The following is a 71907-nucleotide window of genomic DNA, read 5'->3' on the forward strand; positions in this document are numbered from 1 at the left end:
AATGATTCTACAGAAAGACCTAGAAAAAAAGTGAGGTGGATGTGTGTTTTCTCCTATAATCACAGTAAGCTATATGGGCTACTTGAAGAAAATAACTCTAATAGCATTATAGGTGTCACTCATAACAAAAATAGGGATACTCTGGGCAATAATGATATTTAGACAGAAAAGGAATAATTAAGTAATCAAGTAAAACTGAAATACTACAAAGGTAGGAGAGATTAAGGCAAGAATCAACAGCATCAATGTGATTTAAGTGGAGTTTTAGGGGAAGAACAATCTTTAGCTTCTGCAATTATAACTGAGTTTTTACAAATCCAGTTTAACCTAAGACTAAAGAAAACTATGAGATAGTTATTTAATTTTAAGTATTTCTTTAATCCTTTACTTGATTGTTGGTGGAGGGGAGATGGTGAGGCACAGGAACAAAGTTACCTCTTTTATTATCCGACTTACTTCAAGGTCCTTACAGTAATTCTTAAGTGAAATCTTCCTTTGCTGCTGTCACTTGTTCCCATACAAATCATCATAGATGAGAGTCACCATTCTTTCAATTCATGCTGTGATCTGATTTGTTGTTCAGCTTAGAAGAGTTATTGTTCTCCAAAATAACCTTATTAAAACAAAGCACTCCTGGTTAGCAAAAGTACTCCTAACATGAACAAATCAGAGAGGAGAGGTCTACTTAAATTTCTTCATGATGGGGACTCCATAAGATCTAATCTCTCAGGTGCTTTAATTTATACACAAATCTTGTGCCATTGCTCCCTCTTCTTACACTTTTCCTCTTTCGATTCTCTTGGACACTCTGCCAACAGCAAGCAAGTCAGTCCTGGGACAGCCTGTTTAATGAGCACAGCAGGTTGTCAAGCTAAGCCATTAGATTGAATTGATCCTTCATTGTCCTCAAGAATTTGCTGAAAAGAGTATCCAAATCTGCTGAAAAGAGAATCGAACTCCTCCTCAAGATACATTGCCTAGCAATCACACTATTGAATTTACTTCAATACCATATATGCATACAACAAACATCACAATAAGCGGGTGAACATATAGTATAAAAGAATTAGGCAATTCTAAATCCCTCATGCTAAAAAAAGTAATTTTCTTGTACTTTACAAGAAATACTGTATACCCTTTTATAGTGTAAGTGTAAGAGCACAGTACAGCTTGTCATGCAGCACACAGAGAAACCCAAATTTGCAAGGTTAGAAACTAAAAACCAATAGGAGGTACAAAATCATAGGCTTCCTGATTTCAAGAGTTTTGAAAATTCATTAAGGGGTGCAGGATTTTGCCCCATTACTTATATAAGGAGAGTGTCACACATTTTTTCAAAAAAATTACAGCTATGATAATATATTGTGATTTCTGGTGGGGTGGATAACAGAATCATTTTTGCTTCTCATTATTTGTAATTCATACAAAAAGTACATCAGAAAAATTGTTAATGTTTGTGCAGGTCTAATGAAAGACTAAACAAGTAGCCATAGTTTCAATGTATTTCCAACTGTGAATACTGCATCACAGTTACAGTGTTTCTTTAAGTTTGTTCAGCCACCAGGTTCTACAGTGAATAATATGTAAACCGTTAAATTTTGCTGTTAGAGAACATTTAAAAAGGGATGAAATGCAGTAAGTTTTTACCTATAAATAATAGCACATATGGCAGACTTGTTTTTTGCAAACTCAGTTTGTTGAACAAAAGCTTAACTCTCCCAGGGAGGTCAAGTGAATAGCACAGAAGCTTTCCAGGCCTACTAGTCTGTCTCATTGTTTTGTGAGTACACCTCTGGGGCACGTAGGCCTTCAGACCACTGAGAAGCATAAAATTCATATGAAAAGAAATGTTATAAAGCTCCAGATTTTTGTATTCAGTGTGTAATCACAAGCGTAGTACCGGGAGTATCACAACAGAGAGTATTTGCGGGAGGGGCAGAGGTGACCCAAAGGCCAGTTCACGGGTCTGCCTACCTCTCCCTGCCTTGGCTGCCATCTCCAGCACAGCACCCATGAAACTCGAGCCCTGGCCCCACAGGCCTCCTCCTCCTCCTCCTCCCCTTCACCCATCCCAGCCGCCCCCATGCCTTCAGCCCCACCATCCTCACTCCCTCCCTGCAGGCCCCTGCAACAGCATAGCACCCAAGAGCCACTATTCAGCCCTGCTTCTTTCATTCAGGAGGTCCCATCCCTCCCCCGCAGCTTCGACATGCTCCTGCTCCCCCCCGGGCTGGGGACCGCTTTAAACCAACGGTTCTGCCCCCGCCCAGTCACAAGGGCCTCTCAAAGCGGGTCGCGCTCTACCCCCCGCTTCTGATTGGCTGGGACGCGATGCCCAGGACGCAGTATCACTGGCCGGCCGGGCAGTCACTCAGGCGCGCAAGCCGAGGGGAGGCGGGGTGTGACTCGCAACTGCCGGGTTAGGTTGCCCCTTGTCGTTGCGGCTGCGCGCGCGTGCGGGAGGGGCGGGGTGCGGCGCGGCGCGGCGCGGGACGGCGCGCGGCCTGGCCGTTAGGCGGTCCGCGAGCGGGGCGTGCTGGCTGGAGCCCGTTGCCCGCCCCGCCCCCCTGCCCCGGGCCCGTCACGTGACGTGGGGTTACTGTTTACATTCGAAGCGGGCGCCACCGCGGCCCCCCCCCCCCCTCCGCGCGCCGCCCGGCGGTGACCGTTTCGCTTTCATTTCCGGGCGGGCGCGGAGCGGAGGCGAGAAGCGTCCCCACGGCGCCCCCCCGCTCGCCGGCAGCCTCGCCCTCCGCCCCTCGCGCAGCCCCACCCCCCTCGGGCACGGAGTGAACTGAGGTTCCCCCTCCCCTCCCCCTCCCCGGCACACATCCACCTCCTCCTCTTCCCCCTCCTGCGCCGAGAGCGAGAGAAAGGGAAGGGAGGAGGCGCCGGGCCTGGGTCTCCCGCACCGAGCCGCCGCGGCACAACATGGAGGAGCTGGTGGTGGAGGTGCGGGGCTCCAATGGGGCCTTCTACAAGGTACCGGGCGCTCGCGGCCGGGTCGGGCTGGGCCTCAGGGGAGGGAGTGGGGCCTGGGACAGGAGGAGGAGGAGGCGGCGGCGGTGGCGGCTCCTCCCCGCTCTGAGGGAAAGCGGGGGCCCTGGGGCAGGAAGAAGAGGAGGAGGAAGAGTGGGGTAGGGGTGGAGGCCTCGGCGAGTTCTCCGTGCCTGAGGAGAGGGCCCGGGCCTCTGCGTAGGAGGAAAGGGGAGCTCCGCCGCCCCAGGCCGAGGAAACTCGAGGCCTGATGAGAAGAGGAGGGAGGGAAGGCGAGAGAGGCCCCCGGCGTCTGAGGAGGCCTCGGGCCTTCCCCTATTGTGGGAAGGGGAAGCCGTCGCGCTGCCGGTGTGTTGGAGGCGGCGAGGAGGGCCCTGGGCCTTCCTCTCCTAGGCGCTGAAGCGAGGATCAGAGCTGGCGATGGGGCATTAATTGTTAAATCCTCAGCTTTCGTCGCTACTTAAGGAGAGTCTCCTTCGCTCTCCAGGTTTTCAGGAGAGCTGCCCTGCTAGTGGAAAGCGTTTAAGTCAGGGGAGGGAAGATAGAGGGGCAGCTTGTTAAATACACCTTCATGATGAAACGCTGTTGTGAATTGTTGCTTTTAATGCCATGTCTGGGAATACTGCCTACTGACATTAAAGAAAACATTGCTTGACCAAAAATACATGTGCTGAGTTTTTAAATACATTTAATTACGAAATGTACTTCTTACTGAAACTACTTAATAGTGTTCCATGTTTGTTTCCAAGCCCTTGTGCTGGTGCTGAATAAAGCCATCATTGAGCCTTGAACACATATCTGAGCATTTAATATCTTTATTAATACTGTGTAATATTGCTATTCCTTTGCCTGAGGTGGGGTTTATTAATCAGTGTATGGATAGGGTATACTTTGTAGTTCTACCCTATTTACAAAAAAATGCACAAATAGGGGGTTAGGGCCAACTATTGTTGAAGGCAATGGGCACTTACACCTATTATCAAAATACAAAAAAAAGTCACAGATCCGTTTGTGCAAGTTTACTGTTGTTTAAATGTTCCTAGTACTTTAAAAATTGGGCCTAGTTATTGTGCAACATCCAATATTTATGTTATCAATGAAGGAACAGGTAGAATTTCAGTCTGATGTTAGTGTGGTAGGGCAGGTTGGTATCCAAATAATACAGTTCTGACAGCTTTGAGTGTTTTTAAGATAAAAGAGCTCTTAAAAGTTTTTTTTAAAATATGTGTGATAACGTCTTTTGTCTTGCTTTCAAAATAAGTGTGTATGAAACAAGTTTTTAAGTGTGGTAAATAATGTATCTTGTGGGTTTGCAGTGTTGTAGGCAAAATCTGTATATAGCTTCTTGGAATTAAATTATTTAGTACTTTCAAAAATCAGTTTTAAGTTTTAACTATATGGTATTTGCTCTGAAGGGAACAGAAGGCATAAATATGTTGCTTAGGAAATAACTTTTAATAAGGCTTTTATCAAATTAATGCCAGTATTTACACACATCATGCAAAATAGATGATGATGAAAATGATATTATACATTCTCTCTAGTGACATTAAAGACACCTGGGAGAACTGAAAGCTGCTCTGTAGCTTTTTTTTTTTTTTGGTCACATTCAATTCTGATGGTATGGTGTCCTGTTCCTCTTCTTCCATAGGGTGCCCTCTTTCTTTCTGGTTGTTGTTTAGATGACAATTTCAGATGAGCATATATACTCATAGGAGAGTATTTACTAAGCACAGTTTAGTGTATCCAAGTTATAACACAAAAATTGCTTCCAGGTTGCGTATTATTCTTGCCTGTTAACTTTTAGAAATTCAAACATACAAATTTTTTGGGGTATCTTTTTAAGGTAATAGAATTTAACCAAGGGGACATAAATACACAAACTTCAGCTGCATTACCTGTCTAGATGGAGCATCACACTCAACATAAATGCAGAAACATTTTTTTTTAACTGAAAAAAAGAAAAAAAGTTAAAAATCTAACAGAATAATGTTTAATGAAAATCAGCACTTTTCCTCTTGCCTGAATTACTTGATTTTTTTAATTTTTTTTCTGTTTATCATAATGTCCAAGTATGAGTCTGTTATGAAGTAATTAATCTGTATGTTTTCTTGTGAGTTTTATGCCCATCTTGCAGACAGAAGATTTGATTTGCAAAATGATTTGGTTGACCCAGCATAATGTGAACTATGTTATGGCGTCAAGTACAGGTTTTAATTGCAAGATGATTTTATTTTTTCATTAAAAAATTTATTTAAACAGGCTCCTCAGAATATCTCTACAACAATAACACTGTAAACAAATCCAAAGCAAAACAATTTTTTACTCCATCTCATGGTTTACTGAGAGTAATAGCGATAACTTTTTTGGCTTTGAGTCATTCTGGAGTTCTTCATTAGAACTTGTAAATGTATTTAAAAAAACACCTATATCTTGATATTAAGACATGGAGGGGAGGACTATGAGGCTAGATTTGTGAAGGTTCTAAGTGGCGCAAGTAGGCACCTGATTGCCGCTTCAGGTTTTCATACCTCCTCTGTAGCTGTCTTTGAGGACCTCTATAAGTTCAAGTCCCTAAACAGTTCATTTTTGGGTGTACCCAGCAGTACCTTGGTCTTGAAAGTACGGAAGTGGTGCGTAATTGTTACCTAAGCCCCACCAAGAGTCATAAAGCAGGCTTTTCTCTGTAGGCCTTGATCCAGAAAGCATTCTGATGACACATCCGAAGGGGTCATATTCCACACAAAACATAGGAGATAGTTTTGATACCTCAGTAGTTTGAGTATGCATTCAGGATGTGGGAAATTTGAGAATTCAGTTTCATGCTGGTCAGGTGCACTATGTTTCAGAGAATTCTGGAGTCTGTTGCTTTGATCACTGTAGTGGAGACTAGTTTTTTTCTTAATGAAATTAGAATACCACTTGATGAATGCTTTTTATTTTCATGAACTTTTTCTCCTTGGTCAATATGATTCATTCCATGGAAAGTGTAGCACAGTCAATAAGCGTGATTCAGAGTAACCTTGAGGTAATTAATAATCTAGTGCCTACAGATGCTTTGTCATGACTTGATAGTGTTTTTGCTTGGCCCAGAATCCTTTGAAAGAAAAGATGAAATCCCACTTTTTTTTCCCTTTCTTTTAGGAAAAACAGTCCAACAAACGATCAAAACTGTGAATCCTAAGGGGAGGGAACTGTCTTTTTGGAGGTCACAGTTAAGAAACAAAATCTTGAAGATCTGGGCATATAGCTTGATCATAGCTATTAGGGCATATCTTTCCACATCTTCTCTTGTTGGTTAGTATAGATTTAGTAAACTGGGTTTTGAAATTCTTACCTCATTCCCAGAAGACTAGTACACAGTCCTCTGCCTGATTTTTTCCAGGACTAGGTTTAGACCTTATTTCCCTGTAAAAGGTGGACATGGTGGATGCCTTTCATGTTTGGGAGTGATTATCTCATCTATCCTTGCTAAAGATAGAAAGCATCCTGTTTATGAGGCACATAGTTTTGGAATAAGTTTTGATTCAACATCTATATGTTGTCTGTAATCAAATATTGCCATTTCTTGCTCTACAACCTTGTTAAACTCTTCCACGTCCTTCCCCCCACCCCAGTCCCAGTAGTTTCAGTATTTTGCCATTGTTTCCTTGTTTTTTTTAGATACTTCAGTTTTTTTCCATTGAAGTTATAAATGACAAAATCATTCTTCTTTTTTACTTCTTTATTACTTCAAGTCTTACTAGTAACAACTGTTCCCTTGACCTCCTGTTGCATTCTATATCAATTTTTTTCTTTGCTTCCAGCGTTCCACACAGTTACCTCATCAAGTATCGCCCATCTCTTTGTACATTTGCAATCCTGTCTTAGTCCTGAGGATGATAGCCTGTACCCTTTTTCTTCATTTAATTGTCACTTCTGTGATTGTTTTTTCCCTATTCTGTTTCTTTGGTATGTCTTTCTCAGATTTGATTAGCTAAGTAAGTTTCATTTTTTTCCTTTCAACGAGTATTAAATGTTATGCAATCAGTAGATGCACATTTATGTCAACATAGCATTTTTCATCTTAAAGAGTATTTTTCCTCCATTTTCATTTCTTATAGTTCATTATCCTTCATTATTAAAATGGTTGACAATGCTCATATCTGATTTAAGACTTAAAATATTCATGGCTTCTGGTGTCCTTATTTGTTCCTCTGAGGAGTCTGACGTTCCATTAAGCACAAAAATAAAGAGTATATTACTGTTTCCAGTAGTTCTTCTTTTGTATCTAATAATTCATGAAGTTTAGACATATCTTTCGAATATAAACTGTTTTTAGAATGCGAATGTGTTTGTGAAGTGCCGTAACATGTCAATGTTTGGGTTGTATTGGTTTTTGTACTCATTAGATCTGAGGCATGGAGATAAGTGTTAATGATTATGTGACGGAAAGTCAAATTCTGTGTTGAAAGTTTATCACCACTTGAATTTTTCACATTAGTGAAGAGCAAGGAGCTCTAGCCATTGTAGAATGTGCTTCTGTTCACAGAAGCAAAAGCAAACCTTTTTCATTATTTTGATTTTTTTGTTTACTTTTATTTATCACTGTTATTACTATTTAAAAAAAAAAGGTTTCTCAAGTTATTTTTCTTTTCTTGTCAAATCTTTTTATGCTTTTCACATACATGTTCATGTTCATGATAGCCTGTGTTCTGTTCCTTCTTGGGCATACATTTCAAACGCATATCTATGCGCCTTTATGTTTTAGTTTTCACACCCAGCTTGTACACTTTATTTTCCAAAAGATTGATGAGTTCTTATGATACCATTCTCTTAGTACTTTATGCAAAATCAGTACCATTTCTCTACCTTTACTGACGTCTGGGTCTGGACTGGCTGTGTTTCAGTGAATTTGGCTTACACTGTTAAAGGTCTGGCATCTTTTTAGCATTGTGTATACTTGCACATGTGTCACAGAATATCAGGAAACAATTGTGATAAATTTTAATTTTGGCTATCCGAATACATTAATAATTAAGTATTAAAAATATTTTTACAAGTACATAGAAAACTGAGTATATTTGGACTATAAAACACTGCCTACTACAGATTTGTTTAAATACTTTCAGTTGAGGGAAATTGACATAACAATAATATATACTTTAAAAATTGATGTGATCAAGGTATTTTGGGCTCTTTTTTTTTTTCCACTATAATATAGACTAGGAAAACTCATATGATCCAGGTATCTTGAGCATTTTTCTTCCTGTGTCACAAGAGAGCAGAATAAAAAAACTGTTTTCTGTGGAGAGGTGTGATCAGTCAACGAAGTATTAAATTATTAATATATTTTGTTTGATAAATTGTTTTATAAGCATAAATCTCATTATGGAGGTAGGCAGAACTGTTGTATATATTGCATAAATTTTACCTTTTTTTTTTTTGCAAGGCATCATTCCCTTTGTAAGATCAGCAAGGCTGGAAAATAAAGAACAAGTAACAAAGTGTTATAATACCAACTTTTTTGGTCAGACTGGAGTAAAAACCTTTGCATCTAATTGTGTTTGATTCTTCTGAACTCAGTGTAAACTAAAGACATGGTGTCAGTTTGATTATTTTCAGTAGTGCCATCTGTGTTGATGTTTCCTGTGTATGGTCAACAGTTATACTTAATGGTTCTGCTAGAGGTCTCTTTAAATCAGAGAAAAAGATTGTCCATAGTTAAATATTCTTTCAGTTAGCTATGTGTCCAAGTTTTACTTTTTCCAGATAACATAAGCACTAGACTGTTTAAAGGTCTTGGGGTAGTCTTCAGCTTGATAACTTACGTTGGTTTGTGATACTGTCTGGTTGGTTTGTTAATGGAAGGTGTTAGCATTAATACCACTCATTACTTACATTGCTGTAGTCACTAGGACTCTGCTCAAAATAACTTTAATGCAAAGTGCTTTGATTATAGGCAAAAACATTGTTTCAGGGAGTTTACTGTCATTATATGTTAGGAGTTATCAGATCTGGATATAAGATGTAGTCTTGCTCTTTGCTGCTCCCTAATTTATCTTTCTGTCATTTCCCATAATTTTTAAGGAGTGCTATGTAGATTGTCTCTTGTCATGTTCATCACTATACAGGGGCTTTTCCTCCAAGTATCTTTCATAATGGAAGAAGTGATTGTTGCTGTATTATGAATGTGAGAAAATTAAATATTGGCAAGTTTTTGAGGACACTGTTTTGTGTTACTTTTACCTGTTTTCCTTAAGGCTATTCAGTGCTCTCTGTCATTTCTGTTGGATTTGCTTCGTGAAATAACCTCAGCTTTTGCCTACTTAAGTGTTACTAATAATACTAAATTCTGTCCTTTTCCATTCTGTAGTGTGAAGGAGTCATGCCAAATATTTGATAGTGATTACAGTATTTTTCAGGTTTTAAAGGCATCCATTTCTGCTACATCTATAAGAATAGGTTCTTCAGAGCTGCACATGACAAACATTGGAAGAAATGTGGGAAGAACCTTTGAAGGTGATGTGCGTAATGTTGCAAAATGAGTCAGGACTACCATAGTATCTGTCAAGTGCATATCCTATTCTGGAATTTTCTTGCAGTAGAAAGAACAATATAAAACATTAGATAAATCCTCAATATCCAGAATGATTCTCTGGGAGTTCTATTGCCTTTTTATACCAACAGTACTTTAAAAAAATAAATAGCATTTCTGTACTGATATCAGCATGGTACTGAGGTGCGGTTTTAGATCTGTTTTGTATCATGTCATGAAAAATATCACCCATGCTTGTAATTTGCTTGGAAAGAATATCTTGGAATTTTAAAATATGTAATTATGTAAGTGCTATTAGAAAATGTTTTAAATATATTAATGCTTTGTAAAGGAGCTTCTTTACAATAATAATAAACTTTCCAGTAACTTTTTGCTTACTCTTACAATACTGTGAGAGATGAGCAAACTGTAAAATAATTCTTTGGTGTTGTAGTTGTGACTTTGCTCTGACTTCCCATGGAGGTAGTATTAGTTATTTTCAGATTATTAACTAGCATTAAACTTCTTTCTAGTACTGAGTGTCTCCGAGTAATGATAGGTGTGCACATGTACTGTTTAATTTCAGTAGAATCAACTCTTTGTGCTCTTTATTGGTCATCAGGTTTTGCTTGATGCTGAGATGCTGCTATAACTCAGAAAATACTTGAGAATACTTCCTAAAGGAAAAATATAGGAAGAATTTGTGTTTTTACCATTTAGACTTACATAACAGAAATTCTTAAGTTCTTGTGCATCTTCTAGGAATCTTGAAATGGGAGTAGAATTAAATGTTCCACAGTTCAGTATCTAACTTTTCTTCAGAAGTGTTAGCAAAATTATTTTCAATTTATTGAAAGTTTTTTGCTCTACTAAGAGTTATCTCCATTGATAGAACAAACTTTTATAGTCTGTCTTGTTCATGGGCTTTTACCTACCTTGCAAGAATATGCTACACATATATATACACGTGGACAAATATTAGTGGAATATAGACACTATATATCAATAAGTATTTTTTCAGCACTTTTCCAATGTTTATATCTGTTTCAGCAGTTTGGAAAACTATTAAAAAAAAAAAATCCCTGATTGCTCCATGACCTCTGTCATCTGAGGCTATGAAAAATATTTTCATTAGAAAATCCCAAAGTTGCTTAAATGGAGTATTAGTCTTGCTGTTCTGTACATGGGGGAGGTTAAGGCATAAAGCTGAAGACTGATCGAAGGTTGTTCAACTGAGTAGCATAAGTGGGGAAAAGCCTTCCCAGGGCTGTTGAATCTTAGTGCTATGCTGTGCTTCATGTTTGCATGGGAGACCTAGCACAACAGCTGTCCATCCCCTAGAAGAAAACTAAAGAAAGGCTGCAGTGCATTTCACTTAAGGTCATGCATGAAGGAAGTTGTGTGATGAAGGAAATGTGGGAAGGTTGTGCTGAAATGGGTATAGATGAATCTTGATGATTTGATATTCAAACTTGTATTGAGATAAAAGAGAAAAGAGGCATGATGTTTCTTTTTAAAAAGAAAAAAGTAGTCCTGAGATGGTTTAATTTCTATACTATAGTTCTGTCAAAATACCAGAAACATGATATATATTCCTGCATTTTTAAACTGTAGTTGTAGAACTCTTCAGAACAATCTTGTCATTTGTTACTTGTCCTTCTTGTCCTACTTGTTACTTCTAAAAAACAGAATGAATGTATGGCTCCAGCATTCTATATGTGTATCAGTACGCTGGCAGTCATGTATCCAAGAAGGTTATCAGTTTTCTCTTGTATGCATTTTATATAAGACTACTGCAAAATTTAAAAGGCTGTCTTGAAACCATACTTGAATTTTGTTTTATCACATCTGTGAAAGGAGTTGTATGAGTTTAAAATTTTTAAAAATATCCACAGGTAGACAGTAACTGTTTTTTGGGTTTTTTTTTCCTACACAGGCATTCGTAAAGGATGTACATGAAGATTCTATAACAGTTTCATTTGAAAACAAGTAAGTATATTGCTGATGTTATACCTAAAAATGGTACAGCATTCCAACCTTGCATTTGATTAACCTAAATATGACCTAATGATGGAGAATAGTGTATCCTAGATACTCCAGTCTTGCTGCTAGCATTGTTTTAGAATTACGTTTAAGATATTTGCTATGTTGTGCAACTTCTGTTTAAATGCTTCTAATAGTTTAAATCTTTTTTTGAAATACGAAACTATAACAAGATTGGTTTTGCTGGGAAGATGAGGATGTTGTTATTGATCATGTAAGTTGTTTGCACAAGTCAGCAGTTTAAATGTACCATGAAGAGACCTTCTGTCTCTTGTGACTATCTTATTTTTAGATTTACCAAATTACATTATCACAAAATTTGTTATATAGAGAAGTATAAATACAAGAGTTTTAAGACAGAAATGGACCAATATTCCTTTCCCATTGCTTAGTGGCACAAAAATTTAACCTTCCATTATACTGTGTTTAGTTCAGGTTTTGTTTCCTTCAGGGAGAAAACAATACACTACTACATATTTTTTCCTATGTATCTGTATGGTTGTAGCATCATCTGTTGTATTTTGGAAATTGTTTGCTCGTTTCTTTAAAAATATCTTATCTGGAAGATTTTAAGACGGTGCAAGTGACGTCAGGGATTCATTTAAGATTCCTAATGGTCACTTTTTTTTATATTAAATATGCACTGAATTACATTAATTTACCTTTTAATACATATGCACAAAAGCTCCACAAATTTTAAAAATGTAAAATTAACTGACTGAAAACACTACTTTTTTTTTTTTTAAGTGGAAGTGTTTAGGCCATTCAGTGTATTTTTGTTTGCAGCTGGCAACCAGAGAGACAAATACCATTCCATGATGTGAGGTTTCCACCACCTGCAGGCTATAATAAAGATATAAATGAAAGTGATGAAGTAGAGGTATGTATGCTACATTAACAATATTTATTTTAGGAAATGAGAGAATTCAAGATGGAAAATGTCAACTAAATCAGCAGGAGGTTTGCCTGCATGTTATATGCTGCCACCTTTTTGATTCTAAGCACTGCGTAAAATATAATGTGAAGCATGTCATCTAAGAGATATTTCGACAGTTGTAAACTATAGAGCTGTTTTGGAATTCCAGTGATATTCATGATCTCCAAAAGGTCACGGTTAGGTTATCAGCTGATTTGCAAACATGATTACAGTTTCTTTGATTACAGATCAGTTCTTTACAAGAACTGAATTAATCTGGAAACAGGTGCAGTGTTAGCCTGGACTGTAGTTCTTTAGCTGTAACTTAATAATGCCTATATATTATCAAAACTTCATGTTGAATGAGGAGGTTCGCATCATATGTGTGTGTGTGTATATGTACATACATATATATGTATGTAGAGTGAGAGTCTGGTCTTAATATGATACATTACCAAAACATCCTTGTTTCATGATTATAGAACTTAAAAAGGGTGGGGGGAGAACTCTAAATGTTTACATTTTGCTTGCATGCTGTTTGAGTTTATTTTGATTTGACAAATGAAACAATGGCAAAACATTTTAGTTTAAGTGTGCCCAATATCATGTATGTGCTAAAGTATGGCCATCTTCCCCCCCCTGCTCCGCTGGCAAAACCTCTTGAGAGCTACACACAATTAGAAGAGTTGTTAATTAAGTATTAACTGGTATGAAGTCTGAATTATCTCTTTTCTGACCATACAGAAGATTGATGCAACTGTTGCTGTAGAGCTTGGGTACAATATTACTTATTTATACAATCTTACATATGTAATTGTATATCCTACCTATACTGGCAATGGACATTTCAGCTGTTACGTTGCTCCTATTGGTACATAAAGTCTCCAATTTAAATAGTTTGATGCTTTCTGCACCTTATAGCAGACTTACTGATCATATTAGGATGTCTTACAAGATACTACAGATATATAATGTGTATATATATATATATTTTTTAGGTTTATTCCAGGGCAAATGAAAAAGAACCCTGCTGCTGGTGGTTGGCTAAAGTGAGAATGATAAAGGGTGAGGTAGGAATATACATATATCTATATCTATATACACACTTTTTATATTTATGTACGCAGTGACTTTTTAAGTTGTCCCACTTCATTTTAAAATAATTTATTGATTAGGACTGCCTCAATTAATGTTAACCTTGACTGAAAAAGTTCAAATTTGACTTGTACAGTTAACAGAAATGCTTTTCACTTCACAGTGTAATTCTTACTCTTGTCATAAAATGTGTAGCTTGGATGATTTTATTATTTTTATATCAGTTTTACGTAATAGAATATGCAGCCTGTGATGCTACATACAACGAAATTGTCACAATTGAGCGTTTGAGATCTGTGAACCCCAACAAACCTGCAACAAAAGATACTTTTCATAAAATCAAACTGGAAGTTCCAGAAGATTTAAGGCAAATGTAAGTACAATTGTTTCTTGTTCATAATTTGTTTCCAAAATATAGGTAACTTCTTAAACCTGAGACAAGAAGGAATAAAAATGCTTTTCACTACTTGAAATGAGTTTTTAAGGTTTTCACATATGAATGCAGAAAACACAAATGTTGACGTGATTACAGTTCAGAAATGGCAAAGATGATGCTTGAAATGCCGTTCAGTCCTGCAGGAGGAAATACCCTCTCCACAGCTTAAGGCTTGTGTGCAATATAGATTAAGGTTTTTATTCTTATGGCTGTTTAGTGATGAGTATAAATTTACTTGGATCCATTTTTTGTCAACTTTGTTTAAAGACAAAAGAAAACACTATGCCATATGTTATAGTTTATGGGGTATTTTAATGATGACTACGGAAATAGTTGTAACAATAGCCAAAACATGCCATAGTATGATATAAGAACAACTAATTGCAGTTTTCTTCTACAACACTGACGTGTCATTCACAGACGCATATAGCTTTAAAACACGGGTTATATTGACTTCCTTTTTTAAGTTCAGATCATTTCCTGGTGCTTTCTTGAGATACATATTATTGACCTAATGTAGAATAAGCTACAAACTGATTAAGCTAAGAATTTTTGAATTTAATGTTATAGCACATAAATTCACTAAGTGACTATATGGAAGAAGCCTATAGAAGCAAAACACAGCATGAGATGAACATAAGGTCATTGGAATGCTGCAGTGGTTACAGTGAAGATGCATAGTACTAGTTCCTGGTGTGCTCAGTGTTTCAGACTAGCTGGATGTAATGACTGTAGCTTTTTTATTTAAAGTTTTGCTCAACTGTTGTGTTATTTCATAGATATACATGTAGATAAATTTCCTCCCAAAATTTATAATCTTACTTGTGTGAAAAAATCAAGATAAGATTAATAAATAAATAACGGAATAAAATAACATGCATGAAAAGTGAGAATTTGAAAATAGATTTTCTTATTTATTCTATTATTTTTTTCCTTAAAAAAGGAATCTTTTTGGTTGTGATACATAAATGCAGCAAGTATTATTTCTAACTTTATAGCATTTTTATTATCAGGTGTGCCAAAGAATCTGCACATAAGGACTTCAAAAAGGCAGTTGGAGCATTTTCTGTAACATATGATTCTGAAAACCACCAGCTTATTATTTTGGTAAGTACACCTGTCTAACCGTACCAGTTGCAGTGGTTTGTTTTGAAAAGTTCATTTGTAAAATACTGTGTTTTCTTTATTAATAATTTAGTCAATCAATGATGTAACAACAAAGCGGGCAAATATGCTGATTGATATGCACTTTCGAAGTCTTCGTACCAAGTTATCCCTGATTTTGAGAAATGAAGAAGCTAGCAAACAGCTGGAGGTATGTTACTTGTTTTCCCTGAAATAAACTGAATGCAAAAACTCTTGGGCATTTGTTAGCTAGTAGGACTTACATTGGGATGAAAGTAATTATTGTGTAATGATACTATTTTTGATGTTAGAGACAGATGGAGCCATAACCCTAACAAAGGATTTCACAATTGAAGGGCCTGTTCTTACAAAGGCTCACTTTTATCCAGTCCTGTTTTAATCAGCAGGATTTTGTGTGGCATTAAATACCAAATAGGTGTATACACACACAGTTAACACTTTTTTCGTAGTTTGAACCATAAAATAATTGCCCACTGTTGCGCTGACAGTGCCACGTATCTGATAGCTTTAGATTCTTGTTTTTGAATATAGCTAGGATTGGATATACCATGACATTGAGATGGATTAGAACTGGCTCTTGCAGTAGAAATGGAAGTCTGTACCCACATGGATCCATTAAAAAAAAAAAAAAGATAGCAGTAAAATATGGAAGTAATGCATAAGGTAGCATAAAAACAAACACAGTGAAAATTAGAGATAGAAATATAGGAAGGGGTGAGACTGTTGGTAGGATGTATGAAGGGAGTGGTATATCTGTAGATAAAATGTTAGCAAATCATCTTACAGCAGATACAGCTTCTGATATTCCTGTGATCGAAGAGTGGGTGTTGACTAGCAAGAAGCTTGACTCATACTTCTCCATGGAAAAAAGAGTAGGCTAGGAAATAAGGGTATCTTTATACCGTAGAATTAACATTTCTTTATGGCTTCTTTTTCTTATCTACAAATAAGGAAAAAATCAATATTTCTGAAGACTTCTCTTTAGATTCACTGACAAGAACTGGAGGTACCAGTAGAACTATTGTAATTCAGGATTTTATATGGGCATATACCACCTCTGTTATTTTAGAGTGAGGTTTCTTTTTATTTTTCTTCCTCCAAGGGTTACATCTGTTTTTGTTTAACTTGAAGTGGTGTATAATGTAGTAGTTATTTAAAGTAATAGTTCAGGCCTCTTGCATGCAGTAGATGCACCCACAGCTGATTACAAGAAGTTCTTTTTTGTTAGTCTCTTGATTTCTGAATTTCTGAGGTGTAATCCAAGTTTGTTTAGGTCATATTTTTTTTCAAGATCAAGAAAGGACCAGTTTCCCTTCATTGGTGCTCTTTCTTGAGCACCTCATTGTAGCTCTTCAGTAATTCATTATTCTTTATCTTCCTCCAGAGCTGACAGTTGTGTGGGCAGTTTACCTCTTGAAGTGCAAAGTATTATTTTGGAGGTGGGAAGAACTACAACAACCTTTTTAGAGCTAATTCTCTTTACCTGCCCCCACAAATGCATGTGCCAGCAGCCTGATTCCTTTCCCAAACTAATCTTGGATTTTTGCTCTCATCATAAGCCTGAAACTTTTTGCTACTGATTCTGACTAGAAAACCTTTATTGGACTTCAGGTTCTATCTGAACAGTAGTTAAAAGCTAAGGTTGTTGTGAGATAAATATATATGGTTATAATTTTCAGTGTGACAACAGTTGGCAGATGTATTGATATTTTTCATTTTGTTGTTTGTGTTTTCTGTACTTTTATTAAATATGCCAATTTCAGCCAAATTGGAAACAAAAGAGATTTCAGATAGTAAAATTCATACTTGTGCTTCCGGTTGAATGTGTCTAATTGACATACAATCAGACTGTACATGTCTATTTGCTGAAATATTTAGTTCATGCTTTGGGCTTTAATGTATTATTATTAACAGTTCATTGTTTCCATCAAATAAAATCCTTTGTATGTCTTGAACTCTCCTAACTATACATGTCTCATTGACACTTTTTTATTCCGTTAGTTTTACCTTTTCTGTTTTCTGAGCTATAATCGCTATACTAGCTTCTTTTTTAGTTCCATTTGTTGTATCTTGTACCTTCTTTCTTTTTTGCGTATTGGCTTCTTGACCTGCATGGCCTTCTCAAGTGTAACTTTTAGAGCATCAAGTAAAATAACCAGTTATTTTTGTTTGCATAATTTTTCCAGTGGGTGTGGTTTAGTTCTTAGTTTGACATGCTAAAGTGCCCAAATCTGCAAATACTTGTTTTGCATTCTAGTTTGTATTTTATTCTGTCTGAAAGTAATTCAGTCAGGGCCTCTACCTAGCTATTAATTCATTTTATTTGTATAGTTATTTCTCCTTAATCTGTCAAGAAGAAAGTAGAAGACAGGATTTCCTATGTCTGGATACAGTACATCTTGAAATACATAATTTACAGACGTTCTAATAGTATTTTAGTATGGATAATATAACTGCAGTCTGATTGTCATAGTCAAGGTCTCTTATGATGATGCAGCTTCATCTTCTCTACATATTTTAGATACTTGTTTTAACAACTGGTTTGTTCACTTGGTCATCCTGTTCTCTATACTGATTTGGTGGCCTGTAGCAGATGTCAGCTAGCATATCAGCATCTGGATTATCTGTTGGAATGTAGATTTGTAAGCATTCAAAGTAATGTTTGATTTCTGAGTTGTCTGTGATTTAGTTAATGAAATGTTTGATAGAGCTCTGAATATATGAAGTATTTCATAATGCCTTTGGATGCTTACCGCTGTCTGCTGTAGCCAATTCTCTGTGTGATGGATGTAATGCAGGTCATTTATCAACAGTTTTAAGCTGACTGGGTCAGATAATGGTAGCATTTTAGCTGGGAGAGAACAGAGCTTAGTGTGGGCCACTTGATGTTTTCTCAACCTCTGTAGAGTTCCATATTGTTGAGGTTGAACTTTTATTAGTGTCCAAACTTACTAATTTAAAGTGGGTTGATATATGTCTCTGCAGTAGGCTTGTCTCTGCAACTTTGATTGCAATGCAAAAAAATCCGTGGGGTTATATATCTTGGCTCTGGAAAGACAATACACAGCTTTATCCATTTTTTTGTTTTTGTTCCCCCTCCCCTTGCAAAACATTCTTTCCATTTTTCTTAATAGAGAATTTCCAACAGAGAGAGTCTGTCTTCTCTGGGTGCATTAAGTTATTGTTCCTTTCATGTGGTCTGTTATGCTCAGGCATTTGTGAATAGTGCACATATTTTTACATAAGAATTTTACTCACTTTGGTAAATTATGACATTTTTTGCACACTTCATGTTTGCTCTTTGTGGATTTAAGTATAGTGACTTCCTTTAAATGTATGACAACTTCATTGCCATAAACAATGTATGTTTCTTTTTATGTATTTATATTTTATCTATTTCTCGCCATATGTTTCTTTAGTTCTCACAGTAACCAAACTTAGTGATTTTACTGTCTTATATAGTGCAAGCATCCCTACAAGAAAACTGCATCTGTTTGTTTTTTGAAAGTGTGATAAGGCTGCATAGGAGAAAGTTATCAGTCATTATTTTTGTCTTTGTAAACAAGTGATTGTTTTTGAAAAAGACAGAAAGCCCACTTTTCTGCAACAGTTTCCCCTTTGCTTGACCTGTTCTGAGCTGCACACAATTCAACATTTCCTGAGTATGTTTCCTTGCACTCATGGGGTCTGTTCATGCTAATAATCTGAGCCATGTAGGATTGACAGAGACTGTTCATATCAATGTCGAATTGTATGGATGGTGCCAAAATCTAGGTTTCTTGCCCATTTGAGTATTTTCTGCACTGTCCAACTCCAGAATGTTTTGTAAGATATTTCTCAAAAACCTCCTTCTGTTCCCAGCTGTCTTCTGCATGCTTGCCTTGTGGTGGAAGTTTTATACAGTTAAGAAAATGTTGAAACTGTATTTTACATATGGGCACATGTGTATATACGTGTGCAGTAAATCAGAGCTTGCTAATGTAGTTGGAAGGTGAACTTGGAAACTGAGGCCTGCTTTAGAAAGTTGTTTACAATGGTCATTGGAGTCATCTTTTTTCCTGCTTGTTACATTGGTTTTTTTGTGCAAATCTTATCCAGGTTACTAGTAGGTATATTTTTTTCAAAGTTGTTTTAGAAATCCTATGCCAGATCTGAAAGACTTTTTGCTTGATATCTTGCTTTGTGTAGGAGATCCTTATTGTGATCCTGCAAGCCATTTTGTAGTGTTAATTAGATTTTAGCAGCTTTATGCAAAGGTGATCAGAGTTGCAAAAAGAGTATTTAATTTGAGGGTACTTGGGCCTCACACAGGTGACTCAGTCTATTCATTTGTATAGTCTCTAGTCGTCATTACTGCCCTATTGAAGCAGGGAATTTTGTCTTAACAGCATGTGACTGTTTGAGAGTCTCAGACTGACCCTTCTGTATTGGTAGAAGTGTGTGATTCCTGTATGAAAATTCCTAAGATGATACTTATCTGAAATTCAGCAACGTTGCAGTTATACCTTTATTTCTGTGTTGTCTTGCATAGAAATTGATTCTTCATTTTATTTTTTTTAATGCACGCTAGGTATCCACATAGTTACTCTGTTTTCTCTGTAAGCTTTGTGACCGGTGACTGAGTTATTGCTGTTTCCCCCTAGCTATTGATATGGATGTATTTTTTTTTCCCCAGAGATCACAGGGTTTACTTTAGTAATCAATACTTAACTCTCTAATTTTACTTTTTTATATGAACACTGTCTTACCTAGTAACACTTTTGATAGCCATAGATACTGTGTAATTCAAAATATAGAGGTGTCAAGACAAGTAGAAATTAACTTTATTTTAATATTTGAAAAGATAGTATGTTGGGACTTCTTTTTAAAGAATACTCTTGTGAGTGTTTTTGAAGTGAAAATAAATGCATTAAAAGGATTGTTTAAAATGAAAAGTAAGCCAAGTACCTGAGTAAAGAATCAGCTCTAAATTAATATTGATTTTCCCCCCTACCCTTGAATGTACTAAAAATCAAAACAAACTAACAGTATCTGTTTTTCTTCAGAGTTCTAGACAACTTGCATCACGATTTCATGAACAGTTTGTTGTACGTGAAGACCTAATGGGTTTGGCCATTGGCACTCATGGTGCTAATATTCAGCAAGCCAGAAAAGTCCCTGGAGTAACTGCTATTGATCTCGATGAAGATACCTGCACATTCCATATTTATGGAGAGGTAAGTTCCCTTCTCCACAGCTTTACTTTAAAAAAAAAAAAAAAAAAAAAAAAAGTAGAACTGAGTGGGTTTCTCTCCTACACCGGTCTGTTTTAGGATCAAGATGCAGTGAAAAAGGCAAGAAGTTACCTTGAATTTGCTGAAGATGTCATACAAGTCCCAAGAAACTTAGTAGGTATGTCAATTCTGGAAAATAACTGAAACATTAAGGAAAAATGTCTTCTGAGAACTGTTGTTCCCTTTTAGAAGGGGAGGACAGTATAAAAGTTTGAAGAACTTCTCTTTGAATGAGTTGTGTGTGGTACAAAGTTTTTTTTGGATTTTATTTTTTTTTCTGGCTCCTTGCAGATTTTTTCTAGATGCAGTTACCTACAATACACTGACAATGATAGATAGCCTCCTGATTTGCAACTCGGAGATCCCTTAGACCAGAAGCATTACACTTTATATTTAAAAGCAAGGTAGAATAGCTTCTGGCTTGAGCCAAAGAATTAAGTGACTTCTTCCGAAGATCTCTGAGAGGTGTTCAGCTATGCAGTGGATAAATCTGCTGTCTCACATTTTCTGAGTCATCATTTCCTGGACTAGTATTTGTCTTTTTGATTGTCTTTGTACATTTGAAATATTGTTAGTTTAGAACCAGCATTGTGGGATGAACTGAATGCCAGGTTAAGGCACCCAATGATTAAGAAAATACCCCCCAAAACATTTAATAGAGTTCCATTAATGAAGGCCCCAAGAATGCATGCAGTCATTGTGAATAAATTCTTAATGCGTTATTGCTATAAAACAACACAAAAATACATAGTTTAATTCAAAAGGTAACGAAGATTACTGAATGCCTTAAAATGTGTTTGTGTGTATACATCCATACATATGGTATACTATATATAGATACACACACACACTTCTAGATGCAGATACTTCAATAGCTTGTCAGGCATGTATGAAAGTTGGTGTTGAAGCAGTGTGAAATTTTTGTAGCTCTGGGACTAGTACTTTGTCACAAATGTGGCCCCTCATCTCTATAGCAATTTAAAAACAATAGATGTAGAGTAGGCACACTTATTTGTAAGCTTCTGTTATATTTACCAATGATGTGTGATGAAATGAAATACCGTATACTCAACAGAAGTTTTTGACTCTCAGAGCAGCCTTTGTGGTCAAGGAAGAGCATATTGGCCATGTCTTGTCATGTTTTCTACAAATGTGTAGGAATTAAAAATTCATGCTAACAACCTTGAAATACAAAAATGAGATTTTATTTAGCTTTGAACAGTAGGAACAATGTCTTTTGTGTTTAAGAGGGGTTTAATTAAGGTTTTATTTTTGATTTTTTTAATGAATTCTAAGTTATTTTCAAATATCTCTAAAAAACTTAGTTTCTGAGAAGAGAATTTTACCAGTCTTGCCTGAACAATATTGTCAGTAATATCAGAAAATCTCATTAACTAAAATTTTTAAAAACAAATTAATGATTTTGCTTTGCTTTAGGATAATAAAATACCTCTCTTCCTGTATGCTGCAGTGGTTGCTTTGAAGTATTATTAAAGTTAATGTCCCAGGTTTATTTAGACATGTTAGTCCATGGCTCATTGACTAAATCTTTGTTACGAACTATTAAGTCATTTTTGACAAGTTCTTGCACTGGTACTAAACCATCTTTTTAAATTAAAGTAACACTTTCAGGTTTGGGGGAGAGCCCTAACAATGGAATGTTTGTATGTTCTTTATGTAGGAAAAGTAATAGGAAAAAATGGAAAACTGATTCAGGAGATAGTGGACAAATCGGGTGTTGTAAGAGTGAGAATTGAGGCTGAAAATGATAAAAATATTCCACAAGAGGAGGTATGTTTTTGGTTAATGTGACTTTTGTATGTGCTAATTGGTGGTTATATTTTTACCCACTAGTAAACTAAACTCTTTTATCTTACTAGTGGTAAGATGAAGTTTGATTAACGTGTGTCTTTCTGATAAAATTGTATTTCCCTATTAATGCTAAGGGGCATTATATATAGACTTGTCATTGTGTTTTCAGAAAGGCTGTGTGAAGCTTTTTGGTGATGCACCTTCTCAAAGATTTCATTTTATTCCTATTAGAAGTATTAATATTGTTTCTAGACACTGATTAAGTTGTAAATCAGTATATGCAAAACTTACTGTTTTCATTCATAAACTTGCTTTCAGTTTAATCTCTTTTGATTTTTACTAGTTATTTTTGTTATTGTGATGAAAAACCTGTGCCTTCTTGTGTAATCCTCTCTTTTTAAACATTATTTGAATTCATATTAGGCTATAAATTGAGACTTAGCGAAAACTACCATAAACAGATGTGATGTTAAGTGCCAGATTTGCTAAAGTACAGTACACAAAATGATACATTCTTTTTGACCTGCTGACCTTGTAGAGGGTTTCAATGAAGTGTCTTGACCTGTGTAATTTGAGAATTTAAGGTGCTTTTATATGGGCCTGTGTTGGGGGGAGAGGTTGCAGGTTTGCAAAGAAAACGTGAAGCACAAAAATTCCAGCATCTCGATGAGAAAAGATTCCATGTAATTTCAAATGTGAAAAGTGCTTAAATTAAAAAAGTAACCTCTTATTTATGCAGAAGTCTAAATATGTACTAGGTGAGGAACCTTCTTACTACTTGAAATAAGATATGAAATATATTTTTAGAACTTTTATATTCTTGCTTGAATAGTTATTTCATCTTTGGTATCATCCCAGTAAATTTATTATAGAAGACCCACAGTCCAGTTTCCATCTCTCTGTAAATGGTGGCTAATGAATTATGTAAGTTTTTTTTCTGTTTTATTACTAGTTTTCTGTCTGAAAAGGTAAGATAGTCAACTTAGTGTTCAGAGATAACGGATTCACTTCTGTCATGTTTTATCTTACAGCATAAAATTGTTGACCATCTTAATAGGCAAAAGGGTGCCTTTTTTGCTGCAGGCCTAAAGATTTTGATATTTTTAATGTGTCAGCCTACAGAACAAAAGTAAAGTAAAAGAGAAGTAGCCATGGCTGCAAATAGGTTATCAGGCTTGTTTTCTGTCTTGAAAAAGCTTGTTTGTTTGACGTTCTTCAATACAAAAAAAACAAATTTAAAGGTGAATTGAAAGCCTTTTTACCTGCCAAGTTCTGCATTCAGACTTCTCTGTTTTTCCTGTTCATGACATCACTAACACCTGCATTTCTTATGCTGCTTTAGGTGTTAGTTTTGTCCTCTATTATACCAGGAGAAACTCAGAAACCTGAGGTCAAACCGTGGCAGGTAAGAATGAGTTTTTAAGCTTATTTTTTGTCATATTTGAAGTGAATGTGCATTAATCTTCTCATGTATAGACTTGAATATTGCAGCCTTTCTTTTTGTAAAGACCAGTAGTTCACTTGTAAATTTTAGTTCAGAATTGGGTTCTTATTTCTTATGGCTGAGATGTTAAAATCCTACACATAAATTTCAAGTACTGTTTCATAACTCCCATAGTTTTATAACAGGAGCCTAAACCTCCTGTTATAAATGATATCTTTTTATCTTTTAAAATGATATATTAGAATTGTTTATTATAGTAATATATACAATATATAATTTTAGCTCTAAATTACTTATGCAGATGAGTCTGCTCAGTATTGAACACTGAAAGTAAGTTGAAGATAGAGGTGCTTTTGCTTTGAAGACAGAAATAAAGTTCAATAAATGAATAAGCGCTTTGAAGTTCATTTGAGACTAAAATTGTTTGATATTGTTACTGGTCAAAATCTTATCAGTACTTATTTTCCAGTTTTATAGTTTGAGTTGGAATTCTTTGCCTAATGAACTTGGCTTGTGTAGTAGAATCCCCTGCTGAAAGCTACAAGTAGTGTTTACCTTTGCCTTAAATGCCATATTAAGTCACTTGTCTTGTGATCTTGATACTGCGCTATTTAAGGTCAGTTCAGAAGAAGTTTAATTGCCATTGATTAAGTTATATTAAATGTATATGAAACTTAAAATAACCCGGAAAATGAAATATTTCAGTCAACCTTGCCTGTGGTTAAAGGATTTCTGATGCTCATTGAAGGTAGTGTTAGTGCTGAGGCTTCTTAGGATAAGAAGAAATGTGAAATTTTTTGTCTTGCTGTGCAACTCGGATAAAAAAGATCTCATGAAAGTCATTTTTGCGTAAAAGACAAAAACAAAAAGCAAAGACAAATTATAGACTTGTTGCCTTTTCCACGCTTTTAGGGAACTTTAGCGTACTGTGCATGTGTGGTTTTTTTTTTTTAGTTTTCAAGACATCTGTGTCTCTATTTCACTTTTGCAAGTGACTTATTTGGTTGACAGTCTTGCAAAGGGTATGTGCAAGTTGAAGGTACGCTTAGAGGTCACAATGAGAGACCAAAAGGAACTTTAAATTAGCTCAGTAGGGATAGCCAGGCTGTATATCTGCACTGGCATAGGTTTCAGTAACTGAGCACTTACTAGACTTTCAGGTTGGCTTCTGCAGTTCACAGTGAAGCTTATACGGCCGTGGTGAGACTGCAATTGGTACAAGAGTTAAGTACTTCAGCGTTGGATCTTTTGGTGTGGAAACTATCCTTATCTGCTAAAGCTCACTTGTTTTCAGCAGTCAGGGCCCTTAGCCCGCTTTGGCTTCCCAAGTTTGGGGGGGGGGGGGTTGCTTGGTTGGGTGTTTGTTTGGTGTGTGGTTTTTTTGTTTGTTTGTTTTGGTTTTTTTTTGTTTTATTTTTAAGTCTTTAAGCATCAGTATTTCAAACACTAGAATTTCTTCATCAACACCAGATCTACATTTTCAGGATATTTAAACATGCTTGAAAGGTAACAGGCACATAAATTGGTGGTTGTTGTCTGGAGCACTAAGTTTACCTTCATGAATCTTTTGTTTGTTTGTTTGCCTTTTAAGAATTGGGTGTTGGATAAGAAGGATCAAGTTTTGCCAGATATTTGTCCAGATATTAATTTGGTTTACTTTTTAATAAGCTCAAAGGCTGCTTTACTGAGCCATAGCCTAAAAGTACCTGGTGTGAGCAAACAGACATTGTGTGTTCGTCAAAGTGATGTTAACTTTGAAGGAAGGGAGGAAATCTGAAGCATTTTAAACTGATCTGTTTTTTTACGTTGTTAGGAAAACTTTGCCATTGTGATACACACAATGTAAATACAAATTAATTTTGTGCATTGTTTCCTGCCTAGACAGGCAGGAAAGTAAGCCTACTCTATTGTGACTTAATATATAAAATGAGGCTTTGTGTTCTCTTAGAAAACAAAATTAGCTCTTTCCATGAAGGGAATTAGTTTAGATGATCCAGTAAATGTCAAAATGTAAATATACTGTTGTCTCAGTTACTTTTGAATTAATGCTTATCCATGTTGTAAAAATTTTTAAGATTGTAGTAATACATTTTGTTCTCTTCAGTATCTGATGTTTAATTAATAACCATGGGGTTTTCAAAATATATCATTGTGTTTTAGGGAATGGTACCATTTGTGTTTGTGGGAACCAAGGATAGCATCACTAATGCAACTGTTCTTCTGGATTATCATCTTAATTATTTAAAGGTGAGGAAAATGATGTCACTTTACCACTGAGGTTTTTCTAACAGTACTTAACATGATAACAATAGGGTGATGATCAAAATCTGTTTGATCCCAAAGGCAATTGATAAATTGATGTTATACTAAGTTTTCAATCTATAAAGGCTTCTTATAACTGATTCTTTTAAAAAACATGGCTTTTATCTGTAGCATGGGATGAAAAACACGTGTTCAGAATGCACAATATGGAGGAATAACAAAAGTAGAGAAATTAAAGAAAAATGCTGGCAATTTTATTTTTAAGAAATAGTCTCTGGTGCAATTGAAAAAGCAGCATTGTATGCGGATTTCTTGTATACAGTGGCCATATGGTTCGAAAACCTTAAACTTTTTTTTTCTGCAGCTAATTGCCATTTCATAGTTGAAGAGACTTTGTAGACAGTTCAGCTTTTTATGTTGCATTTGCTTCTGAATTCATCACTTCTCCAGTAGTCTGCAATGCTTGTTTTCTTTTGTATAGGGAGCAAAAACTAGCTAATACTATTGCTTATCATTCCTTTGCTTGGCCATGCCCCTTTACTTATTCTGGCCAGATGTTCAGCCACTGGGTGGCAGGATCAGAGCTTAACAGTAGGGACTGTATCCAGTTTAAGTTTAATTAAGTTTTAATTTACTGTTGCCGGAAGATAGCACCTTTAAAACCTCCAGACCATTCATAACTTGGTAGGTGTCCAACCAGTGCAGTAGCCATCATTGGATCTTTAGCTTCTAGAATGCTAACATTTCTATACATAGCTAAAAAGAAACTTCTCAGCACAAGTATCAAGGGAGTTAGAAGGAAGTCACTTCTGTTCCCTTGCTTACTCAATAGCAGTACTCTTCTGACTTGCTTGTGGAGCACTTGGATTTATCAGTGGTTTAGAGCAGAGAGACAGCAGCACTACAGCCTTCAGGTAGTGGAGGCAGAGGAGGATTACATGGTACAGTAAACCCACTTAAAAAAAAAAAAAAAAACCAAAAAAAACCCAAGGTACTCTTTTGCATACTGACTATTATTTCAGAAGATACTTCTACTTTAACTCCCTTGGTCCTTCAAAGGCTACTGACAAGTGAGAGGAAAATGCTTACCAGCCCAAGATGTGGTGGTGTGGGTTTTTTTTTCTTTTGGGGTTTGGGGGTTTTTCAGGTGTTTCAATTCATAGTCAATTAGGGTGACTTTCTCCTAGTGCTGTCCTCCTAACCTTTCTGAACAGAAGAGCAAACAATAATGTTATGTCTGTAAATCAGCTAGAGGATAGGATCTTCTCTTGGAAGTTCTGATCTCTATCATTGGAACTTGACTGGAAAAGGTCCTGAGCAGCCAGCTACTTCCTGACACTGCCTTGAGCAGGGAGTTTGAACTATAGGTGATCTCCAGAGGTCCCTTCCAACCTCAGCTGTTCTATGACACTATGAAATTTCTGGTGAGGATGAGACTGTGAAACTTGCATAAATAGCTTTGTTACTGTGTTTAAAAAAGAAAAGAAAAAGGACAATAAAAGTTGTTACAGCTTTTTTTTTTTTGTCGCCTGGTCAATGTCTTAAATCATGACAAAAATGCTCTCTGAATATGTGTCACTGTAGATATTACTGTATATGTGTTTATCTCCTGGTAGTCATGTCTGTTAAACTTCTGTGCCTGCTGTCTTTCTATGCTTGTGTAACAGTGCTTTGCTCTCTGTGCTTTTACACTTCCTCACTTCCCTGGTAGTACTCATTATAATTAGGTAAAATTTGTTATGCAACCTCTAGCCCTTTTGGAATTTACAAAAGAATAGTGTTATTTCATAATTGTTTAATAACTTCCATTTTTGTTACATGCAACAGTGTAAGAAGCTTATGTTGGAATTTAACCTAAAAAGTTTAAAATATGCCATTGTTGGGATGCTATAAATAGATGATATTACTGAGTTCAAAAATAAAGGCATGTAAGTTTCACTGCTTAAGAAATGCTCTAACTTAATCATAAAGACCTCATTTTCATAAAGGAAATACGTTTAATGTTGACGTATAGCTATCTGTCTCCTGAAAACAGTTGATCTAAATGCTTTCTTATACATCTGTTTTAAATAAATCTAAACCTACCAAGTTTGCAACAGAGAATTGCATTAATAATGAACAGATTTAAATGTTGGGAGGTTTTTTGGTAAACAAATTAGTCTAAAAACTGAATTACTATTTAAGTATTAAATAGATTATCAACAGCAGTACTTAGGTTTGCTTTTCTTTGAAAATTGTGCTTGTCTAATGTGTTTCTACATCTGGATGATCAAACAGTGGTTACATATGACTTGCTGTGCTTGCATTTTTGTAGGAAGTGGACCAGCTGCGTTTGGAAAGATTACAAATTGATGAGCAGCTTCGACAGATTGGAGCTACTTCTAGGCCACCGCCAAATCGTACAGATAAAGAAAAAGGATACATGACTGATGATGGGCCAGGACTTGGACGAGGTAGTCGACCTTATAGAAATAGAGGGCATAGCAGACGTGGTCCAGGCTATGCTTCGGGTAGGTAACTAGAATTATGCTTACAATTTTAAGACTTGTCTATTGGATCCTGCTTTGGTCTTGATTTCTTGAATACCCTTCTATTAGTAGTTAACATTTGAATATTGGCTATTGTAGGAATTTAGAAACAGAGCTGTTTAACAGAAATTCAGTTAAAGTTAAATATTAATATTTGAAGATTATTTAGAACTTTATGCTGTAGAAATTATCCTGAGGTAAAATATAGTGCTTTTATGTAACTTATTTCTGTGCAGTTTGTCTTACAGCATGTTTGTCTTTTAAGTTAAAAACTCTTCAAGGCAAGGATTTTGTTATTTTACCTATATTTTAACAGTTCCCAATATAGTAAGACCTCAGTCTTCATTTGAGCCTGTAAGAGGATATCTTAGTGTGAATGTTTGTAAGTGAAAATAGAAGGGATTGTGTGTAACTCAATCTGCAGAAAAACATTTCCTCACAGTGAGATGAACCTGTGTGTTTTCACCGGAGGAGCACAGTCACTGAAATGTAGAGTGTTCCTCTTTTAAACTCTTTATCATTCATTAATGAATAATTTTCAGAATCATGCTTTTAGAACAATTTGTTACTTCAGTACCCAGAACATAGTTCAGCTGGTGCTTGCCATGACTGAAGGCCTGAAATATGAACTCAATAAGACATGCTTAGCATACGTTCAGCATAATACAAAGTAAATGTTTTTCTACTAAAGCCCCTTTACTGCTGTTACTAGAAGATATGAGCTCACCTGGTTAATAATAGGGTGATAGCAAAAGAAAAAAATTGGGGAAAAGAATCAGCCCTTCTCAAAGAAGGTGATGTGTTAACTGGAAAAAATTGTTTTGTAGCTAGTTATTTGTTGCACTTCCAGTATTTAAAATAATTTAGGAAAACCTTTGTTCTCTGTTTCTGCAGTGTGAGTTAAAGGCTGTTTCATGATAGTGTTTTGTTGTTTTTGTTTGTTTTAATAGACAGCTGAGTGGTGGTGGTGAGGGGAGACAGGACAGGTTTAATCTGGAACTTTCAGTTTTAGAAATGACAAAAAAAAGTCTACTCAGATTTTGGTACCTTTGCATAGATTAGATAATATACTCATAGGCTGATAACACCAAGTAAAACATTCTGTAAAACTGTGGTACATCTAATTATTTAACCTTAAACACAGTTCTAACTTCTAGTCTTAATGATCGTCTTTACCTTTTGAAGAAATGTATATTATATACATTTCAATCTTTCCAATGTGTTAGAGGTTGGGAGGCAAAAGTCCTTAATTTTCTTGTTTAAAAAAGGAAAGTTTTTAAACAGTGTTTTTTGTTCTACTGTAGTACTTTCATGATGAGATATAGTGGCATGTTTGGATTTTTTTTATCCTCTTGATAGGAACTAATTCTGAAGCATCAAATGCTTCTGAAACAGAATCTGATCACAGAGATGAACTTAGCGATTGGTCATTAGCCCCAGCTGAAGAAGAGCGTGACAACTACCTTCGTAGGGGAGATGGGCGAAGACGTGGAGGTGGTGCAAGAGGGCAAGGAGGGAGGGGTCGTGGAGGATTCAAAGGTAAGTGCAGGTTTCATCTTGGAAAAAAAAGAGCTTAGTGTTGGAGTCCTTAATGAAAAATATTTTTATGTTGGTTATATTAAGAAATATCTTGGGTTTTTTTCCCCATGGCAGAAAAACATAGTTAAGTGTATCTATTTTAAAAGTATTTTTAGTAATTAAATTAGACTTACTTTTTGGAGTCTCCATCTTGACAATTTGTCTTAAAACTTTGGCACTTCGTTACATCCTTAGTTATTAAAAGCTTAGAAAAACACAAGTTGGAAAGGAGATCGTTTAGTCCTGCTTGCTGCTCAGAGCAAGTCTAAGCTCAAAGTTGATTGGGTTGTTCAGGATCTTGTTCAGTTAAAGTTTTGAGTTTCTCCAAGGATGGAGATTCCACAGTCTCTTTGGGCAGCCTGTTCCAATGTTTTAACTGTTCCTTATGAACCTTTTTTTGTGTTATATCTGGTTGGAGTTTTCCTTGCTGCAACTGGTGACCTCTCTTGTCTTTCTGCTGTGCACCTCTGGGAAGAGTTTGACTCCATCTTCTCTATAATCCCTCTTTAGGTAATTGAAGACTACAGCTGGATCTTATTCTGGCTAAATAAAATCATCTTGTTGCATGTCATATGCTCCAGTGTCTTGGCCATTTGGTGGCCCTCCTCTGGACCCTCTCTACTTTGTCGATCTCTCGACTACTCTGGGGAATAGGCCATTGTTAGGATATACTGGCTACACGCTTAGTAATGCAACCAGTTATTGAGTTTACTTTCTCTGCTGCAAGAGCACACTGCTGTCTTATGGTCAATTTGTCAGCCAGCACCCCCACAGCCTTTTTTGTGGAGCTGCTATCTAGCAAGTGGCACTTTGTACTCTTGCATGGGGTTACTTTGTTGCAGCTGTGGGACTTAGGATCTGTCTTTAAAGTTAATGGGATTCCTGTCAGCCAACTTCCTCCAGTGTGTAAAGGTCCCTGTGATTGACAGCCTTAACCTCCAGTGTGTCAGCTAGTTTGGTGTTAGCTGCAGACTTGCTGAGGATGCATTCTATCCCAGCATCTTTTCATATCTTCTAAAAGGCCTCTATTTCTTATCAAAATTAATAGGAATTACATTTCATATCACTTACTCTCCTAACATGAATCCCTGACTCAAGCTTATAGGCTATACTGTCACATATGAAGGTAAAGAAATCAAACTCTCATTTATCAGTGGACATAGAACAGTCTTTTAGGATTTGTCCTACTCATTCAACTGTCTGTATTCCCATCTTTTATTTCATCTTCATGCAACAGGATTATATAAAGTTGAATTGTATAGAGTGGTATTTTATATATTCAGTGGAAAGGACCAGGGAGGAGTAGAATAAGAGAACTTAGTTAAATACGTACTTTTTATAATGTGTTATTTCATTATGTTTATTATTTTAAATATTTTTCCATACAATTCTGCTTGTTCCTTGAAAGGTTTTTCAAGATATGAGCATTGCTTAATTTAATAAGACTTTTTGAAAAAAGTAAAGCAGAACTTAGAAACTTCATAAGCCATTAGAAATAATATAAACTTGTTAAATCTTATTAAAATTGATTATGCTCTTCTTTCCTGTAGTTGATCATTTCACAAGAGGTGTTTTTTCAGTCACTCTCAGGAGACTGTTTCTTTTAACCTGTCTTGGTTTTAAACACTGGTTTGATCCACTATGATTACCACCTGAGAAGATTTTCTTCAGTGGACCGTTTTCTTTCCTAGAGAAAGAACTGTTGTTCAGGAACTGCTGTTATGTTATTACGAATATTTTTCTTAATGCTCTTTAACATGAAAGTTTTGAAGTAATTCCTGGTTATGCATATATAAATTTTAAGTAAAGGAAAATTATGCATCTTTGTTAAACAACTTAGTTGATTAACTCTTCTTACAGGAAATGATGAACAGTCACGAACAGATAACCGTCAACGTAACTCAAGAGATACAAAAGGGAGAACAGCAGATGGATCTCTTCAGGTAATTTTTCTCTTGTTAGAACTCTGCACTGTTTAAAATTGCAGAAGTATCAGGTACTAACATCAGACTCTTCAAAACTGCAAGTAATACAGTAGCCTTGTGTTTCTTTATTCCATAACCACATTTACAGGAATAGCAGAGTTCTGTACCATTTTGTAGCTTATACGCAGGAATCTTGATATATTGGGTTTTGTAAAGATGTGACTTTCTAATGTGAAAGCTGCAGATCTTTGTTTTGCTGTCAGTTTCTGAAAGTTCAGAGTTGCACTGAATTCGATTTATGAAATTAAGAGGATAAACCTGACTTTACAACGTAGCTCAGACTGACCACAACTGTAGTGGTGGTTAATAGCTTAACTGTGATTTTGGCTCTGCCGTTAGTTAGAACACTGATCATGAGTCCTAAGATTTTACTAAAATAGCTTCATTTCATTCTTTTATTTTTTTTCTTTTTGTTCTCAGCTATTTCTTGTTGTTGCGTTGTCTGTTCTTGTCTTTTGTCTTTACGACACAAGTACTATAACAGAGGAAAGAGAATATATAATGATTGAAAAATGGGGTGTATTGCAGCCAGAATCTTAAGAGTTAGAGATGGAATTTTAAACTGTACCTTCAGTATTAAATGAAACACTTGCAATTTAAAGCTATGCTGAATTAGTCAAGTAGTGGCAAATTACAAAATTAATTAAAAATCCCATGAAGAAATATTTTAAATTATATATAAAAATATTTTAGTCTCTTATAAAAGTATTTGTACAATTTTTTTTCCGGTATGTTTTATTGAATGGAGTTATTCTGGCTGGTAATTTATGTTTGTATGTTAAGTTCCCCAAATAGAAACTGTTCTTGCTTCAAATGATAACATGTAGACATCCTTTTACCATGAAGGACGAGTTATGTTGGGAGAAAGAAATAATGAGCAGCTGCAGCTACTTTCTTGTGCATAGTGTTACCAAGAATTATGACTCTCCTGGGAGATTGAGGATGACTCTTGATTTGGTTTGAGAAAGCCTGTTTTGGGTGGGGAGGAAAATCTGGAGTAAATGACTAGATGCTCTGTTTCCCAAGTGGAACTGATGAAGTTGGAGGTGTAATACCTGAATGTACATTGCAAGTACAGACAACTAACATGTAAGTTGTTTAGCCATAAAAATTTTTTGCAAGTGAATTCTTGATTACATATAAAAATTTGTGAGGTAGGTAATGGAGAAGTGTGTTCCTAAGGAAGGAAATAAGATTTATCAATGTCATGATTTTTTTCTGTTACTCTGAGATTTGGATGAGACTATTTTCTTATTGAAAATAAGATCTTGCATATGCTTGAATCCTGGCTGATCAGGTTATAAAAAAAAAAAAAATTTTATAATGTTTAAAGCAATAAGCCAGAAATGGGGTTAAAGATTTACCCTGTGAGCAGAAAAATCTTACTTTTAAAATGCTTTTGTGAAATTCTTCATGACCATTTAGAAAAGCCAGATATGTCTTTTTTGTGGATTAAATGAAATCTGGGCAAAGGGGGAGCTGAGTGGATTTTTTGAGTGTTAGTATCATTTCATTACAGCTTTCCTATGTTCATTTTTGTCCAAAAATATTTCTATATAACAAGTAGAAACATGAATTATTAAAAGTCAAATGATGCTTCAAAGTTCCATATACTGTAAATTCTTCTTGCACATACTATTTTTTGCTTCTCAGGAACTTGTAAAATTTATTTTAACTTTCCAAGGCTAGACTGAATATTTTTTTTTTTTAGGTTACAAGTGTGTGACATTTTCAAACAGAAATAAATTTGCACGCTTTTCCACTTCAGTTAGATCTGCTTAACAAAACCATAAGGGTGTGGGACTGTTTAATTGTCTACTGACCACTTAATAATAGTGCCCCTTCCAGGCTGCTAATGTAGGGAATGCTGAAGGGGTGGATGTAAGAAAGAGAATGCTTTATATAACTCTGACTTGTTCCAGATCAGAATTGACTGCAATAATGAAAGGAGTGTCCACACTAAAACATTACAGAATACCTCCAATGAAGGTAGTCGGCTGCGCACGGGTAAAGAACGTAATCAGAAGAAAGAGAAAGCGGACAGCGCAGATGGTCAACAGCCATTGGTGAATGGAGTACCCTAAACTGCATAATTCTAAAGTCATATTTCCTATACTGTTTCAGTAATTCCTATTCCACATTAGAGAAACTTGTTAGGCCAAAGACAAATAGTAGGCAAGATGGCGCAGGGCATGAAATGAACATATGTTCTCTGTTAGCCTTTTTTAACATCAACAGTAAGCAGTTGTTTTCAGAATAAGAAGTTATTCAAATATTTGCATAAAAATATCTGAATTTCCGAAAATCGCTTTCAAGTACATATTGCACTTCAAACAATGAAAGATTCTTTTTTTTGTTTGTTTTAAAAATACTGAGCTGTGCATTGGTAAACTTTCTGTTCAGTTGTACCATTTTAACGCATCGGGTCAAAATCACTGCTCAATTTCAATTTTCAGAATAAATAGTGTTTGCAGTAATCAAATTGGCTTCTGTTTTCAATCTAACTTACAAGTTCTTCATGAAATGCTATGTCGTTTTATGTCCTGTGTCAGTTCACATTCTGGTCCACCTTTTTCAGTATTTTAGTGGACCCTGAAATATGTGTGATGTAACAATTGTCATTTTCATTAGCAAAAAAGTTGTATGATCTGTGCCTTTTTTATATCTTGGCAGGTAGGAATATTATATTTGGATGCAGAAATCAGGGAAGATGAGTCGGTAACACTAAATGTAAAATATATGTAGCAATCCTTGTCAGACATTAGTACTTTATAGACAAGTGCATGCTTTCCATAATTTTTTCCTTACATAAACATTGGGTTAGGCAGTTATAAGAATAGGAAATTTATTTTGCACTGAAGATTTGGAAAAATAGTGTTATTGAGAGAGGGGTGTAATTTTTTCTTTGTAGGCAGTACAGAAGTTTTTTTAAAAAAAAAAAAAAAAAAAAAACTTTCCATTGTGGAAAACTAAAAACTCATTGTTACTGAGGGAACAAATGTGACTTGTTCACAAGCTAGTAGTGTGTGCCTGCTATTTGGCCAGATGACCAGTTTAAAGCGCTTTTCATCCTCCTAAAATTTTTTTGAATTGCTTAGTTTAATTTGGGGATTATCTCAGGGGAGGTAAGAAAATCACCATGTGTAATGCCCTGGAAGTTCAGGTATAGCAGCTGGATATATTGAAGGCAGAACAAATTCATAATATTTTGAGGTGCAAGGTCTGAATTACCAGCCAATTGGAAGCCGTTGCAGAATTTGATACAAAGTATGACCATACACAAGGGAAGGGTGGGAACTTGTGGGAGGAGTTGTGCTTTCTTTTATTTCTGATCATGAATTAAATTTACTGGGCAAAACTGTATAAGGACCTTCATTTTAATCCATTTTTAGTCAAATTACTCCAGAAGGGAGCCACTGATTATGTACAGAATTGTACAAACTTGACCTTGCCTCTGATGTATTTTGTGAGTTTCGTTTCTTTGCTTTTTCATTCTGGTTTTTTCCTTGCATACAGGTGAGCATATTAAAAATGGCAACAAACTGCACATGATTTAACAAATATAACAATGTCTTAAAAAGTATTGCCAAACATTAATGTTGATTTCTAGTTATTTATTTTGGGAATGTATAGTATTTGAAAACAGAAATTGGTACCTTGCACACATCATCTGTAAGCTGTTTGGTTTAAAATACTGTAGATAATTAACCAAGGTAGACTGACCTTGTAATGTAACTGCTCTTGGGCAATATTCTCTGTACATATTAGCTACAACAGATTGGATTTTATGTTGACATTTGTTTGGTTATAGTGCAATATATTTTGTATGCAAGCAGTTTCAATAAAGTTTGATCTTCCTCTGCTAACTGATGTTGATGCAATCCTTATAAATGATTGCTTTAAAAAAACTCATAAGTAGAAAAAAATATTTCTCTGTTTAAACTTTTAACTGTAGCCATTGTTTATTTTCACATGTTTTAGAAAACTTCTGATATATTACCAATTTTCAAAATTATGGCACATAATGCACACAAAAAAATGAAATCTCATGATGAAATGGTACAATACTTGTTGAGCTGTGACATTATATGCATTAAATTTTCTACATTCAGTAGTTGAGTTCGCTAAGGTGCTAACTAGGTTAAATGTGAAATTACTAAACTGTGATTTGTCATATTAATCACATTCCATTTTCAAATGCATTTGGGGGCTATGACCTTTTTCAGTATTTCTGCGTGCTTAATATGTATCCCTTTTGATTCAAAATCCAGTGTTTTTAAATGTTAGTAAATTTCAACGAATTAAACTGTAAATCTAAATGTACAATTTTATTTTGAAAAATCATGTGGTGTTACAAAACTTGAAAGTGCAACTAATGTCTGATGCTTGGGTTCAGATCCTACTGGTAACTTATCAAGTATGGTCTAATGAATTAAAATTATTTTAAAAATAAAGTCCTTTTTAAAGAGTAAGAGGTATTTGTGAATAATGCCAAAGTTTTAAATTCAGTAGGGTTAAGCTAAAAACCTATAAATTAACAAATGTTTATGAAAATAGAGAGCAAGTTTGTTTCCTTTCTTTAGTAAATATGTTTTTATTAATGATGGTGGGAAGTTAAGATTTTTATAGTTGGTATAAAACCTAATCAAGAAAAGAATATTTTTAAATAGCTTGTTTGAAACAGATGAAAATCTTGTCTGTTTATGAGCATGAATTCAAAAAACAAATCAATTTAGTTTCTTGAGTACTGAAATTCTTTAAATGACTTAGTTACACATGAGTTTTTTCTGAAGTTTCTGTCTCTAATCTCAAACATAATTTTGTATACCATGTTTGGTTTTCTTTCAACAAGCCAGAAACAAAATTAAGTACTGCAATTATGATACTGAGCATAGACTCTGCGTTCTTCGTAGGAGCGCTTACTGTGAAAGATAACTGATTTTCCTGAACTGCAGCACCTTTCTCCTCAAAACTCTTCAGTAATTGAATATTAAAAGGAAATAGATTAATTAGCTTCTGAATAAGTATTCCTCAGTCACTTCAGGAACCCCGCTGTATGATTCTGGAAGCTGGCATTCTGTACTAATCTGCAAAAGCAAAGGTGGGTCTTAAATTTTTTTATCGTATATATTATTAAAGATTTTGTCCATTTCCAGAAACACTAAGATTCATAATGGAATACCTGTATTTAAAATAAATAAAAAGTTGATATTGATTTTGTTGGGTACTTAAAGTAACAAGGTAAAGTAGTAGTAGTTTTTGTAGTAGTGCGTAATAAGATTTTTTTCCCCCTCCCTCCTCTCCCCCACTTTCACTTAACAGTACTGCTAGTCAGTCTTCCCCAGCTGCATTCACAGCTATGAAAATCAAGATGGCTAGGAGAACTTTGATATTTTAACAGTGTAAGACAACTTTTTTATATGTATGTGATGAAAACTGAGGTCAGTCCTTTTAAGTCAGGTGTTCTGAATAGATACCTGTTTGATCTGCAGGGTTATTCCCCTTGCTAGAGTTGCACCAGCCTTGCTTAGATGTGGTGCAACTTTCACATCATGCTCTTGGACTATTTGTACCATTGAAATGGTTAGGTTTACTACTACAGCTCTCTGTTCTTAAGTAGCATGAGTCTTGCACATCAGCCTTTGGAGCTGGTGTCCATGTCGGGGGAGGAATCCTTTTCATAATCCTAAGAGTTTTTTTTTCAGATGTACCCCATGTCTGTCACTCCTGCTTGCATGGTTATGAAGATCATCCATCTTGAGCAATTTCTAATGGAGGTAAATACTGACTACTAAACCATGGATGTGAGCCAGTTGCTACTATTTCTCTCTCTTTTTTTTTTTCCTTACATTGTTTGAAGCCTGTTGTACAGGAATTCTTGAAGTAGTAACTACTGTCAGTCAAATGGTCAAGATTTGATCTTGTGTCCTTTGAGAGCTATGTGAAAGTAGATCATAAAAACAGCAACAATTACAGATTTATGTTTCTGCTGAGGTTCTTCATGTTGTTTGAAGGTTTGTGATTCAACAGACTTTGGCATATTTTTGCACTGGATATGAGAAACTCATTTCTAATAAAAGCAGTTTAAAACAAACAAAAAAAAAACACCCAACCCAACTTGAATATGGAGCATTGGCAGGGATGTTATCCCTATAAATGAATAGAAACATGACTGTTACAGAAATGGTGTAACTGGAAGAACTCTTTGGAGTTTGGGGGTCTAGTGGGTTTAGCTTAGGCCTCAGAAATAGACTACAGTTAAAGTAAGAGTCATCAGCCTTAAACTACAAAAACAATAAGTGATAAACAAAATGTGTGGACAGTTTTCTCTTATTCCCTGCAATCTGGAAAGTCCCATACTTGTACAGTCCCAGAAATGTATTACATCATATGCAGTGTTCCATGACAGAAATCAAAAAAATCTTAATTGCATGTTAAGTTAGATGCTTGTAAAATGGAGACTGTTTAGCTGTATTAGGTGTCTTTAAATATCTCCTCATTGATTGTATTGAGAGTTGTGGCATATAGTTTGTTCAGAAAGAAGCAATGAAATTGAGGCTGCCTGACTATCCTAGCAAACTAATGCTACCTACCAAATGTAGTCTAAACGACATCACCCTTCTTAACTCATTATTCATTAGTTAACTAAGATGGGGGGAAAAAAAAAAACATTTGCATGTATGAATTTTTTTTCAAGATCACTTGTCTGTTTAGACAGCTGTTGTGCTTAAGTTTTTTGTAAAACATGGTAAACTGCTTTAGGGAGCTAGATTGTTTTGAGAACTGCTGGGTTTTTTTGGTGACTGCATTTACTTTAGGTTTCTGTGGGTTTTTTCCTTTTTAACACTGTTCCTAATCCATCCAAAGAACATTCCATTAATAAATGGAATGAACATGTGTAAGAATGAAAAAGTCTTGTCTGACTATCCCTTTGCTTCCAGTGCAGGGATTTGTTTCAGGAACTGATGGAGTGACCCTCATTCAAGAATTAGTGTTGCACTTTACATGTGTGAGCCACTTCTCCGAGACCTCAGTGAAATGTTACCTGTCAGCTTACATACAATGAAATTATTGGGGAGTTCTAACTTATGTGCTCTGCCTAAACTTTGGCTGTTTTGAGGAGTGTATCAATGGACTGCAGTTTCTATTGCCTGATCTCCGCAATTGTTTTCTAGGTGGTGGTTCTGTTTTGCACAGTGAGCTGTGATAGAGAATAGGATAAACTCACGAGTTTTAACGTGAGGGATGGGAAGACTAACAGGCCTGTAACTTGGTCTTTGCCCTTTTGGGGGCTGAATTTCTCAGGAGTTAACTCAATGTGTGGCTTTTTTCCATTCCCTTAGATGATTGGTGCAGGTATCACATCGGTAGTGTTCACTGTGAGCGATGTCATGGGTAACAGGGAACCATTGTGACAGGCTTTCCTGTTTCTGTGTTCTGTCTTGCCTAACAAGTCTGTAGCTGCTGCACCCTGGATAGCCATAATCTTCCAGTTCCAGCAGTAGCAGAGAAGATAGCGAAAGGAGAAATATGTAAGGGGCAAAGCTAGAACCTTTAAATCTGTCTCGTTTCCCCCCTCTCAGGGAATGTTTCCTCCCTTCCCATTTCTCCTGGATGGCATTGCATTATAATAGGTTTCCTGAAAAACAAGTTTCACCTTTGCTCCTTCTGACCTGTCCTGTTAAGAAGTAATTTCACACTTAAATGCCAAAGGAAAGTTTTTCTGTGGGACAGAGAACATATTTGTATATTATTCTACAGAACAGGTATGTTCTAACTGCAGGAAAGTGTTCCACATTTAGCAGGAGTACAGAGAGAACAGCCCTTTCAAAGGACAGTATCTGTAAAATGCAGTCTTACTCCTCTCTGTACAGTGCTTAGGAAAATGGGATTCTGCTCCCTTACCAATACTAATCATTTAAAATAATCACTAGGTTTAAGCTGCCTTAATTAATAAATATATACATGGTAGTAATTGGAAAAGACCTTTTAAAGGTGACAGAAATGGGCAGCAGCCAGGCAAAATCAAATACAGCCACTGGCAAAGCAGTCTTCAGGAAACAGTTTTGGGGTATAAAAACCCGTCCCAACACCTGCTGTTAAGTTACTGTGAATGACTTTAGATAAAAATATTTTTAAAAATCTTAAGTATCCTTTTGAACCCTTTTTTTTAAAGTATTTTTTGCCCAAAGCATCTCATAGTCCTCTAGTGTTGGAAAGACTGAATAATTCAGTAAGCTAAATTAGATATGTCATAATTTTTCAAAGATTGTTGCTTCTTAAGTCCTGATTCTGGCCTTAAACCTGGACTAAAATACTTAGCTAAAAGTGATTACTCTTTTAACATGTCAAATAGCTAGCTCTGGGATACTTTAAAGGAAGCCATTTTTTGGCTAGTCTGTTTGAGGTGCCTCTCATTAAGTTCTCTTAAGTGGCTAATTTCTTCAAAATCAGTAATTATTGCCCAATTTTTTTTACTGGGTTTGGCCTCCTTTTTTAATGCATGAAGATGATGGCAGTCCTGCTCTGTGCAGCAGTCTTCTGTGATGTTTGTTATAAACAGTAAATACAAAGTAAAAAATAAGTTACTTATACACAACTACATATTCATTTTTACTACTGGTTTTATTGCAGTAATGCTGCAAGGAGTAACTGGCACTCATCTGTTGTGGAACTGTGTGATTCTGATGATGTTTCATAGCATCGGTTCAAGTGAGTATTGCAAGAAGAAGGTATTTCTGTAGAAGAAGCAAATAATTTTACTAGCAGGAATTTAAGGTTGCCACTTTGTCTTGGCTGTGATTGAAAAATATTGAAAAACGTTACCAAGAAGGATCATAGTCCTGAAAAATACAGGAAAGTTATGTTTTTCCTCAAAGCGTAGTCCCCATTTCCCTCTTTGCTCATCTGTGAGAGAAACACATGCTTGTTGTTCCATCCCTGGTAGTGCATCTTGTTTTTGTTTTACCTTGATTATAGATTTCCCGCCCCCCCCCCCCCACTTTGGACACCCCTCCTCCCCCCACCCCCACACCCCAGCCTACAGTTAAAAGTATTGCTGAAATCTGTAGAAGTTTGACATACTTACTCTAGCAGGTAGACTAAAATAGTTAACAAAGATTTCTGTCAGGCTGATAAGTTGCATTCACACCAGAAGTTTACTTCGGTCATCTGAAATTGCGGATAAAGGATCAGCCTATGCATTCAGCTTGCATTTGATCCTTTGCCTTGAGAAGGCAGACTTCGGAGGCAGCATTTTCAGGTCCTGGTAAAAGGCTGTCAGTTGATCCAAGAGTTACTGTAAAATGTTTCTGCAATATCTAGATGAATAAGCCATTCCACTTTCAGGGTGTGTTTGTGTGTCTGAGCTACACATATGGCACGTGTCTCTTTAAACCCTCATACAAGGGAGTAACATATAGGACAACCATGGTCCTCTTTTTAGATTCTTCTTACCAAATTGACTGCCAGATAACTCATCTCTTATGAACTTCCTTCAAAATCATTATAAAATCTTCAAAACTGTTTCTGTTGTTGTGCCTTGGCCACCAGGGACCATGACATAACTGTTAGTCTGAACTTTGGAGGTCTCATTTCTGTTAATGAGTTTCACATTCTCTATTTTGACATGCATTCAATTCTCCCTGCTCAGATACTACTTTTCCTCAAGGGAGTGCTATATAGCACAGAAGTTGTGCCCCAGGATGAACAGTGGATTTATACGCCTGGGGCTCTTGATGCTACTAGCTGAAGAATCATCTAAAAGACCAACAAGTTGTTCAATATCTTAGTTTCTGGTTAGGCCATGATCTCTTTCCTGTTGACAAAGAACTATAAAACTGTGAAATAGCTTTCAATAAACTCCATCACTAAAAGCTGTTAAATGAAGCTGTGATGGGGTGAGTTTCTTAGATAGAGGCGGAAAAAAAGGCAAGAAACAGCAACTAGGAATTTAATACCCGGGGTGAGCAGAGTTTTTTGTTTTTTCATTTGTGGGGGGGGGGGGTTCCTCTCCATTGTGGTATGGTTGACTGCTCGTGGAGTCCCACAGTGATTTACTCCTTTGCTTTAATGGAATCACGGAACGGTTGAGATTGGAAGGGACCTCTGGAGATCATCCAGTCTAAACCCCCCTGCTCAAGCAGAGTCACCTAGGGCAGGTTGCCCAGGATTGTGTCCAGATGGCTTTTGAATGTCTTCAAGGATGGAGACTCCACAACCTCTCTGGGCAACCTGTTCCAGTGCTCTGTCACCCTCACAGTAAAGAAGTTTTTCCTCATGTTCAGATGGAACTTGCCATGTTTCAGTTTGTGCTTGTTGCCTCTTGTCCTGTTGCTGGGCACCACTGAGAAGAGTCTGGCCCCATCCTCTTTACACCTTTCCTTCAGATACTTATACACATTGATAAGATAGCCCCTCTCAGTTGTTTCTTCTCCAGGCTGAAGAGTCCCAGCTCTCTCAGCCTTTCCTCATGAGAGATGCTCCAGTCCCTTAATCACCTTAGTAGCCCTCCACTGGACTCTCTCCAGCAGCTCCATGTCTCCCTTGTATTGGGGAGCCCAGAACTGGACACAGCACTCCAGATGTGGCCTCACCAGGGCTGAGTAGAGGGGGTGGATCACCTCCTTCAACCTGCTGGCAACGCTTCCACAGCCCAGGATACCATTGGCCTTCTTGGCCACAAGGACACATTGCTGGTTCGTGGTTAACTTGGTGTCCACCAGCACTCCCAGGTCCTTCTCCGCAGAGCTGCTTTCCAGCAGGTCAACCCCCAGCCTGTACTGGTGCATGGGGTTATTCCTCCCCAGGTGCAGAACCCTGCCCTTGCCTTTGTTGAACTTCATGAGGTTCCTCTCTGCCTAGTTCTCCAGCCTGTTGAGGTCCCTCTGACTGGCAGCACAGCCCTCTGGTGTATCGGCCACTCCTCCCAGTTTGGTATCATCAGCAAACTTGCTGAGGGTGCATTCTGCCCCTTCATCCAGGTCACTGATGAAGAAGTTGAACAAGACTAGACCCAGTACTGGCCCCTGGGGGCCAGGGGTCCTGTTGCTAGCTACAGGCTCCAACTAGACTCTGTGCCACTGATCACAACTCTCTAAGCTCTGCTGTTCAGCCAGTTCTCAATCCACCTAGCCTGCACTTCCTGAGCTTGCCTATGAGGATGTTATGGGAGACAGTGTCGAAAGCCTTATTAAAGTCAAGGTAGACAACATCCACTGCTCTCCCCTCATCTACCCAGCCAATCATCCCATCGTAAAATGCTATCAGGTTGGTTAAACACGAGTTCCCCTTGGTGAATCCGTGCTGGACTACTGATCAGCTTCTTGTCCTTCACATACAAGGAGATGACATCCAAGATGAGCTGCTCTCTCACCTTTCCAGGGATGGAGGTGAGGCTGACTGGCCTGTAGCTCCCTGGGTCCTCCTCCTTGCCCTTTTTGAAGACTTGGAGTGATATTTGCTTTCTTCCTGTCCTTAGGCACCTCTCCCAAAGATTAAAAGAAGTGTGTAGTGAGGCAACAAAACCAATTTATGCTACATTTTTTCAGGGGAATAAAAAAGGAAAGGTGATCGAGAAGTCCCAGGGCCACAAACCACTTGAGTTTGGGAAAATATCCTAGTATCTCAGTATTTTGGGGTTTTTTTTGCTCTTTCCTAGACAGCTATTATTGACCACTGTCTGAAACAGGGTACCAGGCTAGATGCACTGTTTGTTGTATCTGACAAACCCACTTCTTACTCTGTTCTCTTTTTCTGTGTTGGTTCTGGTCTGATCTTGATCTAAAAGAAAGACCAAAAGTTCTGCTCTCATATACCACAGAGAGAGGAAAAAAAAAAAATCGATATAAAATAGAGTTTTAATGTAATCTGTATCTGGTATGTGAACAATAGTGCTTTTTGTCTTGACAATTTCCAGCTGAAAGGATTCTTTAATATAATTTAAATTTCACAGCTTCTGTTCTTTACTCATTTTGGTTCATGAAGCAATTTGAAGTAATATAATTGAGTACAACAGAAAGACATTTATGTTTAACCTTGCTAGCCATCACTAGTCACAATTCATAATGACTATAAATGCCTTCATAATGAAAGATAATCAGTATGAAAATGTCATTGCATTTAATTAATTATGGATATTTTGATGGTAATGAGCTAATCATTATGAGCTTTCAGGTTTTGCATCACCAACTCAGCATGTTTTAGAAAAAAGTGAAGTGGCGCCCAGCAAATTTAAAGTGAAACTGAAAGATGCATCAGAAGCTCTTGTAAACTTCTTTGCTCCAATGAGTAAGTGTCATTTTTATTGCTGCAGCATTCTTTCTCTCTTTCCTTTTCTTCTGCTTCACCTCCAGCCCACACTTCCACTCATACCTGCCAACACTTAGTGTATTTGAAACCCTCCATCCGATATTGTAAAACTTGGTAGATTTCATAAAAGTGGTTTTGTTAAATTCCCGTTTGGAACAAATACAGATTTGTAATTTGCTTCCATTGCATTACTGCCATCCTACAAAACCTTTTATTCTGAGTGAGGTGCTTGTGCTAGAAATGCTGGACACTTTGGGGTGGGATTCACCTTGTGTACCTTTGCTGCATCTGATCTGAGCTAGTTTTCTAGATTACCTCTATAAGCACAGGAAGGAAAGAGCAATTCAGCACATCCTAAATGGAAGAAGGATTTTGCCCCATAGTGATCCCATTCTCTCACTTCTCATTGGTTAAAGAGGGATGCAGCTTAGATTATACTGCTCACCTTTTAGACTGCTGAAGATAAATGAGAACTATGTTATTTCAGAAAACTATGGAGAAGGAAATAGCAATGGAATGTGTTTGCTAATTTTGATATAAAAGATAATATCCATGAATGCGGAAAGGGCTTGGTATATACAAAGGCTGTAAGCCTGGTTCCATAATTAGATCACAGATAAATAGAAGGAAAAACAGAGAAGCCAGTCTTCCCTTGGTATATTGTTGCATTACATTAGTAAAAGCAATGGAGATGCACTGATTTTTATCACCTAGCCCTAAGTAAATGAAGAGTTCTTATCGAGTGCCTGGTCCTACATTTAATTAAATGAGTTTGGACTTTGACTACCAGTTGTGTCTATGATAAAAATGAGATTGAGAATGCAACCAAACTCAGAGTCTGGTTGGAACTAAATGATGTTTCACAACTTTTGTAAAAATGTCACATAAGAGATGTGATACCAGATTTTACAGGAAGTCACAGATTATATATGATATCTACTTATAATTATGTTATACACTTAGACCCTTCTCACAGAGTATTTCATGATTCCCAGTAAATCTGTTATTAAATAGCAATTTAAAAATATGTATTTAAATATTATTTTATCCAGCTGGACTGGATGTCTTAGGTTTTGTTACTACCAGCTGAAAACTAGCTGCTTGTAGAAATACGCAATTAGTGCCAAATGGAGACATAGGTAGTTGCAATATATTGTGTGCTGAGTCCTTCAAAAAACTGAGAAATTTTAAATTGTCTCAAGTTTTGTTGTTGGTGATTTTTGGTTTTGGGTTTTTTTTTTGTTTTTTAAACAAGAAACAGTCCAATTATAAAACAGTTTTTCTTTCCTGGTTATTTTGCAAACCTAAAAACAAAAATGTGGCACAACAATGTTTAGATTCTGTTTTATTAATATGTTACTGACACAAAACCAGTTATGAGTATGTTTTATGACATGATTTTAGCTTTTCTCTTAATTTTAATATAAAGATGATCAATTAGTTTTTATGAAAGAACATGCATGAAAGTCAGTGATGCTGCTTTCTGGGAGACTTAATCTATCAAAATATCCTAGCAGCATCAAAATGATAACTTCCTTTTATTTGTTTGGTCTTTAGAATGGAAATCTTACATTTTATTTCTTTTGTTAAAGCGTGCCGTCACAAAGACAAGCAAGCCTTAATTCCTTGTCGTGTAGGAGAGAACATTAACACAACAGAATGCTTGGAAAATAAATGTTGTCCTTCCAAAACCAGCCATGAACTGAAATGTTATACCCCGTTTAAAGACAGTAAGTATAACTGTGTAAATTGTTGCTTCTCAGCCAAATGCTTCTTCTGGTCAGACAATGTGATTTTTCACTTCTGTTTTTTCCCTTAGTTTTTCAGGTCACCACTCTCTTCAAAGTGAGTGAAAACTTGCATTTATTTCTACATACGTTTTAACACTGAAAACAGCTCATTGATACAAAATGTTGCGTTAACTTGCCAACCTCAGCACAAGCAAAGAATGTATGATGCAATACAACTAAGTATAGTTGCATACATTAGTACAAAGAATGTAGCGAGGCTTTATTTGTGGGAAGGAGGTTTTAATCTAAGAAAGTAGTGACTCTGTGAAAGTGCTATGAAGAGAAGCTGAACTCGGGGACCGAAGAGGAGACTAAATGGTGATCTAATAGATACTGAAAACTGTTTGAAGGGTGGTTACTAAGATGATGGAGCCAAACTTTTCTTGGTAGTGACAGGCAATGTAAAGGGGAATGGCTGATTATTGATGCTTGGGAGATTCAGCCAGGGCATTAGGGGGAAAAAAAAGTAGGAGGGTGGTGCAACTCTAGACCAAGTCATCAGAGAGGTGGTAGATTCTCCATTCTTGGAGGCGTTCAGGACTTGGCTAGAAAAAGATATGGCTCACTTGACCTAGTGTTGGTGGTAGTTCTGCTTCAGACAGGAAGTTGGACCTGCAGAGGTCCCTTACAACCAAAATTTCTATGATTCTGTGTCCTTAAATTCTAGCCTTAGCATTATATTTTTCTTTCCTTTTTTCTTATTTTTTTTTCCTTTGAGCATAGGCTTACTGTGGATGAGTTTTCCATTTCACTTATGGAAGAATATAACCATCTATTGTTATTCACCCACCTTTGTACATAATTCTGTGGTAAACTCTGCTTTACTAAAAGGGTTGAATCAAATCTTTTTTTTTTTGTCATAATCTTTTTATGTTTGTACAGCTTTATAGAAACAGCTGTTGCTTTTCACTGTGAAGGTTTTCCAACAAACTGAAAGATGCAGAAAGTTAGAGGCTTTTATTAGACACAATCTCATGGCTCTCTATCACATACAATGTCAAAATATTAGAATGATTTGGGGAGATTTGTCATAGAATTAAATAGGAACAGAACCGAGCACTAAATATGTTACTTCATTTTTTTCCAACATAGCAATTCCTGTTATATTGTATCTTACTTCACCAACCGTTGAGCCTTCTCAGACAAAGGTGATCTTGCCTAACATGGTAGTTAGTAAAAAGAAACCATAAGTATAACCTGGTGGTCTAGGTCTTCAGCTGATGGAATTCAGTGTACCTCCATGGTCTTCAGAGTTGATATCCAATTTTCAGGAAGAACTGACTTAACATGAATATGAAACCCAAAGGGAATATTTGTAACCTAACATCTATTATTCACTTTCCACTTATCTACACTTGCTCAGAAGCAAGGCGAGGTCAGGACCAAACTTTAAAATTTTTTTTGTTTCCATATTTCGAAACCACATTTCAGCACATTTCATGCTAGGACAGCCATTGCTGTTACATTAGTTTTGATAGAAGAAAGTCCCATTCAGCATGAGGCCATCAGAATTTGTCCATTAGTTAAGGGCATACTGTAGAAAAAAAGTATTTTAATAGTATTTAGTCCACAATTGGACTTTTATGTTATGTGTAAAAGACACTTCTGTAGCAAGAAGAAAAGCTTTGCAGTGAAAATTGCAGCTCTTTTGCTCATTTTAAGACATACACTCAAGCAAATGTTAAATATGGTTATTCAGCTGAAACTGCTTGATTTCTCATTTCAGTTAAGCTTTTATTGTTTGGAAGTAACCATCAAAGGCCGACTATTTTTCCAAATTATCTGTTCATAGATTAATTAGCTACCTTAATGCTCCAGGATGTACAACATATGTCCAAAGAAAATACACAGACTTGTTGCCCTGGGAGCACATGCTGTTTGCCTCATAGCAATCTGTTGACAAAAAAGAAGCACTTAACAGACATCAGGCTCATGGCACTTGAATTTCCATAAAATGGTCCTAGGCTGCATGCTAGAATGGTTCTTGATCTGGGAGTTTTGTCTTTGACTTTAGTAGGAATAAAATGAGGCTTTAAAAGAATGCTGCAAAAGTTACAAACTGAAAAAGACACCTAGTGTTCACCTGCATGATTTTTGTCTCCATTTTTTAAGATGCTTTTAAAAGAGACTGATTTTCCTGCCCTGGGCTTAATCAAACACCAGTTGCTTCTGAAACTAACCAAATACATGGGCTGCTTGAACTCAGGTCAAATTTAAGACCTGATCTTTCTCATCTGAGCTCTTTTCTAACACCTGTTTTATTCCATTGTGTTGCTGGCTTAAATACATGTATGTCTGTCTTAGAGACTAATCTCTGACATCTGTACCTCAGTGTATACCTCAGGATCATTCATAACTAACACAAACTTCTACTGATTCTGCAGATCTGCAGCTGACATTTCGATTGTTTGTGCTTGGAGCAGGAGGATTTTTTATTTTGGGGTGTCTACCATTTTGTTGCTGTGCCTGTTTGCGGAGGAGGTAAGAATTAGTGTATGATCAGATCAAATTCAAGATGCACTGTTTCTAAACACAGAAAATTTGGACAACTGACATGTTTAAAATCGGTGAGGGGAGAAAAGGTTAGAAAAAAGGCAAGAAACTAAGATGCAGGGATCAAAAATGAGTCCTTTTATTTTGAAGCTACATAAAATGTAGAGTCAATATGGCTTGAGTAAAAAAAAGATGCGTGTTTAATACCCAGTAGTCATTCCAAAGACTCAGCTATAAGGAACTTGAACTTGATCCTGCAACTGTCTGCTTGGGAAGTCACATGTAAAACTTGAAGGCAGACTGGCTTCAGATTAACAAAGAAATCTGCACATTAAGCTCTGAGTGGGGCTTGAACAGTGGTGTCTAGGCTTGAGTTGAGCTCTGTGAGAAGTGGATCCTATCCTGGGCAAATATGCTGAGGTGTGGAAGACAAGGTTTTTTTGCTCCCTTGCTTCTGCAGTTTTCTTCCACCCACTCTCCACCCTTGCTTCCCACCAAAGACTAAATCTTCTTCCGTATCTTTCTGTACATCCATGTGTGTTAAAGCACTTTGTCTCTATTTCTTCCCTCTTTGGCAGTAAGGTGATACCGTCAACTACCAGTTGTGAGCAAAAAGGTAGCAAATGAGACTAAGACCAAATGAAGACAAGGCAGTCTGTAACACTGCACACTTCATACCCCATGGTGTAGCAAAGCACACAGCCTATCCTGTTCTATCCAGAATAGGTTTTTAGGACACAGTGACCTGAGTGCAAAGAAAATCCAGAATATCAGTAAAGAAGAGGAGGAACAATTTGGGGAAAAGGTCATCTCACTTTGTAACATAAGGTTAAACAGAAACAAATGAGAAAACTTCCTGCCACTTGCCTTATCTCTCAAAATCGCAGAGAGAATCGAGACAAAATCTGTTCTTTCACCACTGCCATGGAAGGTACTTGTACAAAAGCGCAACATTACTTACAGTAAACAATTCTCACTGCTGCACAGGAAATGACGTGTGCAACCAGGAATTACCTGAAATATAATAGGGAACAAATGAATGAGAAAAAACTGTGTAAAGAAGAACAAGCAGAAGTGTGTTTCTCCATGGGATATACCTGGAATTATTCAGTAAGACACAGCACTGAACAATAATAAATCAGTAGGCTTGAAAAGAGTGAGAAAGACGGGCTAGGAGCATATGGAGAAAAGTGAATGAATTATCTGTAATGCTGCTAATGTGCAGTGGGTTTTTGATGTGTGAGGCACATTAAAGCCTGTGAATGCAATGAAAGCAGTATAGTGTTTGACATTACTAAGAGTTTTAGCATGTGTATATGCTCTTTTGATAATGGGGAAGAATGTAAGGTCCACAATATCAAAATCATTAAGATGGAATGTATTGACGTAGTTGTACTCTATTTTTCTAAGGTGATAGTTCATATTGACTAGCTAATGCTGTAATTTGGTTAATATGACAGAATTTTTTTTCCCTGAAGGTTTTGTTTTTCCCCAAGTGTTAAACTTTTGCTATACTAAGATATTAGCTGTGTGGGATCATGTACATGTGCATGCATACACCCGTACACTTTACTAATGTGGCTGCTTAGCAGATGGCCACTTGCTATGGAGTTCCACATTTAGACAAAACCTGCTGTGCAGATCTCCACATTACATCTTACACTGTGCTTGGCAGCTGATGTTCAGCATACAGATAGCCTCACTGAGTCATCAGTGACTCTGAAAACAGGAGGCAAAGAATTAGCATGAAATTATCATAAATCTTTTGGAAAATGAATTAATATATATTCATTTTGAGAGAATTCGCATTAATGTTTAAATGATCATTTTTGTGTTTTTTCATAGCTAGTGAAACCAGGAATATTGCTGTTCTTCTATGACATGTTTTTTGGTTTGTTTTTTTTTAGTGCAGTGATTAACCAGATGCTAAATGGTTTTAATTTCCAGCATCGTATATTTGTATTCTAGGAAAGAAGCAATCCTATAACATAGTAACTTCAATTGAGTTTTACGAGTTTTAGAGACTTGATAGAGGATATGGCTTTGAAAAGCATTCCTTTAATGAGCCTAAGACCTTCTATCTAGAAGGAAATTCTGTTGCTTTCGTTAGTAATATTGTATGTATGTATATATATATTGTATGCATTGCATATATGTATTGTAGTAACATTGTGTGATGAACCTAAGTGCGATGTCAAAACTGTACTGCAAAGAACATGCTCAAAAGTAAGGATTATTCTGTAGAACTGTCAAAAAATGTGACGGTTTCTGCTGATGAAATTTGGGACAACTGGTGAGTTGCACTGTGTTTCTTCTAGAATAAATTCCAACATTTCTCATAATAGTCTGTAAAGAACCAGTCCAAAGCCAGGCTACCAGCCGTGGAAGGGCTTTGCAGGCATTTGTGCCATGTAGCTAGAGATGGGTGACTGCCTACTCAAGATGCCCAGGACTAAAATAGTAAAGGTAATTCCATGATGTGGCCAAACTATAAGGGTTACTGTCATCATTTGTTATTGGCTACTTTCAGCATTTAGCTAGTTGCAGCTAAGAGCATCTATATGTAGGAGCCTGGAAAGCCTGTAAAATTGATAGAGGGAGCTGTTTATTTCCTTTCTGCAGGTTGAGTACTTGAGTACAACCTTACTCTGAGTACTCTTCCCTTTGCCGCACTTTAATCAGTACTAGTAATTGTCAGTCAGTGAAGCTTTGTTACTTTACTTCCTTACTGATGAACTCCGTGTTTTGCATTCTCTCCATAGAATTTTTCATGCAGGAAGCAGAATCTACATGCATTAATTCTACCCATTCCCTGCGAATCACCAGCTCTTGTGTGCTGTCACCATAATGTCTCTCTTCCTGAGCTCCGTTGTCCTTTGATTTTGTTACGTCCATCGCTATGTTATCTTACCTTCTTTCTCTCACTGTTTTGTCAGTGTCTTGTCTTCATTAATCGCCCCATGCCAGGATGAGTAGGATAAGACACCAATGGGTAGGAAAACATAGAGGTACACATAACTGGTGCTGTATTTGAATAGTATTGTGTAGATTTTTAAATGTGTTTAAAACAAGTGTAAAAGAGAGAAGCCTTCATTTCATTCTGCTGAATTTCTAGTACAGTTGTGAGAAGCAGGCCACAGATTTTGGTTGACTGGCTCCTAGGGAATTCTGTGGTCACAGTTGTATTGCTAAGAATCACCAAGTCTGCTTAAACTCGAGAAGAAAGTGTAAGAGATGGGAAATGCTTATCCAAATGCTTTTCCTAGCCTCAATCTGTATTCTAGTGATGAAATCTTGTGATGTAGCTTTTCCCTTTTCTTCACTGGAGCTAGGATTTCATGGCTAAAGTGTAGGTGAAAATTCTTCCTTTGGAAATCAGTCAATTTCTGCTGTTGTTTTAATATGTTGCAGTCAATGTTTCAATCCTTTACGAAGTGCAAGTAAAGAAGTAGAACAAATTGTGCAGAAGAAAAGAGCACATAGTGAAAATAATCATGGCTTTTTATCGGATTTACTTAAGAAAAACTCCAAGGGCCATAAGAGCAAGAAAAAAGGTAAACTAAACTATTCTTGAAGTATTCTTTTGTCCTTTCAGTTTAGTATTGTTGTTTTAACGTCAATTCTATATAAAGTACTAGACGTATACAATCCTAAATATTTGTTGGCCCCCAGTCTGGCAGACTTTGTCAAAAGGCCCTGTTTATCAGGGATCACCCTCAGTTTCAGTTATGGGAGACGTAATGAGTACAAGAATTTGATTCCTGTCCTGAGATGCTGAATGGCACCAGAGCAATCTGTGGCCAGTATTAATTTGGCAAAAATGTAAACAAGTCCTTAAAACTAATTAGACCCATGTTTAGGTTTTTTTTTTTTCTTCTTTTTTGGTGTAGAGGAACATTCAGCTGATCTCGAAGACCTCAAGCAGGACAAGGACACCAGGCTTACTTGAGTATGCCCTGGAGCGTGAGGTGTTTTTTCTAGTGTCAAATGAATATAACATTATCACTCTTTGATAATGCTATTGATTTTTGCATTAAGAAGTTCTTCTTAGTTCTTCATACTCACACCATATCTTCTGTAAAAGACTAGTAATGCTAAATTGCTTTTGGCAATTCCTGAATGCTGAAGCCAGTCTTTTATTATTAATATAGAATACCAGTGGAGGGCAACTAAGGATACCAGTTAAGTGACTGTCCTAGTTAATAGGTCAGTCTTAGAATATTGTCTGGATTAAGAGAAGGTAGTTGTCATTCATTAAATCAGCAGTGAGTGGCAGGCTTGCTTTGCATCAGTATTGGATGCCACCGCAGCAGGGTGGTACTACTCCTAATGAGGTGAATGGCTAATCCTTTACCAGGCTGCAGAGGATTCAGGCAATCTGTTGGGCAGTTGCTTTAGAGATATACTTACAGAATGTCAATAGAAATCAGTATTACCCATAATGATGCAATCACTGGTTCTTTTTCTTTGGGTCTGTGAAATCCATGTAGCATAATTTTCAAGAATTAGAACTGGGAGGAATGGAGCTTTGCTCCTAACCTAGAGAATAAATATTATGAGTGATTCTTAGAAACTCTGTACTTGCAGGATTCCCCATTTAATAAAATTTTGTCTTAGTTACATCAATCCTAAAATAGGCATCACTTAAAACCCAAGTGTAATAGGGGCAGAGTATCTCTCATGAAATTGTCAGAGAAGTTACTGGTGGTCAAATATAACTATATGCAGAAGCTTTCGAGCTCGACATTGCAATCATTGCCAGTACCATCATATCAGAGATGATTTAAGTATTAATTTTGTAAGCAAAAGATTCTGTGATGTTTTTGATGTGGAGGAGCAGAATGATGGAGACTGAATAAGGCTGTTTGCCTTCCAAATCTGATGTGTGTTTGCTGGTGCTTGATGTTATTTTTATGAATTGTGAAGTGTGTCTATAGGCATTTTGACAAAGATGAAAACAATTTCCTGCTACATGAATTTGGGGGCAATGTCACAGCTGAAATGTGCATGTGACAAACCACATAGATCCTCATGGCTGATGGTGATTATAGAGAAAGAGTTGTGCTCTGGAGAAAGTTAGGCTTTCATATGGTGCTTCATGATTTTGATTGAAGGGTAATAAATTCCTTTTGTTTACATGTCATTGACAGCACAGCTGCTTTCAATATTGTGTAACATTCTGACAAAGGGAGACATGCTGTTGAAACAACTGTATTTAACAGTAAGCAATCAATGCATCTGCAGTAACGGTGGCAGCATCAGACAAAAATGAGCATAAGCAAAATATATGCACTGTAAGAGGAGAAGGGAAGATAAGACACAGCGAGACTTATGTTACCCCTACTGAGGGAATAGTCAAGAGCACAGTGCATTGACTAGGCCCTGCCCCTTTTCATGTAGCAGTGTCATTGTAAAGGTGTTCTGAAAAGCCAGAAGTTTTGCATTTTGATTGGGGAAGTCAAAACCTCTCATTTAAATCTTAAATTCTATACTAATTTGACAGTTCATTGGATCGATAGCTGTACAGCATTGGTATTGCATAATAACTGCTGGCTGTGCCAAAAATGTCATAATGTCTGTTTCATTACTGAGGGTCAGGATTGTCACCTTAAGGTTACATCGCTGATATTCACAGGTCTGAGAATGATGGTATCTATATTGATTTCATCACATAAAAGCAGACGTTTTGATCGGCTGCTTTTTTCTACTAGTCAATACTCAGTGAATTAAAAGTTTGACTACTCTTATTTCTGTATAATCTATCTGATTATGATTTTATCTTTTTGGTTTTGATCTCCTTGACCCCAGTGTACTACAGACCAATTTCAATGTGGGGTTAATCCAGACCTACCTGGAACATATGTTTTCCCAAGTGCCTAAGCTGCTGGTATATAACTTGTGTACCAAGCTGCATGTTTCTGAGCCAAACTCAGTTTCCCTTTGTCTGTTCTATCCTTTCGAACAACTAGATTAGGGACCAGGTCAGCTAGGAGAAGCATAAGCATCCCTACAAGGCCCCCAGGGCCCCCAGAGCCTTTGTGGTTAGTGACAGAAGCTGTCTTGCACTGCATGCTGTTTCTCAGCTAGCTTTGTGGGCCAGGCCAGCAGAAGAGACCTTCCACCTTCCAGTCCCAGAGAGACCTTCAGTACTAACATCAGGGACCACAAGATGGTGCTGCAGGAAAACATTTTTCCCTCAGTGGTTTTGGTTTCCGGAGAACTTTATTGATTTTTACCTTTTACAGTGTGGTTCATCAAGTCACAAGAAGGCAGATACTGTACAACAGAGCAGTGGTCACTCTGTAAAAAAGACAACATAATACAGCATATGATGACAAGGCTTTAGAAGACTTACAAGATATACAAACTATTGCTTGTGGCTTTAGGTCTGCTCTTTCCTCTGTTGAACTGATACAGAATGAAACAAAAGAGCTCTCAGTGGAACATCTCTCCTTATCTTCACAAAGATTAAACAAATACAAAGCAAAGCAATCTGCCTCATTGTAGCTGTGTGACTGGAGGCAGTCATCTTGGAGATGGGAGCTATAAGAGGGCTTGAGCATCAGTACACTCTTTCATCACGTCACCCAGAGCCTGCACCATATCTGATGGCAGAGGGTGGGTCTCACTTTCTGTTCCCTCTGAAATCCAGAACTGTAACCACATTTTGTAATGTAAGGAGAGGGAATTGAGAAGATTTTTGTAAAGCTTTAAAGTAACATGAAATGGCTACATTATACCACAGGCAACTGTGGCACTATCTGGTACTTTTTTTTCTGTCTGTCTTTCAGAAAACTTTCGAAGTCAGCAAAATTGAACTTAAAAATAAATACAATGGAATGAAACCCAAACTTCTCAGAGTTATGGTGAGAGAACAGATTTGAACCCTAAAGATCAAAAATCCAAAGCCAAATACAAACTTGTATTTAAGCAAAAATCCTTGTGATTGGGAACTCATCTCATATTTTTGAAGGTTTGATGTTCAGTTCTGAAATAATTTTTATCTAGCTGAGCTTCATGAAAGGCCAGATAGAATAGATAAAGCAGGAGAATGTACTTCATTGCTCAATAAATATTTTTTTCTAGTTTGTCTCTGCATAAAGAAGGCAAATTTGAAGTATTATGGGGTTTTTGATCTTTTACTAGCCTCTAGGCTTGGATGCACAACTAAAGTGAAGTGCAAAGGTCCCCCTGGAAAAAGTGTTTCATATTCTTCTGCACAGTCCCAGTGGAGTGAGTAGCTCTGTCCAGTTCAGTTTTGCTCCTGGTTTTTCTGCCCCAAGATTGTTTTTGTTTTCACAAAACATTGGAAAAATAAAAAATGGTTTCAGCCAGATGAAAGGAAAAAACTGTCCACAGTTATGCTGTTCTTGCTTTCTAAGTTTCAGTGTACTACTTCCAACTCCTTTCACAAAAGGCACGTTTCTTATTGCACTGCTTCCTCAGAAAATCCACTGTCCTATGTATTTCTGCCATCCAAACTTGAAAAATCATGTGTATGTGTGTTCATCTGTGTGCAGGTAAGAGCAATAGAGCTTCATTTTTTTCAACTTTTTTTTTTCCTGTAGTGTCAGCCATCAACACCTGGTAGCTTTGCTGTCCTTGTTGCAGCAGGGCATGTTTTGGCAGTGTCAGCTGACAATTGGGCAATGTGGGGAAGATGACAGTAATTCTACAAAGAGCTGCCCTCTAAAAGAGAACATGGCTATGAATTTTAGAGAGACCTGCTGCATCCTATCTCCCTGATTTCCAAGTATCTGATTTTCAGTCCATAAGTCTAGAGCTGTTCAATATTCTACCTACTGTTGGTCAACAGCTGAGCTGAAGTGAAATGAATAAAACAGTTTTCCTTTAGAAAAGGAGTTTTTCTGATGCATTTGCCTGGCCTGCCATTTAGCACTGCACCCTTGCCTAGGCTCCTATTACGATTTTTATTGACTCTCTGAGCTTTTACCATTTACTTATTCAAGGTGCTCAATCCAGCATTAACATACAAGATCCAAAAGTAGGATGGAGGAACTAAGCCAACAAAAAGGACAGGTAACATTCTGTGCTTAGGGTCCAGTGCACTGCTTGGAAATCTGGGGAGGTAATACACAGATATAAAATGCTCTGGTGTGCATTTCCTAATGGGAAAGTCCTGCCTCAGTGAAATGCTCCAGGTAGGTAATAGCATTACTGAAAGGCAATTTCTTAATTAAATATGGCCTTATGAATTGCAATAGCTACAAACATATAAAAGAATGGTGGTTGGCAGTGTGCTGATACATGGAGAGAAGGGAGGGAAGGCCTTTTCATACAAAAAGTCCTGCTAGGGAATGATACGAATGAAACTAAGGACCCAGTTGGACTAGCCATCTTCGGAATAACTAGTGTGCTATATCTTCTTTGCCTTATCCTTACAAAAAATAGAGGTGAAAACAATGGTACTATCATGAGAGGTGAGGAGGGATTTTTTTCCCTGCGATCTCAGGGAAACAAGGACACAGATGTGTCTTTCCACATCATCTTCAGGGAAGGGCTGGAAAAAGTTTATTTGCATTCCTAAGACTGGGTACCCTTTGCATAGGTAGTGATATTTCAGGCTAGAACACATTTTTGGAATGTATAATGGAGTTTTTTCTAAGCTCATAGAAAAGTGGGTTAGCCAGTCCTACTCTAAGATTTAGACTTTTTAAGAATTCAGTCTTCCCAGATACCCAGCTGATAGCTTTAAAAAATGACAGGCCTCAGTTGGAGGAGAGGGAGCTCTTATCAAAGATGGTTTGTATAAACAACTGTCAGAAGCAAGAAAACCTGAGAGCCTGGTGAAAAGCAGTTATTGGGTTGGTGTTGACCAGTTATTTTGATAATGCAGTGAGTGACTTAGATCTAGCTCTTGAACAATGAATGAGTACAGCAAATTACTGTTGTGGTTGCCCTCATCCAGCACATTCCTAAAATGCTATGAAATGACTGTGGTTGAACTGTGAAGCCTCTGGGGTGGGGTATATTAGCTAAAATCTGGGTTGTGGAGCCAGAAAGGAAGAGAAGGAAGATCACAGGGAAAATGATCTTAAGAAAAATGACCTTAAACATTTTACCAGAGTGAGGTAGAATCTCATTCTCATTTGGCTTTCACAATCTATTTTTGTTAGTATGGTCGCATATAAAAGGCTGTCACATCAACTGCTATAAGCATTAATCTTTTTTTTTAATCATCAATAGACTGGTTTAAAAAAAAAAAGCAGAACTACAATTAATCATAGCTCACCACTGCAGCTAGCTAGGAAGCAAAAGGTTAACAACAAATTCTGTTTTACTGGTTAAAAATGCTACTGTAGCAGCATTTGCTCAAATGGTTGTTTTACACATGCAGTGGCGTCATCCAGTTTAAATCCTGCTGTGTTTCTTTGCCAACAACTGCTAGTGAACATTTGCCCACCTTCCCTGCTGCTGAGTAGTATCAGGATTAGATGCAGGGAGGCGAGCAGGCTTACAACTTCATCTGTTGGCACCACAGGAATGCAGGAGCAGAACAGCATGGCAGTAGGGAAAACTTTCAAAATCATCAATTTTAAGGTCTTACCTCGAAATGGCTATTTCTTGGCTGGGGGGAGGGGTATCTTTCCCCAAATGCAAAAAAAGCAGGAACAATAAAATCTTCCTCAAATAAAGACAGAACAGGTATTTATTATCCACACTAATGGGTGGGTGGGTGTTTGTAAAACTGTACCAGGAAGTAGATTTTGACATGGGAGGAGTGCCTGTCAAGAAAGCACTGGTCTTATCTGTCTCTGTTGGGAATTAAAATTTAGGGAGCTTTAGTACATCTTGGAATTTTTAAGATGATGGATAGCTTGCAGCAACAGGCATTTTCCTCCCCTCACCAAAGGAAGCCACTTTTCCCTCAGTACTTAACAAAAGTCTCTTTGAAAGACATGGTTAGAGAGAATCATGTTTTGAGCAAAGTGACTGGTAGAAGCAGAGCTGAGTTTTCTGAGCATTTATTAGCTTCTGCCTGCACTTAAGAACAGCTGAAATTTGCTTTCTGAACTCCATGCATTTCTTACCTGCAAAGTGAAGTCCCTATATGTATCTGTTGGTCAACCACTTGTCTGTACTTATGGGGCAGAGGAGAGGGAAGGTGAAGTGCCAAAGGACCAGAAGTCAGGAAAAGGAAATGGTGACATCTCTTAATTGACTTCCTGTGCTGGAAACTGTTATTTAGAACCAAAGTCTTTGCTGCAATGAATGTGCTGGGCTGTGTTTTCGTTCACAACAGAGCTGTCTCCCCTGGCTAACAGCAGCCAGGTAAGCTGGGAAATGGGGGTAGTAAACAGATAAATTTTTAACTATAAACATAGCCTTAATTGTTCCTCATAGTTTTTTAAGCTAGCTGAGTGCAGAGTTAAGCAGAGGAATAATGTCTCCACTCCTCTCTCTTCTTATTTTTGTTCTCTCTAAACACATGACAAGTATCTCCACTATTAACTTTGATATTTGATTCCCCTGTGATCCATCCGAAGCTAGCAATGCCTGTTCTTCGTAGTTGCTTTAGTCCTTCACTTCCTGTGCTCAAACAATGCTCAACTATAGTATCAAACCATAAGCTTAAGTTGTCCAGTGGCAGCTACAAAGTAGTTGAGGGTTTTTTTGGTGGATTGTTTGCCCCCCCCCCCCCCCCCCCCCAGATTAAAATAGGTTGTGGCAAGCTAGACTGGCTCCAAAGTAGTCATTATGGTCTGTGGTGGCAGTGGTACACACTGAAGAGCCCTTGACCACATATTTATGCAATACATCTAATATCTCTAAATGAGCTTATGAACTATCAAGTAATATGCACAGTTAAAAATGCAAGAATAAGCCCAAAGGAATTATTTTGATCTACTGCAGCAATTTTCATATTCTATTACTTCAGTAAACTTTTTTCTTGAAACAATTGCTTTTCTGTTTTTTAGGCTGTTAACAAAAGCATACAGCCAGTACTGAACAACATATTTAGAATTTTCAAAGTCTGCACAAAATATTAAGGTCAGTTTAAAACTTCATCTGTCACTCATTTTGACAAGTTAGAGTAGTTACTGCATGAATCTCACCTACATGCAATTATTTGAAACAGCAGCAAGAAGGGTAACAAGCAACTCCAAATTTTCCTTGTTTTGTGAACATATGTACCATTCAGTGGAGTGTTGTCTGCTCTGTGATTTCCTCATGGTCTGATGTTCAATGCAGTACCAGCTTTGGGAGTAGAATAGCTACTCTAGCACTTATGTACTCCAGCTGTTTAGCTGCTTTAGCAATGCTAGTTTTGGAGCTGATACACTGCTACCTTGAAGATCTGTCCTTTGGTATACTGCAAGGAGAGGCTTCACTCCTTCCTGCTTTCTTTAAATATAATCTGCTGTAGTTTAATTCTCTCTGCATTTATCGGTTCTCCATGCATAAGCACTCTAGTCACATAGGAAGGAATGATCAATGAGCCAGGTATATGACTTTTTCTTTCCCCTTGCTATAAAGACCATAAAAGCCATTTGCTCTTCGCCTTGTTACTAAGTCTGTTACAGGTACAGCAACTTGATGACCACTATGAATAGGATGTGTGGATCATAGTTATTCTTAGAATACCATGTAGTCAGACTTTCTTAAACCTCTATAATCTGTAATAAAATTTCCTCATCATCACAGCACAGGGAAGGTGCTCTCTAGTCTTGGCCTGAAGTTACTGTAGTCAGCTGCAGTCTAGTCGTTTTCTCTTCCACTTTTTCACTCCTAGTTTAACAAGAATTTGCTCGTGCTTCCCAATGAATGGGAATGGCACTTGCTTGAGCCAGGTAGTTGCTGGCAGGCATCACACAGCTGTCCAACCAGTGCCTTCCACATCCTCATCTAGTTTTTAATTATCTTCTAATTTATCAAGCAGAAGGGACTACTAGATCATCCAGTCTGACTTCCTGTATCTCAGAGATCATTATCCTCCTCCTAGCTGTCTTGAGCTCAACGACTTCAGTTAAGTAAAACTCAGGTACTTAGGAGACCACTGTTTTATGTCATGGGCAAAACTGAAGAGGTTGAGATCTCCCTAAAGCCAAGGCTCCTGAGGTGGCAAGGAGCTGCCCAGACATGGTTTGCCCACGTTTCCTACTGCTGAGCAAGGGGAGAAATCTGCCAGTCTAGCCGAGTTTAATCTCAGGGAGAAAAATAATTATTATTTGATTCATTCAGACAACTAGCTGAAAAAGGTATAGCATTTGATTGTCTCCATGCAAATGTTCTGGGCCTGTTGAGAGCTGTACAGGCAATCCTATTATTAGTTCACTGTTCTGAGTTTGTGATAGCCTTCTCCTTCTGTGCAAGTTGTGGTTTTATAGACTGAAAAAGTACAGTTTGAAACTGAATGGTTCTTTGGAGGAAAGAATAATACTTGCCACCTCTAGAAAAGTCCGGTATTGAATTAAGGCTTTATGGAATTTTAAGGAATTTTTGGACACTACTTATAGTCCTAGGTTATTCATTTTATACTCCATTTTTGCATTCTGTTTAAATATAATAGGCTTTGGGTTTTCTGTGTTAATCTTTGGTATCATGTCTTTGAAGGTATGCTGGTTATATGAAAGTTTTCTTGAAAGAAGAGTTTTTAAAACATAGCTTGGAAGAAGAGATTGAGAGCTGCATGGAAAACATGTGCTGGCTGGTCCAGGTGAAGGAGATGAACCTGATGATTAGGCCACTGGGCCTGAGTGAAAACAAGATAAGAGCAGAAACAGGATGGGCTGTGCAGAATTTTCAAGGAATACAAGTAATGTGAAATGACATTCAAGGTAAGTGGAATAAAATACTTTATCTAGGGGTTTGAGAGCAGCATCTTCTGTATCTCCTTATGTTTGAGACCTATGTTTAGGACCTGTAGGAATGGATGTAGTAAAACTGATGAAGCGGGGAGAGAATAGGGCTATGGCTGTCCCCCCTTCTTGGTGATGAGACTGCGGTAGGGAGGAGAGTAAGCTGTGCAAGCTCACATTGCCTAGTTTAACCACATGCTTCTCTGTAGTTTCCTTATCATTTGTTTCTGAGATAGCATGTTACTTGCTTTATTCTTTCATTGCTTCACAAAGAGGCAGCTTGGTTAGTGTTGGCTAGTTTGTGTGATTGGTCTCCTTGTTTAGACAGAGCAAATTACAATGGAAAGAAAGTAAACCCATGGTGGGAAAAGAGAGAGAGAACCCCCTCACTGGAGGATGTGACAAGGGAAGAGCTCTAGTAAGAGATACAGAGATGAGAGGTTATTGTGGTGTAGGTTCTTGCATGGGGTAGATTGCTGGGAGGAGGGTCTCTTGGCTTGCTTATGTGGAAAGTTGGAGCGTTAGGTCTTTGCCGAAGAGGACTTCCTTATCATGGTTGAAAGGGGAACATTGGTGGTGTGTCTGAGGAACAGCGAGGGGATCTGAGGGTGCTTAAGGCTCTGCTCTTTGGCCCTTGTATCAGGCAGTGAGCTCCATGGCATAGCACAAACTGGTTTGTGATTGTGGCAGACACGGGTTAGGAAAGTCTGCTTTTCTCGTCTGTGACTTGGTATTTCATACCATCTCTGTAAGTGGCTCTCCAGGTTTCTTGATGCTTTCTGGATTGTGATGGGTACCTCTGAAATTAAAATCAATTGAGGGAAAATCTGAGAAGATATGAGGTGGGAAATACTTATTTGCATTTCTACCATTATGCAAACAAGGGTATTATAAGTCATTTCCTGTCTCTTGTAGACCATACATAAAGGTTTGTGGATATCTGTTTCTGCTGTCAGCCATTAGCATCAGTTGCTTTGCTTAAGGAGAAGGGGCCTGGGCTCCTAGACTACAATGGCCTGGTTCAAACATTGCAAATGACTTATAAGTAACATCTTGAGGCATTACATTCTGCAATAACATATGTCATTCATCTAGCTTGGAGAGGGTTTTTCAGAGACAATTTTTACATATGATTCCTCAGGAAAAAAAAAGTAGAATTGTAGACCATCAAAGCTATTGCAATTAGGATTTGGCTCTAGATCCAAAATATTTGTGAATTGACACTGATGTTGTAAGCGTCTTATGAAACATTTATTCACAAGTTTGATTACTTAAAAAATGCCATTTACAGAAGAAATAAATTATGAAGGCATCAAATTTCGTACAAGAAACCCTCGAAAACAAGACCACAAATGACAAAACATACTATTTAGAGCCCAGATGGCTGCATAAAATAAATAGCCATTTCCTCAGTGGAAGCATAGGCAATTTGGCTGTGTGAAGCTACAATTCCAGCAGAGATCCTTGAAACAGATGTTGATATTGCTTATACATTGAAACTTTACTAAAAAAGCAAGATGTTCAGGTAGCATGAATGTATTGACTGACAACCTCGGATTTCTTTGTCTGTAGGAGACATGCGCTGAAAACCAAAACGTGACTGTTGCAGAGCTTGGAACATAAATATCTTTTTGCATGCATGTTCCAGTAAGCTAATGTATGTAAGCCTGCCTAGGATACTTGAGAAGTTTTGGTAATTTTCCTTTTACTGTAACTGATAGCCCAGTGGAATATTTTTAAACCAAGAAGAAAAGTTCAAGTTAAATCTAAATCTATAGGTAGATATGGAGATGTAGATACAGGCATAGAAGATAGCTGTAAGTGTATAATGTCTTTACCTGTATATAAAAGAAAGAATAAATTAATAACTTTTATCTTCTTCATGTCAGTTTAACTTAAAAACTGTCCTGCATTAACTTGTCTTCCTTTAAGTCTGTGTCATCATTTCTGATATATCTGATCAAGCTAAGTAACCCCCAATTTTAGTAGGAGCAAGGCACTCCTCATCTTTTCCTTAGCTGGATACATTCTTGGCTCAAGCGGATCCAGAGAAATGTAAATGCCAGAAGTATGTTTTCTGCAGGCAGTTCTAAGAGTTTCTCAGTGATACATATTTTCTCCATATAGTAAGCAATAAGAGTGACAATCCTGCAAAAACTGTGCTTCCGGTTCTTCAGAATTTCTCATGATTTACCATTAGTAAGTTTGGTACAACAGTTTGGTGCAACAATTTTCTGATTAATTTGACAGCAGCAAGGCATGTCTCTTGTGGTTTGCAGTTGTGTAATGTTTTGCTGGTTGTTCCAGTAGAATCCTATTCAGTGGAGACTGTGAATACAGAATTTAAGCAACAACTTATTGTGTTCTTGAGCTGCCAATAGGAATATTGTCATTTGCTCCATTGGATACAAGATCAGGTTGTAAGGTCCTTAAAGCAATAATGAGCTGCAGCACTTACAACACCTATGGAAAAAGCAAAATCTTAACATGGCTGCATTAATATTGCTGGGGTTAAGGGAGAGACTGCCATTGATTCAATAAACTTTGAGGGAGGCCTTTTGGAGACCAGTGGGTGGTGGTAAAGTTTGACAATGGTTTGCTTCCCCCTCCCCTCCTTTGAAAACACATCCAGAAGGAGAGCATATGAGTTGAGCGCGTTACATAACAGCCAGTGGTCAGAGTACATATCTCAAATATGAGAGACTTCCATTCAGTTTCTTGCTCAGCCTGAGGTGATCCAGCTCCCAGCAGGCTCTTCTGAAACATGGGTGTTCTGAGGAAATCCATTATTTGCATAGTTCTAATCACAATCTGATGAGGAAACACTGGAGTTCATTGCAGTAGAGTCAGCATTTTTATTAGCGTTGTTAAAATGTAGCCTATACCAAGGTTTAGACAGTAAGAATTTAGCGTTCTTGGATGTGAAGAAAACAGAATTTATGCAGGAAGCTGTGGTATCCCTGTCAATAGCTGAGTATGCTCATTGTCATGGATGTCCTAGGCCTTTTGCCAACCTCCTAAGATCTGGGCTGATCTCAAGAGGTCCCTGAGGCAAAGCAAATGCAAAGCATTTAGCAGTTCTGTGGGTAAGACAGGAGGTTCTGCTTTCTTTCGCTCTTCAAAGTGAGGAATGTGAAATTCTAGATCCAAATTTTGATTCATCTCTACTGGAGCAATTTCAATATGAGATGATCTTGTCCTCACTATGTGGTTCAGAACAGTAGATCTGTCACCTGTGTGTATGTTGACTGACCTCAGGATACCATCATAATCTCACATCAGACTAACTTATTGTATAGAATTTTTTTTTTCTGTTAATATACCTTCAAGTATCAAAGTCCTTTCACCCTTAATCTGAATAATGTACATACAGCCATTGCAAGGGATAAAATGTATGGCAGAGAGCTACTGTTATCTCTGCTGGAGGGAGCTGGAGCTGCTCAACTTGAAATCACATCCTCTGTTGTTTATGCTGAACCGTCTCTCCTCTGAACAAGCAATAGACATATGCTCTTTTGATACAGGAGATTCTGGATTCTATCCCCAGTCTTAGAGTCTGGTTCTGAGTCATCTTGTTGTTCAGCTCAGTAACAACTACTGAGCTGTAAAAGGATACCATTTATTGGAGTACTAAAAGGCCTTTATTTTCCAAGGCTTAGTGTCTCTTGGTTAGAGTAGGGAAATGAGAACAGAGCATCATAATTCAGAATTCTAAATCGTTTACTTGGTCACTCTCCTTCTGAGTAGCTCCATCCCCCCTACATTTTCCCCATCTGTAATAACAGACATGCTTGTGCAGGAAACTGATATCTTCATCTAAAAGACTAGTATAAAATATACATTTTCTAAGAAAACCTCAGAAATATTTCCAAAAAGGAATGGCTTTACTTCATACTAAATTGCAGTGCCTCTACTGTCATACTATGCTGCTCCTCTAACACACCTAAGTCAGCTGAGTCAACAAGGTAAACACCACACATGCCAGTATTAATTTCAGCAATCTTGACACCTCTGTATCATAGTGTTACACTTCTTATTCAGCTGTCAGCAGGCAATAAATGTGGTGGTACTGTCAGCCCACACAGACCAGGGCTTAGTATCACAAGGACAGTGTTTAGTATGTTCACTCTGGGCAATTCCACTTTTATACTCTTTCTACATTTATGGTAATAGTGGGCTGGGTTTGCCACTTTTATCAGTTAATGTTTAGTGCTAATACTGTAATAAACAAACATTGCTTTACTGATTTATCCTCTGTGAAGAATCCCTTTGTTTGACATAGAATGAGAAAGCTATTCCTTCAGCTTCAGAGAAGACACGCATCTACTGGTGGCTCCTGCAATTGGGACACCTGTTAGTCTGACCGATAAGACAATAAAATCAGACTCAAATTGCTTTATTCGGTAAACGTAAGTAGATAAAACCACAGAAAATAAAGTCAGAGTAAAGTAATTTTTTGCTCCATTCACAGCTGTTAGTTTAATGGAATTGCCTTTCTCATGAAAAGCACAGCTGCTCCAGCCCTGCCTGTAGCATGCACATCTGCATGGGCCGGGAGGGGGCTCTAGAGCTGCAGCAAGACTTCTCCTAAGCAGCCAGGGCAGCCTTCAAAAGTGATCTAAATTAAAATGTACATATAGAAGTGAAACAAGCTACTGGATGTTTTGACCAAACCATGCTGATGCCCCAGCATTTGCTGACATAGGCTAGGCTGTACTTGATCTTGTGCAACTTTCCATATTCTGCCCCTTAGTAACATCAGTACATTTCCTTTGTTATAAGTGAGCATGCGTCCTAATAAGCAGGTAGAACTTTGCAAACCAGACTGTTAGCCTTGGTGCACAAGTGTTCTTGGCGTCTTGTGCTTGTAAATAATGGGGCCCATCTCACTGCAGGTTCAATTAATTGTGTATAGAAATGCAACGTTAGACATTGATCTAATTCTCTGATTTGTGAATGTGATCAGTAGCAAAACATATAGGGCTGATCTTTTCCCCCAGTACCCACTTGGCTTTTACTGTAGAGCTCCTCCATAAGTTTATGCCGCAAATACACAATAGGATCTGTGCCTTAGTTTGCCACTAAATGAGTGTAATAAAATCCCTTATCTCACAGGGAAACTGCTAAAATAAGTCAATTAGTGTGTTGGAAATGCTCTGATACTGCACTGGCAAACATGAAGAGACAACACTGGTTTTAGAACTTGGTTTAAATTGTATGCTAAAAGTAAGGCCTCTAGACCAATAATGAACAGCGAGAGAAGGAGAAGTTACTGAATTGTTGCTCATTTGAACGTGATTCCTGCAGTGCAATGGATGAAACTGGTCCTGTGGTGAAAATGGGGAGACTAACATAATTCTTATAAACAGAGGAATGGCTTATGGTTGCAGAGGCAACCTTAAATCTAGCATTTTCTCAGTTTTGAGTGATCAGTGTGGCCATCTAAAGATATCTCAGAAAATTGTGTGTAGGTATTTGATTTGGGTGATTTTCTAGCTTTTGAAAACAGAACTGAAAATGTAACAAATCTGTCCTGAGGCATTGTCCTAATACCTAGCAGAGGTATCGATTGAAAGAATTGAAACACCTGATTCCACAGAGATCTCCATCACTTCAGCTAAGAGTAGCTGACTAGATGGTTTGTTATCACTCTCTGCATGGGGAAATGTAATGGGGAAATGTAAGTTTTGTCATGAACCAATGGAGTTTCCAAGCTGGTAGAAGAGGGAGTCTATAGTGGAAGTCATTGTATTCAGCTGGACAGTCAGCAGAATCTCCATCCTGGGTGTTCTCTCACTTTCAGCTTGGTGCTATCAAGGAATGAAGCTGAAAGACTTAGCACAGCTTTGATGAATAAATTGGAATGTGAAAAATAGAAGGGATTATAACTTCCTAAATGCAGATGAATTTTCAGAGGGTCAGTAAGAAATATATTTTAAACCCAAAGTTTACATTGTCTTAGATTTTCAAGCCTTTTACAAAATGTGCTTTTGGAAGGGATGAATTTGGTTTTTAATGTTCAAGAAACAATTGCTAGAATTTCTTGACACAGATGAAATACTGCATTTTGCCTTATCTTGTCCTTGGACAAGGCAAAAACACTTTGGCTGAAATTCTTTCAAATGCCCACTGTGAAAGCTTGAGCCTAAATATTTATAATTTAGATAAATTCTAAACAATTGAAAGAAGGGTTTTATAATGAGTAGCATCAAGGAATATTAATAATACATGTTATTTCCAGCCATGCCTGTTATAATAGATGATAGGATATTTAAGTTAAATAGCTGCAAGCCCAAAGTGAGAGGCAAACGTATGTACTCAACTTTTACAGTTTAATGGAACTAATTAATGAGGCCAGCATGCTTTTGAAAATGCTTTAATTTATTCTTTGATTAAAAAGTAGAAGACTCTCATTAGTACAAAAATATCATTTCTGAGTTTTGTACTTCTGGAGTGCATAAAATAGATCAGTGCTGATATAAACTGGGAATTTCAAAATTATTGTTTACATTGCACACTATTTTAGCATCATTCATTCTGGATTTACATCATAATTAGTTTGCTCCGTTTTCCCTGCAGTGAGCTTGACTTGAAATGAGGAAACTCCTCTGGATTTAACTGTTGCACCTGATTACTTTTTTTTTTTTAACTTTTAGACATTGACCATTGGTTTCTCTCTCTGAAGGGAAAAATCTGTTTCTGTATTTGATTTATCACATGACTTCTTTTCAGTTTTGCTCAGTTTTATGTAAGGTGACCTTTGCATTTGTGGAATGATATTTTGATTATAAAACACTGCTTTGGCTAGCTCATAATTTTGTGCATATACCTCAATTTATGTTTTTCTCCTACAGAGCTCACTTGGGGAAAAAGCATGTAGTATAGTGATCGATCTCTCTCTCTCTCTCTCTCTCTCTCTTTCTTTTTCTTTTTTTTTTTTGTTATGCCAGGTTCTGTAATTAGTATCTTCCACCTACTTAATATTTTATCAAAACTGTGAGTAAATAGTGTGTGGAGGGGGGTTTCTAGCCAAAGTTGCATTCATGGAAATAGCAGGGAATGGTTCCGAAGGGGGAACGTAGTTGCATCTTTGGATATATGCATGATCCTGAAACTTGCTGCTTCACCCTGATGGATGAAATTCTCTCCAGGCCAGAGGGTTTATGAGGTCTTTACATTACTAAAACATCCTGAGCTAAAGCTAAAATCCTGCTGCCTTTAAGAATTTCACCTAGATAGTAAAGAATTTTAATGTCCTGTGTTGGCGTGAAGTGGTCCCATAGTTCCTACGTCAGCCTCTGCCCTTCTGTGTGCTGTCCTCTCCTCCAGACAGAGCAGGGCTGTCATCCAGTCATGACTCCTGTTCTTGTCTTCCTACTGGCCAGCCCTCACATTTCCTCTCTGCCTGGTGTTTTGCAGAGAAGTGGGGAAGAAGTATTTTCCAGGTGTAGTCTGAAACATTCCTGCTTTCTGCCAACCCACTGGGCTCTGCTTGTTGTCCTTTCTTACATCCCTTGAAACCAGCAGAGAAGTGAGGGGGATAATGGAGTGGTTACCTTCTATAGAGCACCGAGCTCAACCTCAAAGCAGCATTAACTGCTGCAAACTGGACAGTGGCTGATGGCTTTTAAGCAGTCCTTTTTCAGCTTTCTACTTCAAAGGTTCAGGCTGTGAAGTGAAGTTGCAGCCTTCCCCTCTCTTACTTGCCCCTGTTGTGTGGCTGGGAAGATGTTTGCTATAAAAGAGGAAGATCTTAACTCCAGGAAGGTAGGATAAGATCCAGAGCATCTTGTTGACTAAGTAGAACAGATGGGAAGCATACCGCTTTGCCCTCCTCAGCAGGTTAGAATCTGGCTGCTTGTGTATGAGATTTAATGTCGATATGAATAAATAATAGAGAGAAGGGAGGAGGGAGGGAGAGAGAGAAATATTTGCTCAAAACAGAGTTTACAGAATGATGTGCTCTACTGATAAATCAGTCCAAAAAATATTTCCTCATCAAGACTCATTTTTCAGCTCCTTTGACAGTAGCTTGTGTCCTACTTTGAAGGACTCCCTGTGGAATTTCACTCCCACTATCCCTCCCTTTCACAGCAATGTTATGTCTCCCAGTTTTACTAATATGGAGCTCTGCCTCTTATGAGGAAAATAAATTAGCAATTTATAAAGGTTGACCAGAGATAACCCATCAAAGCAGAGTCCAGAGCTGTGTGAATGGCAGCACTATCTTGCAAGTTCCATAAATACTTGGTGTCACCCCATGCACATCTTCCTGGGATTTTGCATTTATTTCTCCTTGCATTATACACCAACATGGGTAGCAAAATATGAAAAGAAGAGACAGAGCAGAGATTAGGGGCTGGAAACATTTTCACAGCAGTATCTTGTCAGCTTTCCAGCACACTCTGACTTATCGAGATCCAAACACTCACAGCTGGTGCATATTTTAATGCCAAATGACTGGCATGGCTGAAATTGGAATTCACAGTCTCTCAGTGCACTGTACTAGCACATTTAGTCAGCACATTGCTTTTGTGTGACTCTTAAAGTTAAGTTACATTTCATTGAGGGCATTTTTATGGAGGCTCTGTGAACTTGCACGGGAGAGTGTGTGGCTTGGTGTGCCAAGTGGCTGTACGTCTGATTAAAATTAGAAGTAAAACAACATGAAAAACCCTGCTAATTTACTGCCCTAAAATTGTCAATTAGAGCAGTGCCAAGCAGTCTGGCAAGAGCTTCATCTCTTCCAAAAGGCAGAAGAACAGTGCCAACTCCAAAGCAGAGGAAAGCGGAGGAAATATTTGTCAACTCTGTCCAATAACTGGTCACATAATAACTGGACAGTAAATTCTCCAACCTGAGTTGTTTGCCTGATAGTTGGAACAATGCCTGGGTTTGATTTTTTTTTTTTTTATGTTTTAAATTTTTCAACAGTGCCTCCTTTTTCATTGCTATTGTGATCTGATGCTGTGTAACTTAATGCTTAGCTGCACGTTCTACATTGCCATGTTTCCTGAACAGCTCATATAATGGTACATTGTCTAGGAAATTTAAAATAATCCTCCATTTCCTACAATGAGGCTAGAGGGAAGAAGTGTTTTGGGACAAGTTGCTTCAACAGGATGATATTCTCAGCTGGTGTAATTCAGTCCTCTGAAATTCAGAAAAAAGAAGGCCATGCCTCTTCTAGAAAGCACAGTTCAATCCTGTAGTTAGATCTTGCCTTGATTTTGATTCCATTAACGCAGCTAAGTGGTCCCACTGCGATGTAAGAGTCCACCTGAGAAGCTGTCTTTGGGATTGTCCTTCTAAAGGTGCTGGAAAGGGTTGCATTATGCAATGTTGTGAAGTTTGGGAGCAGGCTCTAATAAGTTCCAAACTTAGAGGTTCCAAACACTGTCTAAATTATTCTGGAAAAAATTACTCATGGAGCAACTCAGACTTAGTTAATTAAAATTCTTACGACACTATGAAATGAACTGAATCTAGTGCAATTCAAAGGAAGCAAGATCACATGATGAGAGGTGCTTTCAAACTCTCCAGACCTGCAAGAGTTTTCGGGTTTTTTTATGTGATCCCTGTGTTTGCAAGCAGGTTTACGCTGGATAAATTTGGCAGGGAGGGAGGCAACAAATAAGTCAGTACTTCTATTATAACCGTGATTTTTAGGGGCTCTATTCTGTGATGTGCTATGTCTGCTTTTTTTCTATCCTTGATTTTCTTTGTTTGTTTCGATGACTTCAATAGACTCAGACTTTAAGGATAAACAAAACAATATGTGTTTTATCCATCAGACTTGAAAAAGTTGTTAATTAAACATCTGAGCAAAAAAAAAGCATGCAGGGGGGAAACAAAACAGAAGGTAAGTTATGACTCTATCACGAAGTAGAGCCATGTCTGGGCAGTTATTGAAGAACATGTGGGAAACAAAATGAGCAATAGGTGGAATAGGGCATTAAGTGGGACAACAGAGGTACCCAGGCCAAAGATGTCACATGCTCTGGACAGGGTGAATAATCCGTACCATTAATTACTTTTCCTCTTGCAAATCTGTGCCAGGATCAAAAAAGATGTTTCAATCAATAACAGGAGGACCAGTCAAACCCTGAACTAGGCAGGAAAAAGAGACAAGGAGAAGACTATAACTTGTGAAGAGTAGGGTGTGGGGGGGTGTCTTTTGTTGTTTTTTTTTTTGGGGGGGTGGGGCTGGGCCAGGCCAGGTTGAATGCCAACCAGAGTGGCTGGCATTTTTGCCTGGCCTGTGTCAGGAGTTCTTGTTTCAGGAACCAGTGTGGCTCACTTCCCCCCCCCCCCCCCCCCCCCGGGCTTCAGAGCATTTGCACCTTCCAGTGGCCTTAAGAAGAGTTTCACTATTGCTTTATGTGGAAGCAAAATGAGGCTGAGAACAGTGTAGTTTACTGTTATTACCAAATATGCTACATAAATACCATATGGGAAAGAA

General features: G+C 37.4%; 2 protein-coding genes across 6 annotated transcripts; both read left to right on the forward strand.

The window, feature by feature from the left end:
* The first annotated feature begins 2717 nt into the window (after positions 1–2717).
* On the forward strand, positions 2718–35898 carry FMR1 (fragile X messenger ribonucleoprotein 1). 5 transcript variants are annotated; one of them, XM_067304175.1, is made up of 17 exons: positions 2916–2982; positions 9402–9498; positions 11451–11503; positions 12344–12437; positions 13472–13543; positions 13793–13941; positions 15018–15111; positions 15203–15319; positions 20196–20366; positions 20463–20541; positions 22105–22214; positions 23578–23640; positions 25840–25926; positions 28256–28451; positions 29829–30008; positions 31908–31990; positions 33955–35898. In XM_067304175.1, exons 2-17 carry the CDS (start codon positions 9478–9480, stop codon positions 34114–34116), a joined length of 1731 nt encoding a protein of 576 aa, XP_067160276.1. In that variant the 5' UTR covers positions 2916–2982; positions 9402–9477; the 3' UTR covers positions 34117–35898. The 5 variants fall into 5 exon arrangements, with proteins under 5 accessions (XP_067160277.1, XP_067160278.1, XP_067160275.1 ...); XM_067304176.1 differs by lacking the exons at positions 9402–9498; positions 33955–35898 and adding an exon at positions 32453–33946 and having other exon boundaries at positions 2718–2982; XM_067304177.1 differs by lacking the exon at positions 9402–9498 and having other exon boundaries at positions 2720–2982; positions 33960–34040.
* A 1885-nt stretch (positions 35899–37783) lies between these two features.
* FMR1NB (FMR1 neighbor) lies at positions 37784–52383 on the forward strand. Its single transcript, XM_013946283.2, has 6 exons — positions 37784–37809; positions 40667–40744; positions 44207–44320; positions 45934–46071; positions 48516–48612; positions 52036–52383. Exons 2-6 carry the CDS (start codon positions 40669–40671, stop codon positions 52196–52198), a joined length of 588 nt encoding a protein of 195 aa, XP_013801737.2. The 5' UTR covers positions 37784–37809; positions 40667–40668; the 3' UTR covers positions 52199–52383.
* Positions 52384–71907: the final 19524 nt, after the last annotated feature.

The sequence above is a fragment of the Apteryx mantelli genome, chromosome 13 (genome assembly GCF_036417845.1).
Source record: "Apteryx mantelli isolate bAptMan1 chromosome 13, bAptMan1.hap1, whole genome shotgun sequence".
In the NCBI taxonomy this organism is placed as follows: domain Eukaryota; kingdom Metazoa; phylum Chordata; class Aves; order Apterygiformes; family Apterygidae; genus Apteryx; species Apteryx mantelli.

Coding starts and splice junctions, on each gene's coding strand:
- FMR1 (XM_067304174.1), top strand. CDS start 2,932: ATGGAGGAGCTGGTGGTGGAGGTGCGGGGCTCCAATGGGGCCTTCTAC. Junction 12,438..13,471: donor ATGAAAGTGATGAAGTAGAG/GTATGTATGCTA, acceptor TATATTTTTTAG/GTTTATTCCAGGGCAAATGA. Junction 13,942..15,017: donor CCAGAAGATTTAAGGCAAAT/GTAAGTACAATT, acceptor TTTTATTATCAG/GTGTGCCAAAGAATCTGCAC.
- FMR1NB (XM_013946283.2), top strand. CDS start 40,669: ATGCTGCAAGGAGTAACTGGCACTCATCTGTTGTGGAACTGTGTGATT. Junction 40,745..44,206: donor GTTTCATAGCATCGGTTCAA/GTGAGTATTGCA, acceptor ATGAGCTTTCAG/GTTTTGCATCACCAACTCAG. Junction 46,072..48,515: donor TTATACCCCGTTTAAAGACA/GTAAGTATAACT, acceptor CTGATTCTGCAG/ATCTGCAGCTGACATTTCGA.